This window comes from Abrus precatorius, unplaced genomic scaffold (assembly GCF_003935025.1).
Source record: "Abrus precatorius isolate BTA unplaced genomic scaffold, Abrus_2018 Scaffold11, whole genome shotgun sequence".
Taxonomy (NCBI): Eukaryota; Viridiplantae; Streptophyta; class Magnoliopsida; order Fabales; family Fabaceae; genus Abrus; species Abrus precatorius.
Window position 1 is genome coordinate 13,505,807 of NW_020874303.1, and position 72,089 is coordinate 13,577,895.

At 30.8% G+C, this 72,089-nt stretch overlaps 5 protein-coding genes and 1 pseudogene across 6 annotated transcripts in view; 1 reads left to right on the plus strand and 5 right to left on the minus strand.

Moving 5' to 3' along the window:
* Positions 1–12,457: 12,457 nt before the first annotated feature.
* On the plus strand, positions 12,458–16,470 carry LOC113856344 (annotated as a pseudogene).
* Positions 16,471–22,282: 5,812 nt separating this feature from the next.
* LOC113855644 lies at positions 22,283–22,824 on the minus strand. The gene is made up of 2 exons (XM_027487274.1): positions 22,756–22,824; positions 22,283–22,600 (listed from the first exon to the last, which is right to left on the minus strand). The coding sequence occupies exons 1-2, from the start codon at positions 22,822–22,824 to the stop codon at positions 22,283–22,285; spliced, it is 387 nt and encodes a 128-aa protein (XP_027343075.1).
* Positions 22,825–23,964: 1,140 nt separating this feature from the next.
* LOC113855645 lies at positions 23,965–26,592 on the minus strand. Its single transcript, XM_027487275.1, has 9 exons — positions 26,462–26,592; positions 26,193–26,318; positions 25,872–26,089; positions 25,366–25,403; positions 25,186–25,261; positions 24,789–24,895; positions 24,585–24,686; positions 24,439–24,494; positions 23,965–24,394 (listed from the first exon to the last, which is right to left on the minus strand). The coding sequence occupies exons 1-9, from the start codon at positions 26,590–26,592 to the stop codon at positions 23,965–23,967; spliced, it is 1,284 nt and encodes a 427-aa protein (XP_027343076.1).
* A 9,380-nt stretch (positions 26,593–35,972) lies between these two features.
* LOC113855646 (protein LATERAL ROOT PRIMORDIUM 1-like) lies at positions 35,973–37,383 on the minus strand. The gene is made up of 2 exons (XM_027487276.1): positions 36,735–37,383; positions 35,973–36,268 (listed from the first exon to the last, which is right to left on the minus strand). The coding sequence occupies exons 1-2, from the start codon at positions 37,381–37,383 to the stop codon at positions 35,973–35,975; spliced, it is 945 nt and encodes a 314-aa protein (XP_027343077.1).
* A 5,486-nt stretch (positions 37,384–42,869) lies between these two features.
* LOC113854257 lies at positions 42,870–50,204 on the minus strand. 2 transcript variants are annotated; one of them, XM_027485163.1, is made up of 8 exons: positions 49,880–50,204; positions 48,960–49,244; positions 47,566–47,622; positions 47,267–47,476; positions 46,579–46,697; positions 46,393–46,490; positions 44,821–44,945; positions 43,924–44,732 (listed from the first exon to the last, which is right to left on the minus strand). In XM_027485163.1, exons 1-8 carry the CDS (start codon positions 50,087–50,089, stop codon positions 44,568–44,570), a joined length of 1,269 nt encoding a protein of 422 aa, XP_027340964.1. In that variant the 5' UTR covers positions 50,090–50,204; the 3' UTR covers positions 43,924–44,567. The 2 variants fall into 2 exon arrangements, with proteins under 2 accessions (XP_027340965.1, XP_027340964.1); XM_027485164.1 differs by having other exon boundaries at positions 42,870–46,490; positions 47,267–47,614; positions 49,880–50,173.
* Positions 50,205–68,341: 18,137 nt separating this feature from the next.
* LOC113856304 (protein LONG AFTER FAR-RED 3-like) overlaps positions 68,342–72,089 on the minus strand; it is a 17,117-nt gene continuing 13,369 nt past the window's right edge. The window contains exons 10-15 of the mRNA XM_027488074.1: positions 71,816–71,911; positions 71,621–71,719; positions 71,417–71,491; positions 69,799–69,930; positions 69,609–69,724; positions 68,342–68,513 (exon numbers count right to left, since the gene is read on the minus strand). Coding sequence (XP_027343875.1) covers positions 68,342–68,513; positions 69,609–69,724; positions 69,799–69,930; positions 71,417–71,491; positions 71,621–71,719; positions 71,816–71,911 — 690 coding nt within the window. The remainder of the gene's footprint in view (positions 68,514–69,608; positions 69,725–69,798; positions 69,931–71,416; positions 71,492–71,620; positions 71,720–71,815; positions 71,912–72,089) is intronic.

The following is a 72,089-nucleotide window of genomic DNA, read 5'->3' on the forward strand; positions in this document are numbered from 1 at the left end:
AACTCTATCAACCTTCGATCCTACATTCAAACCATCAAATTCATAAAATTTGCTCCTAATTTCCAGTTCCCAAATTTTTCCCAATTTACACCTTTAAGAACCCTAATCAGAAAATTTAAAATTGGAGGAAGAATTACCTAGAATTGAAGTGCAGAAATGATATAGTCTTACTTGCAGATGATGGTAAAACAGATAATCAACAAGAATGTGATCAACAGTGAGTAAGAAAGCGAAGATTGAAAATTAGAGTTTTGGGATTTTAAGGTTTGAAACAGTGTTTGGGATTTTAAGGTTTGAAACAGTGTGTTGTTACTCTGAGGGGTTTAAATAGACACGCAAAGCAAGTAATCACTTTAATTAGGAAAAGTAAGCACTCTGAAAAAGTTTAATGAAATATAACGTGTGAGTACTTACTCTAAGTAATCAGAGTTACCACTTAAAAGATGTGTGCAGATCACGTGGCCACTTCAAGTGACTGAAGTTGGGACTTAAAATTTCTCACCTGCACGCGTCTTCATTTTCAATGGCAAGAGTAGCCACGCAGAAGCTATGAAAGGTGCGCATGTTCACTGTAAGTCGTAAAAATAGCTATGCAAAAGCTTCAAAGAGGTGCTCACTGTGAGTAACCAGAGTAATAACGCACAAGGTATATATGTGCACGTTAACACTCTATGTAATGGGAGTGTCCACGCAAAAGTCCACTTCAAAGATTCTTTTAAAACCTTTGTGCATGTTCACTGTGAGCAACCAGAGTGACAACGTGCAGTTGCATGTGTCAACTTTCGCTCCCAAGAATGGTAATGCCCAGTGTAAATCAATTATATGTTAACACTTTATGCACTTAAAGTGTCCACTTAAATGATCAAACTCAGAAAATAGCCTGTGCGCCTCAACTCTTCTTCCTCAAAGTAATTACTCATTTGATTAACATCACTCAAAACTTATCTTCATCACTTTGTTCTTGCTTAAGCTAAAGCCTACAAACATGAAAATCCAAATTGCAGTTCATTATCACTATAAAAAATCAAAATTATCCACTATATCCAAACTTAAAATTCAGAAAATGCAGAATTTTAAAATTCAAAAATAACTAAAAGTAAAATCCAAACGCTCTTTTAACGTCACTAGCTTGACACCTCATGTTTCTCATTCAAGAGAAACTAACTTAACACAAGAGATGTTCTTTGTGAATGCCTCTCCATGATAAACTTTTAACCTTTGGCCATTGACCTTGAATTCTCTCCCTGTCTTTTGATCCTCAATTAAAATTGCTCCAAAGGGAGATACTTCTTTGATTAGAAAGGGTCAAGACCACCTTGATCTGAGCTTCCCTGGAAATAATTTCAGTCTTGAGTTAAACAATAAAACTTGTTGTCCAGGTCTGAGCTCTCTTTTTGAAGTGAATTTATCATGGATCCTCTTGGTTCTTTCCTTGTACAATTTGACATTTTCATAGGCCTGCTGCTTGAATTCTTCCTGCTCATGTAGCTGTAAAATCCTTTTCTCTTCAGCACTAGCCAAGTCAAAATTCAACCACTTAGTGGCCCAATATGCTTTATGTTCCAGCTCTAAAGGTAAATCACATACCTTTCCAAAGACTAATTGGTAAGGTGACATACCAATTGGAGTCTTAAAGGCAGTTCTATATGTCCACAAAAAGTTATCTAACTTCTATGACCAATCCTTCCTTGAATTATTCACCACTTTTTCTAGAATTTGTTTAATTTTTCTATTTGACACTTCAACTTGTCCACTTGTTTATGGATGATAAGGAGTAGCAAACTTGTATTTTACACCATATTTTGCTAGGACTAATTCAAGATGCTTATTGCAGAAATAAGCACCTCCATCACTTATTAAAAATCTGGGTACCCCAAATCTAGCAAAGATATTTCTTCTTATAAAAGAAATTACAACCTTGACTTCATTTGTCCTTGTTGGAATAGCTTTCACCCACTTAGAAATATAATCAACTACTACAAGAATATATTCATGAGAGAAAGACGTGGGAAAAGGTTCCATGAAATCAATTCCTCATACATCAAATAACTCCACTTCCAAAATATTTGTCAATGGCGGCTCATGTTTCCTAGAGATGTTACCTGTCCTTTGACACTTATCACAGCTCTCAACATAATTCTTGGCATCTTTAAAGAGTGTAGGCCAGAAAAATCCTGCTTGCAAGACTTTTGCAGCAGTTCTTAAACTCCCATTGTGGCCTCCAAAGTCTAAATTATGACAATGCCACCATATTTTAGCTAGTTTACTTTGTGGGATACATCTTCTAAGTAGACCATCCACCCTAATTTTGAACAAATAAGGGTCTTCCCACACATAGAATTTGCTGTCATGTAGAAATTTCTTTCTTTGCTGCCAAGTAAATCTCTTTGGAATGAGTTGAGTGGCCTTAAAGTTTGCAATATCAGCAAACCAAGGCAGATTTTCCACAGCAAATAGTCTTTCCTCTAGAAATTCTTCATTAATGTCTAAGGAATTAGAGGTTAAACTGTCCAACAGAAGTCTGAATAGATTATCAGCTATCTCATTCACCTTTCCCTTTTTATCTCTAATTTCCAATTTAAACTCCTGCAGCAACAAAATCCATCCCAACAATCTTGGCTTGGCATCCTGTTTAGACAACAAATATTTAAGTGCAGAATGGTCAGTATAGACTATGACTTTTGATCCCATCAAATATTATCTAAATTTATCAAAAGAAAACACAATGGCAAGGAGTTCCTTCTCAGTAGATGTGTAATTTACTTGTGCAGAATTTAAGACTTTGCTGGAATAATAAATGACATGCAATTTTCTATCCTTTTTCTGTCTTAGAACAAAACCTACTGCACTATCACTTGTATCACACATTAATTCAAAAGGTAAATTCTAATTAGGTTTTGCAAAAATAGGTGCAGAGATAAGTTTCTCTTTCAAAACAGAAAATGCATGCAAACAAGAATCATCAAATACAAAGGCACCATCTTTAACAAGTAAATCACTAAAAGGTTTTGCAATTTTTAAAAAATCTTTGATAAACCTCCTATAAAAGCTTGTATGACCCAAGTAACTCCTAACTCCTTTAACATTAATTGGTGGAGGCAGTTTACTAATAACTTCTATTTTTGCTTGATCCACCTCCATTCCTTTTTCTGAAATTCTATGGCCAAGGACAATTCCCTCTTAGACCATGAAATGACACTTTTCCCAATTCAAAACAAGGTTAGTATCTTGACATTTCTGCAAAACAATGGAAAAATTAGCTAAACAATCATCAAAAGAATTACCAAAAACAGAGAAATCATCCATAAACACTTCAATAATTTTCTCTACTAAATCAGAAAAAATGGACAGCATACACCTTTGAAAGGTACTAGGAGCATTACACAATCCAAATGACATTCTTCTATATGCAAAAACTCCAAATAAACATGTAAATGCAGTCTTCTCTTGATCCATAGGGTCCACCGCTATTTGATTATAGTCGAAATATCCATCAAGAAAATAATAAAATACATATCTAGCTAGCCTTTCCAACATTTGATCAGCAAATGGCAATGGAAAATGATCCTTCCTAGTTGCATCATTTAATTTTCTATAATCAATACACATGCGCTAGCCCGTGATAGTTCTAGTAAGAATTAATTCATTCTTTTTATTAGGCACAACGGTCATCCCTCATTTTTTAGGAACAACTTGGACTGGACTAACCCATTGGCTATCCGAAATTGGGTAAATAATCCTCGCATCCAGTAGCTTCATTACTTCTTTAATCACTACTTCTTTCATGGCTGAATTTAATCTTCATTGTGGTTGTCCTACTGGTTTGTAATTCTTTTCAAACAGAATTCTATACTTGCAAAAAGCTGGATTGATTCCTTTTAAATATGAAATATGCCAACCAATTGCTAACTTGTGAGATCTTAAAATTCTCAGCAATTTATCTTCCTCTTCTCCCTTGAGATTATTGCTAATAATCACCGAATTTTCATATTCTTGGTCTAAGAAAGAGTATCTCAAGTAAGAAGGCAATTGTTTTAGCTCCAGTTTCTCAGTCTTCTCTTCCTTTATTTCATTTTTCAATTCTTCCCTTACTGGATTTTCTGAAAAAGGAATAATTGGTAAGGTGTCCAGCTGCTGCATATATTCTCTCAAGTGTTCTTTTTTTCAGCAACAGAATTATTCCCTGCAACTATTGTTTCCCTTAACAATGAAATATCATCAGCATTATCAATAAAATGAGGGAAAGTACTAGAATCTAGAATATCAATTCGCATACAAGTAACATCATTATTAGGATGTTTGAGTACCTCAAATACATTAAAAATAACCTTATCATCCTACACTCTCAACATAAGCTCTCCCTTTTGAACATCAATTAAAGCTCTTCTTGTTGCTAATTATGCATTGTAACAGGTCGGTTGATGTTGTTGTAATACATCGACGAATGCATTTAGAACACGTGTATTATGACATATTGATTAACGTGGAATAATACATGTATTATGATGTACATATTAGTAGAAAGATACATGTTATGAATGTTTGTAAATGTGATTGACTAGTTGTCTTAAGTCCGTTGTGACAGTGAATTGTATGATTTGAGTGTCAGTGCCAATTCTATCTATGTTAGGAAAATATTTTCAATATTATATATATATATATATATATATATATGATTATTTTGTTTAAGTTAAACAAGAGATTTAGTGGGACGGAAGATACTCACCCTTACTAATATTTTCAGGTAATGAAAGTGAAGAGATAAAGATGTCTGGTCCGTCCTAGGATCATAATTCAAGGGTATTGGAAGGAAGATTGCTCTGTAGGGACTATAGTCATTAAGAAATTGTATTGTTTTATCTAATTATAATCTATGTTGACCAAAGATTGTAAATGACTTTAATATCATATTTTAGAATTTAAATCCTTGAGCAAATTTTGATTGTAAAGAATATTTTGGAAATGTTCTTAGTGGAAATTAAAAAATTATATGTATTCAAAATAAACTAAATGATTCACTAGAAGTAAAGTTAAGTTTTATTTGATTATTTCAAAGTTTCAAAGTTTTGCCCTTGGAAGCTTGACTCTATATTTTTGGAATTTTATGAAACTTTCATGAGAAGGAAATATAAAATTCTATCTTTATTCTATTATTAAATCCATGAATAGAAATAAATATATTTCCTATCCGTCATAAAAAATTTGTTTATTTGAATAAAGAAAATGAAGGTGTTACAGCTCTAGAATGATAAAAATGAATGTTATGTATCACAGCGAAATCAACATAATAAAGCATAGTTAAATCTATTTTCAGTCTCAGCAATTCAACAATGCATATATTTTCAGCTAGCTTCAACATCACAGTCATACATACATACATACATACATACATATATATATATATATATATATATATATATATATTCACAGTCTTAACAACACAGCTTTGTGCATTTACACAATAAAATTAAGCAGCTCACAGTATTAGTTAAGCATTTCCAAACAAATTAACTAGCTCACAACTTTAATAAAACTTTTCATCATACTTCAACATTCTCAACACATATATCACCATATTTCAACATATCACATGTCCATACAGCATTCTAAGTACTCATTAAGCAACAGAGAAATCTACAATTTAATCTAAAAATTTGACCATTCAACGACTTATTCTCGACTATGACAAAATTAAGTTCATAAATAGCTCTGTATTTACTAGACGAATAAACTAGCTCAACCTAGAATGAGTTTTTCCTCAAATCAAACTCTTAGTGAGTCCAAGAAATCTAGATCAAGCATTTGGGTAAGAATTACAGTTCGAACGATTCAGATCTACTTAAAATAATACGGTATAAGCCACTTGAGAAAGAGAGAGCAAGAAACAAGATTAAAGACTGAAAACTGAGCTCCGAAAACTCACCTAGATCTTAATGAGATAGACGATATCACTTTGATCAAGAAGGAATTCAGATTCGAGAAGGTTATCTCTAAGGAGAAGAAGTGAGAGAACAAAGAGAAAAAGGGCTGGTGAAAAATGAAGTTTCTCTGCGCTAGGGTTTCTTAAATACCCTCCAGGCCCGCGCGCTCTCGCTTAAGCAAGCTAATCCTCGCTTGAGTGAGCTATTTTCTCGCCTAGGCGAGCTCATCCTTGCCTAGGCGAGAAAACCAGATAGCGAAACCTCTTAAATTTATGATATTCTTGCTTAAGCGAGGAACGCCTCGCTTGGGCGAGATGCATCTCACCTGGGCGAGATTAGGTCTAGAGAGCTACCCACTTTTACTGCAACTTCTCGCCTCTCACCTGAGTGAATTTTTTTCTCGTCTAGGCCAGGGGACAGCTAGGGTGATCCTATCTGTTATTGCTTGAACGAGAACGCTCCAGAATGCCTAATCCTGCATTAACTTCTCGCTTGAGCGAGACACCCTGCACTAAAACTCCAATTCTCTCTTCCAAGTGAGAAAATATCAACTCTTAACCATACTTTTTAGGTTATTCTACACATAACACACTTAACAATCAATCTACAACTCACATTGTACTTTACATTTAATAACATCATCACATAGCATGGCAATCACATTGCTCCTTATCCAGCAATTACACAACCTTTATATCCATATTCCAATATATAAACAATTCATATAGTTCAAGCCCACACAATCCTAAATAAATAAGAATAATAAAAAATACATATAATTACACTAATTTGACAACAATTAGGCTAAATTTATCCTATCTCGCTTGAAAAAGAGTCATCTTGCCTAAGCGAGATCTCCAGCATCAAACTACTAAAACACTCTTAAATCATTCCAATATACTCTAACACCATATAATACCCAATAATTATCAATTTATTAAATAATTGAAAAAAGAGGATGTTATAGTTGAAAGCCCTCGTACAATCAAATTTAACCATTAGAGAAAATTAATTTATGACATTTATATAAAGTATGTTACATTCTATTGTATTTTGGTGATTTCATATAAATGCATTTAGAAAATCACCAATAAAATATTTTTATTCAAAAAATTTTAGAGAATAACTTAAAGTTATAACATAATCAAACACTTTTGTGAATCTAAGATTATTGGCATTTTACTTGCCCATTTGCATCAAGTAAAATCAATTATGACTTCATTTTAATGGAGTGTGCTTAGTTTATTAATAAAAACCAATGTAACATAAAAAAGCAAATAAATTTGAATGAAATCTAAGTATTTTTATCATATTGTAAGAGCTTCTTATACTATTAATTTTACTAATAGATCATGGTTAAAGTCATATGTTAGTCCATACAAACGAAAGTACAGGTTTTGGCCCAAGTGGCCTTCATCATAAAACATTAGCACATGGGAGACTTTTTTGCAATGGCATCACTTCTCTCATGCCATCTCTTTATGACTTCTTTGTTTTCAATCTTCATCTCTCTCTAAGATTGATTTTTCTCTCTCAACACCTACCATCACCAATCTATCTTTTTGGTGCTCAACTACTCACACCTTCACATATTAAAGTAAGGATCTACATGGTGACAAGCACCTTGGATTCAATGTATACACCACGATCTCTAGTTCCTTTGGTGAGACCAATAACTTTAACGATGTTCTCAATCAAAGCAATAACTAAATGTTTGTGCTATTCTAGTACCATTTCAAATCAAAGGTTTATTCTTTATAGAAAATGGGAATGCTTGAACCCACTACAAGTCACACTTCTATCCAAAAAATTAACAAGGTCTAAAAATATATTTATACTTTACACTTTGGTGTGAATATGATTGGACCTACCCAATACACTCATGACACATTCAACTTGTGACCCACTTAACCCATCAACATAAACGGTTAAAGATAGTTACTATTTTGTTGTTGTTAGTTTGAGTTTTATAAGCCTAAAATCAACTGACGTTAGCCCTAATACTTTTATTCTCTAGGCTCGTTCACATATTCTTATAATGGAGTTAGGGTAAAATTATGAAATAGAGTTACAGTAAAATTTGTAATTATTTACTTATCACATAAAGTGTCTAAGTGTGTATAAAATTTATTATTTAGTGTATGTTTGGTTAAAAAAAAATTTAATCAAACAATCACTTATTTTTGTAAAAAAATAAAATAAAAGCTAGTTAATTATTTTAATAAAAAATTACATGTGAGAATGCACTTAAATTATTGCATTACTTCCTTTGACGTTAAACATAAGACCTTTTTAGAAAGTTAGTCATGATACTCTTACAAGATTTCTTATAAATTATTTCATACATTAATATTTTTCTTTCAAAATACTTTTAATCAAGACAAAGTAATTAACACTAATATGAAAAAGATTTTTTACATCAACTTTTTAGATCAGTTAATAATTAATCAATCTAATAAAAAAACAATGATATTTTTTTAAAAAATATAATCTTTTTAAGATTGATTGTCAAAATAATCAATGTAGAAAGTTGAATTAATGTATTTTTACATGGTTTAAATTTGAATCAATAAAAAATCTATGACTTTTAGATGAGTTAATTTTTGTAATAATAAAAAATGCATTAATTAAATCTTAATTAATATGAGACCAACAACCATAATTATCTAATACATTTGTTTTCTACACACAAAAAAAAAAAATATCATCCTAAAATACACTAAGAAATATTAAAAAAGGTAGAATAATGGGCAAAATATTGGAACTTCGGAAACAACTTTTATTCAAACCTCTTATCAAGTTTTATATTAAAAGTTATATTCTTTTAAAGTTTACGACTGTAAAGAAAAGAAATTAGAGAACTTTTTAAATCAGTTGTTAAATAACCAACGTAAAAAGTACATTTTACATTAATTTTTGCATAACTTCTAGATCAAATATTTTATAACTAATGTAAAAGTAATTTAAAATGTAAGATTTTAGAGGTGTCTAATGAAATAGAATAAATTAGAAACAACAAACACAGACTCTTACTTATATTATTGAGCTTATGTTAGCATATTTTTGCTAGGCCATTGACAAAAAAATTGTTGCTTACATTGTCAAACTTTTATTTGTGTTGTTAGTTACGCCATTGATGAATGTAAACTTTTACTTACATTTAGGTACATCAATTCTTACTTCATTCTATGTTTTCTTCTTTATTAATTAATTTGTTTTTGTATACAACATTGACGAATATTGTATGTTTTTCATTTATACACTCAAAGTAGATAATTTTTTTAATAAATATTAACAAATATTGATGTAATTGACAAACATTAAAACTATTAAAAAATTGCTTGTGAAATTGTAAGAGGAAATTTGATGTCATTAACAAACATTGGCAAAAAGGGTACTTTCTACATTGATTATTTATAGCTAATATAAAAAGTGATATTTTTTACATCAATTGTTACCATTGATGTAAAAAGTCTTGACTCACTAATTATCAAGAAGCATTTAAAAGAAGTTTTATATTTAAGAAAATTACTCAATTTTCTAAATAGTCCATTAAAATAAAATAAAAACACATGTATTTTGTGAATCCCATAAATTTGTCAATTCTCTCTCAAACGTCTAATAAATAAAGAGAATCGTTTTTCAAGTAGTAGCCTAGAGTTATCAAACTGGTCTTAAGCCCACTAGCTCCCTCACATAATTCATTATATAGCCCTAATTTTTTTAAGCCTCAGATGTAGTGGGCTTACTTGGCCCTAAGCCCTGATATATAAATAAAATATAGGTTTAGGTTATGATTATAGGTGGGTTAGTCCACACTTTTTAAAGAGTAATTAATGAATATTATACTATTTTTTTAATAAAAGTCGCATATATTTGTTTATTATTTTTATTAATTATTTCATTTGAAATTGATAAAAAAATTATATTTTAAATATAAAAATATTTTTTTAAAAATAAAAAATTATATCAATTTAAGATTAGCTAAAATTTAAATTTACAAATATTTATTAATTTTTGCTAACTTTACAAGTTATTTTTTTACATCAATGAATTTTACAGTATTAAATATTATATATCTACAATTTTTATGATGACAATGTTGTATTTATTTATTTTTTTAAATATTAAATTTTATTTAAATAAATAATTTTAAGCATTTTGATAATATATGATTTAACAAATTTAGCCAATATTGCTTTTCATGGTTTGTTTTATATCTCTATTATGACTTTAAAAGTATTTATTGAACATGTGATTTTAGAATAATTTTATAACAGAAATAAATGACTATATTTTTATAGAATGAATTAATAAATATTATTTATTTTTTAGTAAAAGACATGAGTTTCTTTATATTTTTACTATTGAATTATTTTATTTAAAATTATATTTTAAACATAAAAATGTATTTAAAAAATAAAATATTATTATCAACTTTGTCTAATCAAGTTATTTTACTTTAAAAATAAATTTTATAAAATTAAGATAAATTAAATTTTAAATTCATAAATATTTATTAATTTTTTATAAGTTCATAAATTCTTTTTCTGCATTTATTAATTTTGTAATATTAAGTATCATTTGTTTATGATTTTCATAATAATGATATTGTATTTAATTTTTAACATATTAAATTTTATTTAAATAAATTATTTTAAACATTTTGATAATTTGATAACAAATGACATGTTATTTTTTGTTATTTGTTTTGTATCACTTGTGAATTTAAAAATATTTACTGAATATGTGATGTTTTTAAGATGATTTTATAAAAATAAATAAATAAAATATAATAATATAAAAATATTAAAACATGAAAAATTTTATGATTAATACTTAAATAAAATTATAAAATAACATGTTAAAAAATTATTTATAAAATTATCTAAATAAAAAATGTTACTATACCTTAATAATTATCAATAATATCAACAAAAATTTGATAAGAATGTAACTTAATAACTTAATTTGATAATAAATTATTATATTTTATTTAATATTATTTAATAACAATAATTCATTCTAAATATTTGATTTTATACAAATTAATTATTTTTATCTATTTTAAAATAATTTTATTTATTTATAAATTTATAATAAAAAACATATTATATAAAATAAATATTTTTATTATATCATAATAATTTTTTTAAAGATAGTTGACCCAAGTTAATTCTAATCTACTTAATTTTATAAACTTTTTGACCCCATGAACTTTCTAACTCTAGCCCACATGAACTAGAGCTAAATTAGCTAGGGTCAACACATCAGCCATTTTTTTTGTTATTTTGCAATATTAAGTGCTACATATTCAATCTACACATTGCTATCTTTATGTCACACACATAATAATAATAATAATAATAATAATAATAATAATAATAATAATAATAACTCTTAAATCAATTATTAATAAATAAAATTTCTAACGAAAAATTATAATATTTAGTGTTAGTTTATCTTAATGTTATAAACAGAGAAACACAGTTTCGTAGCCAATTTTCCTGAAAGTAAAAATTAATTGCCTTGTCCAAACTCCTTTTTAATGTGTTAAAATGATAAATCCATTAGGCCTTTAATAAATCAGTTTCATCAACATCAACCAATTACAATTTATTTTAAGCATTCAAAATAGGTAAAATTTTATTAAAAAAGATTCTTATTATACTTTAGTATTTTTTATATGATAAATATATTTTTCCCACAATTTAACCATTTTGTTAATGTAGTGGTAGTAAGGTTACATTTTTTTATCAAAGTCGTCTCACTTATAATTGACTTTGCATGATAACCGTTACATTCTCTGACCCTGCTTGAAAAATCTCATTCATTCAACAACAGAAGGTGAATGCGAATGAATGAATAACGTTAAGAGGCGCCAAAACCAAGTGTCGTTGTCATCTAAGTAATGGACTAAACCAAAAGCACCATAATTAGTACAAACTATGTCATATGCTAAAAATGGTGTCTTCACCACCTCCACCATTTCTCTCGTTCATCCAATTGTCTGGTATGCTATTACTTTTAGGAGCCAAAAACGGAATCCACAAAACCATGAGTTCAATCCCTTTGCCCCAATTCCAACTCATGACAACAAAACAACAATCAAAAAGAAAAAAAATAAAGAAAAAATACCAAAAAAAGAAATTAAAAAAAAAAACTTGCACAAAAACAAGAAAAAAAAGGAAAAAAAAAATTAGTCCTTGGTTCCAACAAACCTTTTGCTTTCCTCTTCAATCCAACGACAATGTTGTTTCTTTCAAAATTTTGAAGACAAACCAGTATACGGACGACATACATAACACAAAATCAAAGGAAACATATTTTGGTCATGTTTTTTTTTGTGCGTGCTGGGTTTGGTTTCACATTTTGATTTATTGTTCCCTCCATTCTTGTCATTTTCATTTATGCACTGAGTTTGGTACAGAAATGCTTTGTGCAATATTGAATTCATTAAAGGTTGTTCCTTCACAGTAAACCCGATGTGGGTATTGATGGATGAAGGTGAATAGGGAAAAGGGTGAAACAAAGTGGATACCATAAAGAGAATGAGCAAAGAGCTGAACGGCATTGTAAAGGCCTGGGAAGCAACAGTAAGAAAATCTGGTGCAAAGAAAAGGGCAAACAGCATCTTCACACCAATGTCTGTGGCCCATGTGGATGATGATGAGTCAACAGAGGTGTGTCAAGTTGAGAAGATTCTTCCCAATGGTGATTTCTACACAGGAAAATGGCTTGATAAGTTCCCTCACGGGCAAGGGAAGTATTTGTGGACAGATGGGTGCATGTATGTTGGTGAATGGAGCAAAGGTAGCACCATGGGGAAAGGTAGGTTTAGTTGGCCTAGTGGTGCCACCTATGAAGGTGATTTCAAGAGTGGTTTTATGGATGGAAAAGGCACTTACATTGGTTCTTCTGGGGACACCTACAAAGGGTCTTGGGTTATGAACTTGAAACATGGACAAGGGACTGAGAGTTATCCCAATGGAGATTTCTATGATGGGGAATGGAGAAAGGGGTTGCAAAATGGGCATGGAAGGTACCAATGGAAGAATGGGAACCATTATATAGGGCAATGGAGGAATGGTTTGTTTTGGGGGAATGGGACAATGATGTGGAGCAATGGGAATAGGTATGATGGATGTTGGGAAGAGGGGTTGCCTAAAGGGAATGGAACATTCAGGTGGGCTGATGGGAGTTTCTATGTTGGAGTTTGGAGTAGAGACCCAAAGGATCAAAGCGGGACTTATTATCCTTCTGGTTCTTCTGATAGCAATTTGGATTGGGATCCTCAAGAGGTGTTCGATGTTGAGTTGAATGATTGCAACATTTGTCCTTGTGAAATGGTCTCTATTTATCCTTCACAGAAGACATTGAGTGTTTGTGGTGTTGAGGAAGACAAGGCAATGAATCAGAAGGGAACTGATGGTAGTTGGAGGCCTAGATGGACGTCGGTAGATGGAAGGATTAGTAATTACAGCTCTGAAGATTGTGCTTTTGATGTTGGTAGGAAATCTGGATTTGATAACTTGGGAGATCATTCTATTTCCACTCGGCATAGATCATCATCACATTTAAGAATAAAGAATCCCAAGAGACAAGGAGAGACCATATCTAAAGGGCATAAGAACTATGATCTTATGTTAAATCTCCAGCTAGGTATCAGGTACTGATCGTAATTGTTGTTTTCATGTATATTATTCTCACTTTTATGTTTTGGTTGAGCTTTTTATTCTCTCATCCATTTGCTTGAATAGGAATTTTGTTGTAGTTAAATTAAAGTCTTCCTTAATATGGTGCAACAATGAATATGACATTTTGGCTAACAAGATTTCATTCCATGATTCTAATTTCATTGCATACTTATTAATTTCTTGTGCCATAGTGCAGACACGCCGTTGGAAGACCTGCTCCAAGTACATCTCTTGATTTGAAGTCTTCTGCATTTGATCCGAAGGAAAAAGTGTGGACTAGATTTCCACCAGAAGGATCCAAGCACACGCCGCCTCACCCATCTTGTGATTTTAGATGGAAAGACTACTGCCCGGTAGTATTCAGGTAGGATCCTGGATAACAAGGTTGAATGGTCTAAATTAGGTGAACCAATGTTTTGAAACATAATATGCTAAGAACTAACATGTTGAAAGTGCTCTTAGAAATGTATGACCTTCATTTTAAGGCAGTGGTTGGTGATATGCTCTCAAAGGAAGATCTTTATTTCTTTAGAAAGTGGCAATTTTTATACAATTTTAGACAATGTGGATTAGGAAATATCATGTTCATAATTTCCATTGCAATTATTTCATAACATTGTATCACAAATAGTCTATTATTTTAAACTTTATTTGTTTGTCTAAATTCACAGGTTATGATGGTTGATTGCATTTATATTTTCAGGGCTCTCAGAAAATTGTTCAAAGTTGATCCAGCTGATTACATGATATCAATATGTGGAAATGATGCCCTTCGGGAACTCTCATCCCCTGGAAAAAGTGGAAGCTTTTTCTATTTGACCAATGATGATCGTTATATGATAAAGACCATGAAGAAAGCAGAAGTAAAAGTGAGCTCCCCTTCATACAAGCCATAAGCTTTTTCACCTTTTCCATATAAAGGTTTTCTTAGTATATATGATGAATCTCTATAGTAGTGAAATAAATCTATGCATTACAATAGAACAATGGTTATTGTACATTCAAAATTTTGGGCTTCTTATGGAAGAGTATTACTGCACCTTGACATGATAATTTTCTGTTAATGCTTGCATTGCAAGATTTTATATCTACTGAGTGATATTTACTTCAAAGTTTATTGCATGATTGCAGGTTTTTCTAAGAATGCTTCCTGCTTATTATAAACACGTTCGGACTTTTGAGAACACTCTTGTTACCAAGTTCTTTGGCCTCCATTGTGTTAGACTAACAGGAACTGCACAAAAGAAGGTAATACTAAGGTGGGAATAAGCTTGTATTTTGGTATTAAAGCCTTTGGTACTAACCACACTTCAACAATTTTAGGTTCGCTTTGTCATCATGGGAAACTTGTTCTGTTCTCAATATGGCATTCATAAGCGCTTTGATTTAAAAGGTTCAACCTTTGGTCGGACTACTGATAAACCTGAATCAGAAATAGAGCCAACAACAACACTTAAAGATCTTGACCTGAATTTTATATTCCGGTTACAAAAGTCTTGGTTCCAAGAATTTTGCAGGTGAATTTTTTTCTAATCACTTCATGTCCTATTTTTGAGTGTGTATAGCATATAGGACACCGCACTGTGCAAGTTTTAGTTTCAGTAAGCACATCTTATTAGCTTTTGTGATGATAAAATTTGTTTGGAATCTAATTGTAATTAGAATCAAAATGAAACTATTGATGAAAAGTAAACTATAACATACACAGAGATGTCTAGTACTCCCTCTCTTAGTTGAAGATACAAGCTATATACCATAAGTCCATAACATTATAGATATGTTAATTGTCTCAATTTTCTTATGATGTGATTTATGTACATTATATGGCTTCTGAGACTTGACATTTATGTTATGAACTATTTGGTAGTTATTTGGTTATATTGATAAAAGTGCTTTGATGTAGGCAAGTGGACAGGGATTGTGACTTTCTTGAACAAGAGAGAATTATGGATTATAGTATGTTGGTGGGTCTTCATTTTCGGGAAACAACACCTAGTGGCACTGTTACACCTTCTAGTCGACATTCAGAAGGTTGCACCCCACCTGGCTTTGATGATGGAGGCCCTCGTCTTTCGGGAGTGGATGGGGATCATCTTATTGTAGATCCTAATCGGTATATAATCAACAAACTCATCCTAGGAAAAGTTTCAATTTTAGTTACTTTAGTTTGATTGAAACAAATACAGACTACACAAAGCACTGGTTTTCAGTTGCTTGATTATTTTACTGATTCAACTCACATGTAACATTCCTATTTAACTCAGATCAATGGGATTCTTTAGTTTCACCCAAGTTATTCACTACTGAATTTTGTACTTATGCATGTTTGTAAAAGATTTTTTCATAGGGAAATAATCATTTTTCTTAAATGGTTATATCTCCAAAATAAGCTATATCAAACAACCACTTAATATTTTCTTCATTCTTTTTTAAACTCTCCCTAAAGTCTGCATGTGGGTCTTATACTATTACTCAAGCCTATACATTATCATACTTTGATTCCATCAGTCAAGAAGTATTCTTTATTACATTTGCTGAAAATTTTGCGTTGTGACTTATGTTTCAGGTGGATTCAATTAGGCATAAGCATGCCAGCACGAGCTGAAATGACAGTGAGAAAAAGCAATTGTGACACTCCTCAGCTAGTTGGAGAACCAACTGGGGACTTATATGAGATCATCATTTTTTTTGGTATAATAGACATATTACAAGAATATGATATTAGTAAAAAGCTTGAGCATGCTTACAAATCATTCCAATATGATCCAACATCAATCTCTGCTGTTGATCCAAGGCTATACTCAAAACGCTTTCGTGATTTCATCTTCAGAGTTTTTGTAGAGGACACTTAAGGGTATATAGTTTTGATGGTAAATGCTCATCTTGCAACCGGTGGCCATTAATGTATAGTTTTAAGGAAATGACGAAGTTCTAACCAGCACATGCATACTCATACCCAGTTTGGGGACCAACACACTAATTGCAGGGTATTTCTAATTGATAGACGATACACGTTTTCTAAAATTTGTTCATTTTTCTTGACCTTCATCCTCCACCTCCCTTTTTCATTTTAGTGAATTTTATTTTATTTATAGTCCCAATATGTTGTAGTGTAGACCAAATGTTGTTAAGAGTTAATCAAAGCCCTTTCCAGGTGCAAATGAATCAACAAAGGGGAGAATATTGGAAATTATTCTTTTTTGTAACTATGTTCTTGTCTCTCCCAGATGACGCCTCTAGGATTTGGCATTGAATAAAATGTACATACAGAAGAGGTGGAAAACTATAGGTCTTTATTTAGTTTTTTCGTGTGCTGAAGTAAAATCCTTAAGGTTGTTGCATGTTATGTAAAAGTAAATTATACAAAATATCTAAATAAAAATATAAAATAAAGTTTATAAAATATAGAAAAAAAGTCTTAATTTTGGAGCGGAAATTTAATTTGAGAGATTGAAAAACTAAATAGATTAAATATGAAGAATTACATTTAGGGAGATCAAAATTGCACATATATTTTAAAGTATATGAACCAAAACTGCTATTAAGCCTAAAAGAAAAATCTCCAGATGCTTATCAAGTGCTTTATTATTTTTTTCATTTTATTTTACATGAGTAATGTCAATTATACTCTATTAAGCACTTTTTATAGATTTAAATTCAGATATTTTCAACAATGTTAATAAGTAAATTAATAGGTAAATATTAAAATTACTTCATTATCTAAATGCCTATTTCGTTGCCTTATAAATAAGTTATTTTTTAAAGAGTGCATTGACTTTTTAAGATAATAAACCAATATTATATTAACTAAAATTAAAAATATTAAAAAGGTTTTTTCTTTGTTAAACATGCTTTTCAAAATTTAAGAACATCGAAATGCTTTTCAAATAAAATATTAAAAGAAATGTTAAAATGTCACAATTTTAATGTATAATTAATATTTTGTATTGTTTGTAGGCAATGTATCAACTAGTAATAAAATGTGTTTTTAAATTGAATTTCTAAAATATCGTCTTATAAAAGATGTCTTTAATTAGCAAGATTATCGTGATTTAAATATTTAAACTTAAATAATTTATAATAGAAATAAAGAGAAAGTAATTAAAAGAAATCTAAAAGGTAAAGAGAAAATAGTGCAACTTCTAACAAGAAAACTATTTGAAATGAACTTAGGACTTGTGGTTTTACTTATACACCTATTATGATTAATTTTAGTTTAATTTCAATCTTAGTTTTCCTATGTTTGTCAACCATTTAATTCATCTCGTTTTACCTTATATTTTCATTAATTACATGTGGTACGATCGCTTACAATGCAATTAATTATAATATGTTAAGAGTAGTCAATTCCAAGTTCAATAGGATAAAAACTAATAAAAAAGAAAAATCGCAATTGTCATTAAACAAAAATATCGTATAATGCATGCAAAGGATCTATCATTACCCTGGATATGGATTTAGCCACTCACAATAGAATAGAAAGAGAAAACAATTGCAAATAAACCCTTAGTCATTAGAAAGTAATGCAAACTAAAAGAATCTCAAGGAGAAAAAATATAAGAAGAATTCTTGTCTCTAAAAAGCACTCTCAAAAACTTGTTCCGACTTTAGACAAGTATCTTATATCTTCACTAATAATCTCCACTCCCAAACAACTCTAAGAGTTGTCAGAAGTTGGTTAGGGAAGAGTTCCCAAGTGTCAAAGTTAAAAGATCTTCGAGAGAAAAAGGTATTTGAGAGAAAGGTCTCTGATGAACGAAGGATTTGTCACGAATCCTTATCAAAATATAAACACAAATTAATGTAATAATAGGGTGCTAACCTAGATTGTTTCCCATGAATCATTGGATGAGTAACCAAATATCAAACATGTAGTGTGCAGTGTATTTAAAAAGCAAGTAAAAAGGAGGTTTTGTGATTTCACTTTCAATCTACTTAAGCAGAAAATTAAATTGCAAAGTTCAATTAATAGAATGTAGTAACCCCTAGTTCATTTATGTAGACTCTATCCCTATTCCTCTCAAGATTTAATACTTTTCCTCTCCTCCAAAAATTAGGTTAATTTAACAAACGAAAATCAACCTTATGTTTCCATACGAATTAAGCAATACAATAGACTTCAATCTCTCATCCCAAGATTACGTAACCTTAGAAATAAACTCATAATTAAGCAATTCAAGTTTAGAATCTCATTAAAATGAATTAGGGTTAATTAAGCAATGTCCCCCTCATTCAACCATTAATTCAATCCAAGAGATTAGGAAGAAGAAATTCATGAAAGAAAATGAATTATATTAACATTCAAAAGCTAAGGAATTCAAGAATCTATATGAACTCACTAAGGATTACAAAAGGTTTAGCCCTCCATGAGGATGGATCTCACCATTACAAAGTAAAATTTAAGAGAAATCAATAACATCAAGATGAAAAATCAAAGAGAAGTAAGAAAAAAATGAAAATCAAACCCTAGGTTGGACCCTTGGCTGTCACCCAAGGCCACTCTAGGCTCTACAAAAGTTCCCAAAATGGCAAAAATCTAAAAGTGTAACAAGCTCCCTAACCCTAATTTTCAAAAATTCATTTATAGTGAACTAGTCGTCATCCATAGTAGCTATTATGGAAGTCATGGTAGCTACGCGCAGCCTCCATCTTGTCATCCCTTTCTGGAGTGTCCACTATGAAGTTCAAAGTGACTACGCATAGTACGCGTAGCGACTATGGAATGGAAGTGGCTACGCGCAGGACTAGGTCAATTTAGCCCTCTTTAGAGTGTCCACTATAGAGTTCAAAGTGGTTACGCATAGGCCCTCTTCAGTCTGGGGTCTCTATAGTGTCCACTATCACTCTGAAAGTGATCACTTTGGTCTGTCTCTTAGATCTAGCTTGCTGTAGTGTCCACTATCACTTCTTAAAGTGGTCACTTTCAACTCTAATTTTCTCAAATGATAAAAATCCATGGAATAAGTCTAGAAATTCCTGCACAATTATTCAAATGATCAAAATTGTAAATTATATCTATTTAAATCAATGTAAATTAACCAAAAATTAAGAAACCTATGATATTTGACCAAAATGATATTTCTATATTATTTACACTCCCTAAGTTTACTTTTTCTATTAAAGAACACTAGAAATACAAGTGGAAATCCTATAAAATGTGAACTCATCACAACCCAAACTTAAACTTTTCCTTGTCCTCAAGCAAATCAAAACTTAAGAAAATTGCATGTGAAAGGGTTGGATTTATCCAACAATTTTTCTCAAAAATTTCATTCCAATGTTAGAGAAGATGCACTCCCTAGGTTCTACCTAAATATGTTTATTAATCTTTAAAGAATAGGGTTATCTTATTTTAAAAAAGTAAATCCATAAAGTTTTCTTGAACAATATAAGTTTGAAATGGATTTTTGGTATAAAAGAGATTTTTGATCTATTTAAAATCACTTGAAACGAAGTTTATCTTAAATAGTCACAAGTAAGAATGAGTTAAATAGTTTTATAAGTAAGTTACAATATTCTTTATATATGTGTTAAATGGTGAAAAAGTAGAATATAATGAACTTTAAATTAGAAAATTCTATTAAGACCGAGAGAATGTGATCTTCGGCAGTATATTCTAAACTGCACGATTTGGGCTGAGTATGAAGGTGTCCGACCCTCGTCATATTGTATGGACTTGTGTGATAATATGTTACTGCTTTGTAAACATATACTTAAATGACCAAACGTGATAAATGTATTGGACCTGTAATGATATGTGTCTGCCTTGTGATTATATGTGTAATTGAAATCGATGAATGAGATCAAGTATGTGAATTGGAGAATGAGATCAAGTATTTGAATGAGATCAAAAGAAAAGGGAATTATGTGATATGAAAAAGTGATGAATATGTGTAAAGAAAGGAATAAGGAATACTAGTGCATGTGTCAAATACACTGATTGGTACGCTTATGATATATGCGTTGTAATACACCGACGGGTGAGATTATAACACATCTGTTGTAGTACATCAATTAGTATGTTTGCAACATATGTATTAGAGTAGTATAACTTGATGTGTCACTGTTGAGATACTGTATGGATAGTTCAGGGATACACTAGCGGTATAGGATCTGAAGTTGAATATGAAAATATGGTGGAAATAAGAGTGGTAAATGCAGTTCACTAATGTGTACATAATGTAAAAGTGGGATGCATTTATAGGCCTCACACTCATTTCATGGTCGAATTCCTAACTATACCTTTGCTTGGAAGGATGTGAATGCACACGTTGTATCCGTGTGTGGTTTGGCTTACCATCAATTATCTATGTTGCGTAAGTCCTTCGTAACTAAGGAGAGTACGTTGGCAGCGAGTTAGGAGCCCGAGAGTACCTAGAGTCCCGTTAATTGATGCGATGTTCATATTTGAGATGAATATAGTGGCACGAAGATATGGATTGGATAATGATAATTGGTTAAATGCGGAGTAACATTCATGGATAACTTTCATTTGATTGAAAATGTATGATCAAGTAAAGTGGCATGAGTTTAGACATTGAATTTAAATGTGTTAATTAAATAAGAAATGAAATACGTATCAGTAAATACAATGATGAAAGATGTATATGAATGATTTTGTCTGGTTAAATTTGTTAAATATGGAATATTGCTGCTCGGTTACCTGTTGTATTAGAAAATATTTTTGTATTATTATTTATTATTCTATAAAATAAGAATTTTAGTGGGGTTAGGGATGCTCACCCTTACAAACTTTTTCAAGTAACGAAGCAATAAAAAGAGGATTGATCCATTCTAGGATCATACTCGCAAGGGATGGTAGGAAAGAGACTGTTTTGTTAGGACCGGTTATTTTGAAGAATGTAATTACATTAATTAAGTTATTAATGAGAGTTTGAAGTATTTTAATAAATCTATTGTAAATGACAATTCAAAACACATATCTAATATTTAGTAATTAATAGTTAATATAGAAATTTTAGCTTTCTTGTAATTGTAAATTGATAATCTCAAAATTATATTCTTAATTATATTACAAACGAGATTTATATGTATGAAGTTATAAAATTTTGCTCAGTTTCAGTGATTTAGAGTTTACGCATATGAAGTTTTAAAATTTGGCTACAGCAAAAATCTCAGAGAAAATTGCATCCTGATTTCTGCAAAATCTCACTATAGTGAAACTGCACCCAGAAATGTACCCTAAACTGTCACTCTCTCACTACAGCAAGAAGGCGACAATTTCACGCTTTCCTCCTAGGGTGCCTCTCGCTGTAGTGAGACATCTCTCAGTGCAGCGAGAACACTCTACACCAAATACTTAGCCAAATTTTCAGTTCAATCTCAACCATTTACGACAATTTATGTTTCATCACAACCAATACACATGCTCATACAAGCCTACATCATCACATATACATATATATATATATATATATATATATATGTATCGAATACACAAACACATAAAAATCTACATACACACTTATATTATTAATCAAATTATATTATAAAATTTGGGGCGTTACAACTTTTTCCTCCTTTAGGGAATTTCGTCCCCGAAATTCAACCAAACACACATACAAGTTACACAAACAATCTCGGATATAACTCTTTCATTCTACTCTCCATTTTTCATGTGGCATCTCCCTCATCACTTGAGCTTCATATCACCTTCACCAATGAGATCTCCTTGCCCCTCAGCTTTTTAACACGGTGGTCCGTTATCCTCGTCGGATACACGTCATAAGACAAGTCTTCTTTCACTTGAATCGAGTCAAGATCAATCACATGGGAAGGATCTGACACATACTGCTTGAGTTGTGACACATGGAATACTGGGTGTAGATTCGAGAGATTTGGAGGCAACACTATCCGGTAAGCTGCAAGACCAATTCTACTCAGCACTTTGAATAGCCCAATGAACTTAGGAGATAGCTTCCGAGATTTCAAAGCTCTTCCAACTCCGATCACAGGTGAGACCTTCAAAACCACATGGTCACCCACCCAAACTCCAACGACTTCCTTATCTTATCATAGTAGCTCTTTTGTCTATCCTGTGTAGCCTTCATTTTTTCTCTGATCATCTTGATTTGTTTGTTCTATTTCTAGATCATGTTCGATGCACACAGAGTAGCCTCTCCATTCTCATACCAGCACAAAGGAGTCCTATATCTCCGTCCATACAGAGCCTCAAATGGCGTCATTTCAATGTTGGCATGATAACTGTTATTATATGTGAACTCCACCAATGGCAAACATTCCTCTCAAGTCCCCTGCTGCTTAAGCACACAAGCTTTCAACAAGTCCTCTAGGGACTGGATGGTTCTCTCTGTCTGACCGTCGATCTGTGGATGATACACCGAACTAAGCTTCAAATTAGTGCCCAAGGCCCTCTGCAGGCTCGCCCAGAATCTTGAGGTAAACCTCGGGTCTCTGTCAGACACCACACTGATCAAGACTCTATGCAGCTTGACTATCTCCCTTACATATAAGTCCACAAGCCTCTCCAACTTATACTTCATGTTAATCAGGATAAAGTGTGCAGCCTCTTGGTCAACCAATCCATTATCACCCAAATGGCATCATGGTTGTTCTTGGTCTTCGGCAATCCGGAAATAAAGTTCATGGAGATACTGTCCTATTTCCACTCAGGGATTTCCACTCAGGTGGACACTGGTGTTCTATCTTCGCCTTCTGGCAGGTTAGGCATCTAGTCACATATTTAGCCACATCCCTCTTCATTCCATTTCACCAAAAGCTCTTTCGAAGATTCTGATACATCTTGGTCGCATCGGGGTGAAAACTCATCATACTCTTATGCGCTTCCTCAAGTATGATTTGCTTCAACTCATCCACTTGGAGAATGCATACTTGGTTCTTGAACTTAATCACCTCGTTCTCATCATAGTGGAACTCCAAGTCTTTTTCCTCACCCTTTTGCCTCATCATGTCTTACAGGGAAGCATCTTCCTGTTGAGCATCTCGGACAAACACCAAGAAGTCGTTACGGATTGTTGTCGCTCTGAGATACAAGCTCTCTGGCCTTACCTCCATGGTCAAGTTCATGTCCCAAAATTCCTCAATCAACTTCATCTCTTTCACCATCATTGTTGCCACATGCAACAACTTCCTGCTCAATAAATCGGCCACCACATTCACCTTACCAGGATGGTAAGACAATGTGAAATCGTAATCCTTGAGGAATTCCATCCATCTCCTCTGCGGCATGTTCAGCTCCCTCTGGTCAAACAGATACTTCAAACTCTTGTGGTCACTGAACGCATCAAACCTCGCTCCATAAGGTAGTGCCTCTATACCTTAAGAGCAAAAACCATCGCGGCCAACTACAAATCGTGCGTCGGATAATTGACTTCATGAAGGCGCAACTGCCTTGAGACATAGGCAACTACTCTCTTGTCTTGCATCAAAACACACTCAAGTCCATGCCCGGACGCATCACAATACACATCAAACTTCTGCTCTGGGTCGGGCAGAACTAACACGAACACTGACGTCAACTTTATTTTCAGTTTTAAGAAACTAGCTTCACACCTCTTGGTCCACTTAAACTCCCTGCCCTTGCAGAGTAGCTTTGTTAAGGGCAAAGCTATCTTAGAAAATCCTTCAATAAACTTCCTGTAATAGCCTACTAGTCCTAGAAAATTACAGACCTTAGTCATATTCGTCAGTCTCAACCATCCAACTACTGCTTCCACCTTTACAGGGTCTACCATGATTCTTCCTTCGACACTACATGCCTTAGAAATTGGATCTCTGATAACCATAACTCACACTTAGAGAATTTTGTATACAATTGCCTCTCCTTCAGAATTTTCAGAACAATTCTCAAGTGTTCGGCGTGCTCTTCTTGAGTCTTCAAATAAATCAGGATGTCATCAATGAACACCACCACAAACTTATCCAAAAACTCATGGAAGATCCTGTTCATGTAATCCATGAATACCGCAGGCGCATTGGTCACTTCAAACGGCATTATCAAGTACTCATAGTGACCATACCACGTCCTAAATGCCATCTTAGGTACATCCTTATCCTTTACCTTGATCTGATGGTACCCTGACCTTAGGTCAATCTTAGAAAACACTGCAGCTCCTCTTAACTAGTCCATCAAATCATCAATCCTCGGGAGTGGGTACTTGTTCTTTACCAAGAGCAAGTACCCATATCCTTGTTCATTACCTTGTTCAGCTGTCAGTAATCCACACACATCCTCATGCTTACATCCTTCTTCTTCACCAAGAGCATTGGTGCTCCCTACAATAACACACTCAGTCTTACAAATCGTTTCTGCAACAAGTCCTCCACTTGCCTCTTGACCTCTGCCAACTCTATCGGTGACATCCTATGAGGTGCCACAGAACTCGGGCTTGCCCCTGGGATGAGATTAATAACGAACTCTATTTCTCTCTCAGGCAGTAACTCAAAAACATCCTCAGGAAAAACTTCTAAGAAATCCCTTACCACCAGGATATACTCCGGTTCCACCACGCTTTCGGTTTCCATTAAGAAACATGATTGTCAACCATAAAGGCCTTAGCGTTTACTGTGTTCTCCCACACTCCCTAGCTCATAAGCCTTGGAACCTCTATCATTGTCGCGCCAAAGATCAAGGTCTTCTCTCTACAATTCAGTAGTACATGGTTGGCAGCCAGTCAATCCATCCCCAAAATCAAATCCACCCCAAACTCCCTACCATGCACCATCATCGAACACCCCAAACACACCCACAACTTTACAACCAGCTTACCCATTGGGGTAGTCACTACAACATTACATGGCAATTCAGTCACACACAAATTCAGACTCTTTACACAATCTACGTATACAAAAGAGTGCGTAGCACCCGAATCAAATAACACATCTAATAGTCGACCTTTAATAATGCATTTACCTTTGATTAATTCCTTAGATTGTGAAGCCTCTGCCCCACTCATGGCAAAGACCCTACCCAGAATGCTCAACTTTGGCCCCGTACTCAGCCCTATGCTCCCTCTTGATTTAGGCCTCTAAGCTGTACTCGAACTGTCATTCCTTTTAGCGGCCCAACACACATTGGCAATGTGCCCCAACTTCCCACAGTTGCTACAAGTTGTCCGTGGCTGTGGGCAATCCCTCATAATGTGTGGTCCTTCACACCTTAAGCACTTGATCAACCCTCTGAAAGAGTCTGATCCTGAGCCACTCCCACTGCTATTTTCTTGAGATGAACTTCCTCTGGACTAAGAATTACTTGAACTTGAATATGGTCTCTTTGAGAACCTAAAGGGTCTTTTCTCATGTTTCACTGGACCACTCCCCCTAGTGTCCACAGTCTTGCCCCTCGAGTTGGCTTCAAAGATTATGCTCTTTCTCACCAAAGTGGGCAAGTCTGTCAGCTGGAATACACTGATTGCAGCTCGAATGTCTAGCCTCAGTCCTTGCTTAAACTGAGCACATAAGTCTTCCTCTCTATTTCAATGCTAATAGTGAGGTCAATATTTCATCAACTCCTAAAACTTTGCAGTATATTCCCCTACTGTCATGTTCACTTGCTTCAGTTTAATAAATTCACGGGCCTTCTGCTTCTTTAGATCCCAGGGAAAGTAATTCCCTAGGAAGATTGCCTTGAATGATTTCTACTGTATATAACCACCCTCTTGTGGCAGGGTCAGACTGACAAACCTCCACCAGTCTTTTGCTTCTCCACACAACAAGTATGTGGCATAAGCAACATTGTGTTCTTCACAGCACCCCATTGCATTGAAGACCTTTTCTACATCCGTCAACCACCTTTGAGCTCCCTAGGGGTTGAATCCTCCCTCAAACTTTGAAGGATCGTACCTAGTGAAGGCAGACAACTCTCGATATTCAGCCGGCTCTCCACCTTGGTTATGCACCAAGGTCTCCAGAATTTGAGCCATACGCTCTATGAGGTCATTGGTGTCTCTTGCTCCTCTACCTCTACCAGCCATTCTAAGCTAAGCTAATCACAATGCAACAAACCACATTCTAACATGTCATATCAATAGCAACATTTATAATTCAGGTAAACAAAACAAATCAACACTCAGTTTGGACGCTTCAGCCCGATACCCCAATCCGGTTTGGATGAACTGCTCTGATACCAAAATTGTAACACCTAAATTTAATTTTCTAAATAAATAAATTTCGCAAAATTGAGAATAATAAAAATTTTCACTTAAATGGATCCCAAATAATGGTTCAATAAAATATTTTGAAATAGAGATAGATTACAATTTGTATCAATCATTGCTACATGACTTAATTAATACATCAAAATTTCAAAATAAATACCTAAGTCCCACAGCAGTTTTGTTCATCCTTCACTGAGTCTGATACTAATCGTCTTGGTCACCTAAAAAATAAATGTAAGGGTGAGTACCCTACACTATCCAATACACATTCATAACATAGAGACTCACCTTACGCATTCCACATATATTCTCATATTCTACTTAATTATAGTCAATCACAAGTAACATTTTCGAGCATTTTGTTTCAATTCATAATCGATGTACTCATGGCACCAAAATGTTTTTACACATACGTGTGCTCACTACATGTAGCCACACTCACAGTGGCACTGTGATCACTGTTTCACACCACAAATGATCTTCAGTTACCCCCACATCACGAATATCAAGTGGGCGGTCACGAGTCGCTCAACAAAGGTGTTGGTCAGAGGTCTAGTCAAGAAGAGAGTGTGTGGCCCTGTGGTGCATCCACGCTCACTGTTGGTGTCACTACTATTCTCTCTTCCCAAGGTATTTCTACCATCCCCATTTTTCACACCTATAGTGTATCGCTAAACTATTCATAACATATTCACAACTACATTTAACATGCCTCATTCACACACATTTCAATTGTACACAATATTCATGTTCGTACACGGCACAGAGACCCACATTTAAATCACATTATTAAATCACTAATCAATGGCATTTCACCAAACACAATCACCTACAATGGGTTCAACTTTCTCATCACACATCATATTGTATTCAAACACCCAATAATTTCTATCAACACACATTTCTTACCCTCTATCTCAGCCACATTGCAATATTTAGCAAAATAAACAGTAAATCACACACATTGAGATAGGGTAGAGTCCCCCCTTATCTTGAATTGAAGACCCATGCACGAATTCAGCCAAAGGAAGTGATTCCCACACGAATTTCATCCTAAACACATGGAAGAATCCCATGAGAACTAAGCGAAACCAAGAGAACAGAGAATAAGGATAAAAACTGAAACCCTAACCATTAAAACTCACCTACAAGTGTTTCCAATAAAAATTCAACCTTCAATCTAACTCACAAACGGCTTTGAAGGCAATTTAATCGGTGAAATAAGGTTTTTGGTCGAGAGAATTGAAGAAAGAGATGGGAAATGATTTTTTCAAACCCTAACCCCTTCAAATACCCATCTGGTCGCGACACTCTCGCTACAACGAGGCATCTCTCGCTGCAATGATACCCCTTGTTGCTACAGCAAAAATCTCAAAGAAAACTGAATCCTGGTTTCTGTAGAATCTCGCTACAGCGAGACTGCATCTAGAAATGCACCCCAAATTGTCGCTCTCTCGCTACAGCGAGAAGGCTACAGTTTTATGCCTTCCTCCCAAGGCCTTCTCGCTGCAGCGAGAACACCTTGCATTAGACACTTAGCCAAATTTTTAGTCCAATCTCAATCATTTACAACAATACAAGCCTACATCATCACATACAAATATATATATATATATATATATATATATTGTTACAAAAATTTAGAGGAATACTAATTAGTAAGTGCACTAGGTAGTTGTAGCAAGTAATAAAATTTGGAAATCAATATGAGCCCCAAAGTATCGTCCACAAGGATCTTATTTTCAATTACCATTTCACAATTTAACGATTAGTTGAGCCACACAATTTGTTTGGAAGGTTTGTGACATGCAAAAGTAAAAAATAAGAACAATAAAAGGTAATAAACTTGTTGTAAAAATAGAGTAGGAATTTTGTATTAAAAATACTATATGGAAAATAGTTAGGAATCATTTTACTAGATTTTTATTTGCAATATAATCATGTTCTAGACTCTTGAGAATTTTAATTGATTGATAATCATTTCACTTCTTTGACCAAAGGACAATTCCTTGCCTCATTGATCCTAATACCTAATTAAACCTCCTTAATTCCTTAGGAGAAATTTAATCAAATACTGCATTAAGTTCTGAAAATTATAGAATTACTAGATTATGATACTTATTCCTAAGATCTCAATAACCTGGGCATATGATTCAGATTTGAGAAATAAACTTAATTTCCATTTATGAAGATTCCTCTAAGTTCAATTGAATGAAGGATTAGTTCACAATTGCATTAAAAATAGAATCATATACTCAATTCAATTAAAATCTCAAGATCCAAATCTACAATTACATCACAATATCAAATCTGGATCCATATATTCCTAACTAAAAAGGTTTAAAACAACATTACAATGAAAGAAGGAGAAGACAAGAGACAGAAAAACATCTTCCAAGACCCAATCTTCACCCTGATTCCTCTAGCAATGAAGCTTGAAAGTTGCTCCCAATCTCGCTCTCTGACTTCCCTTGGAAGTTAAGATAGTTACAAAGTGAAAAATAACAAAAATTAACAAAAGTCCCTTTTTCTGAACCTCTAACTTTATTTATAATGTTTTTCCTACATTTTTCCTTTCCACAGATTAATCTATGAGAATTATAGGATAAAAAGTCTTCTAGAAGCTTCTATAACTAAATTAGGAACTCAAATCATCCAAAGTTGACACATAGAAGTAATATTCAAAATTCTGTTACTTTTGTGTGGTCACTTTAAGTAGTAAGAGTGTCCACGTGCAAGTGTTCTATAGAAAAAGCCTCACGCGTAGCTACTCTCAGTGCGTGGAGTAGATACGTGCTTACTGTGTAGCTACTCTAATCACTTAGAGTGGACCTGCGCACTGTGCATAAGTGAATTAGCCTTGGGCGTAGCTACTCTGAATGCTTGGAGTGTTCACCTTTACTACTTAGAGTTGCTACTCTCTTAGTCTTCATGAATTTTCTTCTTCAAATTGTTAACTCTATGTACTCAAAGTGGTTACGCCCTACACATAACACTTGATTATTCATCTTTTAAGCTCAATTCCTCTACTTTCTTCACTTTAATTTTCAACTCAAATTCTCAGCTTAAGCTTCTACATAAGAATTAAGTCATTTTAATTCAAATTATTCAGAATTATACTAAAAATCTAAAATTTTAAACTATTTACACAATTATGAATATTGATGCAATTTTTATGATATTTTCAAGTTTACTTAGCACTTTACTACTTATTTATTAACAAAACTATACAAAAATATGGTAAAACGTGGATTTAACATATATCAAATACACAAACACATGAAAATTCACATACACACCTATTAATAATCAAATAATATTATAAAATTTAGAGCGTTACAAAAGGGGATCTACTTTATCATTTTGTTATGTATATTACTTGTATTCTTATAAATCTTGTTTTGTGAAAATAATTGGTGAAAAGTAAGAATAATTGGTTGTTTATGTAATTTTATGATGAATATATGAAGTTGTATGGTGAAAATAAGTTATTATGTTCAAATATTGCATGATAAGTTATATTGAGGATGGTTGATATGAAGTTATGAATTTGTAATATGAAATGTTCAAAGAGATTGATGCTTCATGTTTGAATATATTGTAGTTGATGTAAAAATTATGTGTTTTAGGAATATACCATGATTTGATGTATATAATGAAAAGTATGTGAAAATATAATGAAAAATATGTGTGAACATGTGAATATACTCAAAAAGAGTAAGAGATGGAAATGGATATGATGTAAATAGTTACAAAGATACACTAGGGGGTAGAAGATGGAGACGATATGGGATATTTTGGAAAAATACAGGGTAGTGAGTAACATTCGGGGTTGTGCACAAAATATTGTGTACGAATGTACTACATGGCCGCACACTTGTTTCCTGACTTGACTCCTAATTATTACCTTTGCTAAGAGGCTGTCTATTCCATGCGTTGTATTCGTATTGCATTAAGCGATCCAGTGACTATTTATGTGAATGATTGGAATTGGACTGAAATTTTAGCTAAGTGTCTGATGCAAAGTGTTCTCACTGTAGCGAGAGATGCCTCGTTGTAGCAAGAGAGCCCTGGGAGGAAGGCGTAAAAATGTCGCCTTCTCGCTGTAACGAGAAGTCCCTCAATGCAACGATAGAGTAACAGTTTATGGTGCATTTCTGGGTGCAGTCTTACATGGACGTGTAAGACCTCGGGATCGAGGCATCAGATAACTATGGTCATAGGGCGCGGTGAGCGCAGATAAAAGAAAGAAATTGTGAATTTATGAAATATAATGTGTTTATGTGTTGAGATGAGAACTTGCTTTATGTGACACTATAATATACAATACCATGATATTTTCTTTAATTGTAATAAGATGTGTGTTATGATGAATGTGTTATATATGAGTGGTAGGGTAGAGACTCACCCTTACACAACATTTTCAAGAAACCAGGATGAGTAGTACCAAGCTCACAGTGTATGAATGGATGATAATTGTTATAAGACTTAGTTATTTTGAGTTATGTAATAAATATTTTTAGTTCTATAGCATTCTTTTGAAACAGTTGTAAAACTACTATTTTTTTTTGTTGCAAATGAAAGTTTAGAATATTTATTTTCTAAAGTACTTATAAATTAATGAAATTTTACACTATGGTATATATTATTTTCACACTTCTTTCTTACTTCAATAATGTTCAAAGGAATTTGTTTTATTTTCTTGATTTTTTTATGAAATATCATGTACTTGAGAAAAGGAATATGAGGCGTTACATAGGCATCCAACAAATTCTCCTCAGTGAAAAGGATTTTATGATGAATATGAAGATTTTGCAATAGAAACAAAAAAAAATGTACATCTTTCTTTAGCAACCAACAGAATGAATCTCCATGGGATGCAAAGTAGCACTCATAGTACATGACCTGTGATTTTAATAATGTATAAGTTATCTCTATGACTTTGTATGAAGCAAAAATATATGATGCTCTCTTTGTTGATAAACAACTTGGAAATAATATTGATTGTGTACTTGTCTCCTTTAATTGAAGATTTGAATTTGGTTTGAGAAATTAGCATAGAAGTATATGATGAGTTCAGGAAAGGATATTTCACATTAAAGGCAATATTATATGGTACAATTAATTATTTTCTTGTATATGACAATGTATCTAGATATAGAATAAAAGGACAATGTGCATGTTTGATATATTATGAAAAAGACTTTTAATGGAAGTTTTGAAAAACAACAATGTCCTTATTTGAAATAAAGGAGATAGGATCTTTGAAAAGATTAAGTATACTAGAATAAAGAGTAGTTAATGTCTGAATCAATCTTTAAACTAAACTTCTAAGAACGGTTTCACATGAAATCATTCTTTGATCTCCACTTCTATGAACTATTATTTAACTGCTCTCTTGAATGCAATACACTTGCATAGCGCAACATTTTATATTAATTCTAAATGCTCTTTAAATTAAATTAGAACTACTTTTACATCTCCTTTTTAGCATAGTAAAAGATTCTCACATGTAAAATTCTTGAAAAAGATTTAAAAAGAAAAAAGTTTGAAGTGTATGAAACAATAGTTCTAATAAAGAAACCCAACCTCTAAATTCAAATAAAGCTACATGCTCTTTTGTAATATCATCCACTCATGTGTATGGTTGCATTAAAAATGCATTATGTAATTTAAGAGTGCGCATCAATTTAACATTTCTGTCCACTGTAAAATAACAAAAGGCTTAGCATTTAAGAAGGCAAAAAGAAAAACACAAGAAGATGGATCAAATTAATTGTTTTTAACCTTTTAAAAATTGTGACAAATTAGTTTTTGCAGCCAACCAAAAAATTGGTTATGAGAGAAATATGTATTAAGTAGAAATAATCGATTGAAAGATAAGATGATTTTCCTTATGCTATATGATTGGATGAGATAGGAAATGAATAGAAAGAAAATAAAAATATATATGTTATTTAAACTGACAGAAAGAAGTTAAACAATTTACTTATTCTATGACTTAAAAAAATTAAAAATAGTTTATATGAAAATTATATCAAAATAATAAAAAAAAATTATTTTAATAAAATGTTTTTTGTTAATTATGTAATCTTTTAATATTTTTATATAAAAAATATTTTTAATAAAATATAAAAAAAATTACATCTCTTATCAGTCAAAATCTCAGTATTTTATGTAAAAAAATAAAATGAAAAATCCACATAAAAGAAAATTTTCATTCATATAAGGCAAAACATCCAAACAAACAACCTTTTTTCTTTTTATAAATTTATAATTCAAATTGAGTTAAATAAATTATGAATAAACAACACACAAGTTGTTAAAATTATATATATATAATGATATTATTATTTTAAAAAATTATAGAGATTAAAATTTAAAAAAATTAAATCAAATTTAATACGTTTACAAAATCTAAAAGCACATTTAAATAAATAAAAATAAATAAACAAATTATTTCATTTCAATTTTACTTATAAGAAAAATCAAATTCGTGAAAACTTGAATATCCAAAATGAATCGTGACAGCTGTAAGACTTCGTAATCCAGGTCGTCGTTTTCCCTCATCAGTTCCCAGACAAGGAACTGAAATTGATGGTCTTCTACTTCAACATGCACAACAAAATTTGTTAAATTATGTTTACCTTTATATATATATTTATCCATTTAAAATTTTATATAATATTAATTATTATCTTTTCATTAATATCTTTTGATCTATATAAAATACTTTTATCATTTCAAAAATTAAGAAAACTCATTAGTAAAAATAAATGGAGAAGTTCAATAATTAATTTTAACATTATAATTATGTATAATTTTGTTTATCTCTTAAACAGGTAAATAAAAATACAGGATATTATGTCCGTATAATCAAGTAATGCTGTCTCTCTATTATGGTCTCACGTCATTGAATAGGATATATCAGTTTTTATTTCCCTTATCATCACATACACTCCAAAATATCTACTCTCATTTTTATTTAAATATTAATAATAATAATAATAATTTAATTAACCAATAAAAGATGTTTTAGAATGACAATAAAATCACGCATCACATAACATTTCTTGAAAAGTTTGGTTGAGACTCTTAACCTGATTCATTGAATTTTTGTCCAATTGACATCTATTTTCATCCTCAAATGACTCAAAAAATTTTGCCACTTTTATAAGAATACTTAATCCCTGTAATGTCCCATAAATAATGAAATGAAATAAAAGTAAAAGTTTTAATTAAGCATTGGACATAAAATCCCGCAGCGTCAATGTTCCTAATCTGGTGCAAGAAATTTAACAGTGGCCCCTCAGTTTTATGTATGGATATAAACATTTTGGAAGAGAAATTTACACAATTAAATACCACTTTAACACATATGGTCAGTTTTCCCAGCAAAATTGCACAATGAATTGCCTTCCTTCATGAAACTGATCCATAACCTGTCATAGCCATAGACATTGTTTACATCTTGTTAGTCCTCAACAAAACTCTCACTTACATACCTCTGTTCTAAATTTCGTCTACCTATGGTGAGTTTACTCATTTTTTTCATCACAGATAAAAATTTTCGAATATTTACAAAAATAATTCTTTCCTCTCTTAATCTTATTTTTACGAATAGTGAGAAACAAACCAATCCATAAATTAATAGCAATATAAACAAATTACAACAAGTAGTTTGTAACGCTATAATTTATGATTAATTTCTTTTACAAAAAATCAGATAATTATCTCATAAATTGATTATTTTAATTTGATGTGTAAAATGGGTACCAAACAAAATTTTGTTGTCTTAGGTGAATGCACTATACAGATTGCACTGCAAGAAATTAATGACTGTGGTGTCTTTTCCTTCATCAAATTGAAGTTAGCCCAAATTTGAAATGAATGAGGTAAATCTGAACATCCCATCAAAACAAGAAATAGTGCAGTAAAATGCTGGCACCTTTATCTGCTCCAAGTGAATGATGAATGGCATGAAAGCCTCACTTTCAATAACCTAATAATTATGTTGCTAATTATTTCATAACATCATGAATGGCCAAAAGAAAGATATTATAGCTGAGACGTGTTATTCTCTGAAAGATGATGGATGGAAGGAACATTCCTAGTTCACAAACAAAATATAGATGCATATAGTTAGGGGGAGGGTGTTAATGTGTGATACCCTTTCTCATGCAATTTATCCCTTTCCAATATTAAAATGTCTTGTCATTGTAGTCAACTTATAACAATACTAAGGAGAAATGGGATAAATGTAGATTATAGATTGTAGGAGTATGTTGTATTAATTGACAGCTCAAAAATATATAAATAAAAATTAAGCTTAAAAAATAGGAACTTTGAAATGTTTTTAAAAAGTAAATGGTGTGTGGATTAAAGATATAATATATTATTAGCAGACAGAACAATGACCCTAGATTAAGCATTTGATAGTTAAAGTGTGTATTGAACTTTTGGATGCGGCGGTGGAAATGCAACACACATGGCAACGTGGAAATGCAATAGACACTCTTATAATGGACATTGAGAAGTGCACGATCGGTGCCTTTTCTAGTTGTCTTTTGTTTTTCGAAAGTGACATGATGTTTTGTTAAGTAATGGACCTTTTTTGTATTTTTAAGTAATATAATAATACCATATTAACTAGAAAAGACCCAAATTTTATTAAATAAAGATTCATATAATTAGTTATAAAATCTACTAATTATATTTTTCTCCCACATTATAATATTTAAATCCTTTTTAAAGTGACTCTGACTATTCTTAATCCCGTTCATATGAAATAAATAAATGCATGAATCGAGTAACTGATATTTTGGATGCAACTGTAAACCTGTTCCTCTATTTTCCTTTGTAGATGCAATACATTCTTAGACTTCTTTTACATTTTTTTTACTTTTTCTTCCTCTTTTTTTTCTTAAGTGAAAGATATAAAAGGAAAAGTGTAGAAATGCAGTATGCGAATATCATTATAATTTGAATTTTTCAACAAAATTTTTACATTTATTTTATATATTTTTATCACTTTCCTATTTTATGACATTATTTAGTCTATTATTTGATTAAATTCATATCATAAAAAAATGCACTGTTTCAGAAATATTGACTTCTTTTAATAATGCAATCAATGGGGGTAGGGAATGTTATTTTGAATTAAGCTGGGCCAATTTTGTACCTCTATAAGCAAATCTTCAACTAGCAGAGGCAGGGTAGGCATTGTTGGTTGGAACCCCAATTGAAGAACATTCCCTGTTCTTGCCACTGCAATTGTTGCCCAATTGCAGTTCTGAAACACAAGGCACTGCATTTGAATTTTTGCCATCAACACCATGATCATAGAGAAACCCCTTGAACACATGGCCACTAATATGAACAGTGGCCAAGTATGCAAATTCATCTTCACCATTTCCAATGGCAGAGACTCTATGGCACCTGAACACAGCAGGTGCACGAACATGACCTGGTAAAGACTGCTTGAACCCCGCATCTGCATGTAATTCATGACAATCATTTCAATTTCAACCTCATCTTTTCATTTCCTCCTTAATTTTAGTCCTCACAAGTACATATACATTTCAAGAACTTCCATATGCACTTAAATATCAACTTATTCTATCAAATTACTCCAATGAGTGACACCCAATTCGGTTTAAAAGGACAAAAATAATATCATATAATAATACTCAATAGATTAACAAGTTAATTCCCCATCTAATTAAAGACCAATGGGACATCAAATAATATATATGTAGAGGAGAAACTGAACATTTAGTACATATTTGGCAACGATTATTTTTTAAAAAATAATCACTTATTTTAATATTTTAAAAAGAAATGTTGATAAAATTATGCTATCATTTTTATAAAACAAAGTGAATCAAAGATTCACTCAATTTAATTTAATTTCTTTGATGGGTTAAAGAATGTGAAAGAAAGAGAAAAAATGAAAGCACCTTGGTGAGGAGAGCTAGTAGCTAAGCTCTTAGGGGTGGTAGCATTAGAGTTGGAACTATGAGATGTGGCAGTGGCATTTTGTGATGACCCTACTATAGCTCTTGGCCTCTTAGCACCAGCACCACCGGCAGCCACCGCCATCTCCCGCTCTCGGCGGCGAATTGAGGGGACCCACGTGCTCTTCACGTGAGTGTTGCAATCATATCCACGTCCCTTGCAACAAGTCCTACACCTCCTAAAGATGCAATCTTTCTTAGCCCTGTTGCCACAATCTTGACACACTCTAAAGTCAGCACCATACACTCCATTTTCCTCATTCTCCATCACAACCTTGTGGTGGTTCTCATCATCATCATCCACGTTGATCACTCCCTTCTTTGAAGGGTTCACTTCAGGGCACATCTTGAGGTTCCAATAGTTGTTGTTGTTGTTGTTGCTGCCACCGCAATCTTGAACTTCATTGTTTTGATGAGGTTGTGGCATGCAAGGTGTGGCAGTTAGGAGTGGGAAAATGCCAAAACCAACACTTAGAGAAGCTGATGAAGGGAGAGGAAGGTTTGAAGTGTGTTCTGCTGAAATGGGTTGGCCTTGGTGAAGGGAAGGGGTTGGAGCTATGAGAACAAGGTCTCTAAGGCCTAACATGCTCATTGGAAAAGAGATTGAGGTGTTTTTCGTTTTTGGGAAAAAGGGTATGTTACAAGTTCTAAGATCTTTATCTTATTGAGCTAGTTCATGTTCAATGTGGGAGATCTTATTATATAGAGAGAATATGAAATTCCATTCTTTTGATGCAAATGTGATGTATGACTTGAATTTTAAAAAACTAAAGGAAAAAAAATGTGAACTATGATCTATGATTTACCCTGGTGGGTCTCGTGCTTAGTGGCATTGAAAAAGGGTGATATTTTTTTTTTTTTTTTAGGGGTACGAGAGCTCTACTACTGCTACAGGTTCTGACACTGAAAGTCCACTAAGAGATTCTTGGATTGGTAGGGTGGGTAATTATCATTGAAGTAAGTTATGTGCCCCCAAACAAATTTCTGTGTGCCTGCATGTGTAGGTGAAGCTCTAGGTTTCTTCTCACACATTTTTGTTTTGAATTCATTTCTAGGGATGCGTCATTATGATCTTTTGTGTTTTGTTGCAAATGGAAGGGCAGAGAAATAGGAAAGACGTAAAAACAAATAGCCTTTCCATTTTGAAGGAACGGAAGAAAACTGATTTGGTTTTTCGCTCTTCAATTTTCTTTCATATTTTTCCCTAAATATACCTATTTATTATTTTTAGGTAATCTTATAATACTTATATAAAATTCAGAAAAGTAATTACATACTTTAGAATTTTTTTTTACAACGAAAAACTATATTGTCTAAATTTTTTTATTTTATTATATATATATATATATATATATATATATATATATTTAGGTCTTCGTTTACATTCAACGTTAAACTTAAATATTTATATTATTTAATTTTTTATAAAATACAAATTTAATTAATCTAATTACTAATTTAAATTTTTTATCAATTAAAATTAATTTTATAAATTTTTATATGAAAATAGAATAATTAAATACATTGTTACATTATTTTATTTTAACATGTAATATATTTTTAAAATATAAATAAATATCAGCTAAGTTAAGTACCACCATATTAACTCAAAGAATCAGCTACAATATCCTTTAGTAATTTTGTATATCCTCTGGGATCATACACAACAAACAAAGATATAAAAAATTACTAGAGTATATTGTAACTGATGTTCTTCGAGTCAGTACGTAGGGTCACACTTAATTTTCTCTTTTTTTGTTCGTGTTATTTTTTTTTCTTTTAAATATGAATTTTTTTTAAGTCAATAAATTCACTTAAACTAATTTTACATAATTTTTAGTTTTTTAATATAATTTGCTTAAACAAAAATAGACTGAATGGTCATTCCTAACACAATGTGAAAAGATTTAGATCATATAATTACAAAAGTAATATAAGATAAATGAATGGTTGAATTAATTTATCTTATATGGTATAAAAAAATTAATAAATAATGTAAATGTACATTTGATATGTGAATCAATTAATAAAAATTGTTTCAAGTTAAGTTAATATATAGACCTAAGTTTAAATTTTAGTCATGTCAAATTTTTAAGAGAAATTATCATCAATATATGGAAATATTTTTTCCCTCCTATTCTATATAAATTTTTTTCTTAATTTTCAATCTATTATTGTTAGGTTACACATGCATATTTATTTTATAATAAATATTTAAATTTATACTTTTTACTTTTTAGCACATATTTATATTAACATTTTCTTAATTCTGGCTTGAATATTTTCCTAACACTCTAACATTTCATAAATAGACGTACCTTTAACGAAATAGTTATAACGCATGTTTAGACACACGTTCAGAAAGAAATTTTAGATTTATGTGATTAACGTTATCCGTTGCACTAAAAAAAAAAGAACATCACTTATTAAACTACTGGGTCATCGCATTTAAATATTTCACATCTTCAGTTTACTATTATTTAATGCAGAAAATGGAGCTAATTTTTCTTTAGTTAATGTGACTTCCTATAAAGGTTTAGAGCTTTGCTATGTATATTTTGTTATATTTACCCTCCTAATAATTTTTTATTATTTTATAAAATATGTATTAAATAAAACAGTGGGTTATTTCTTATTTTAAAATATAAAATATATTTAATTGTTTCCTTTATTTAATAATTAGAATGAATTATAAGAATAAAGAATAAAAAGATTTAGAATTTAAAGCCTTATACACCCTTGAATTAATAATTAATTTTTGATAACTTTGAGAAATACATACACTGAGTGATATTTCGATCAAAGTAAAGCGTTGAAATGAACAACTTACCTCCTTCATGTAAATCTGCAAGAAATAAAAAAAGTTTATTACTTTTGAAATAATTTTTATAAAAAAAAAATGTACTTTTGGATAACGTTTTGTCTTTTTCCTCAAAAAAGTTATTTGCTATCTGCATTTTTTTTCTTCTAATTATAGAAATTAATCTCTAACTCAAAAGTCAGAAGGCAACATAAAATTCATGTTAAATCAAGAAAATTATAAATGAAAAATAAAATTGCAGTTAAACTGATAAATTAAAGTCAGAAGAGTCTAATTAATCCTGTTCTTCCTTTCCGATGAAATATATTTTTTCATTTGAACCTTTTTTCTTGCAAATATTTTGCTAATTTTTAGAAGATTATTAGTTACAAATTGACAATTAATATCTAATTCAACCATATAATTTTCCAGTTAATTCATTGATGTCAGACGAATCTTTCCATTCAGATTAAGAAACATTAATTAAAAAAAAACAGACAATTATTGAAAGGGCCATCTTGCCAGACCCAACAACGGACCAGAGAGAAATCTCATGTCAAATCATATGTGAATGCTATGATGAAGCTAAAATAAATAAATTAACATTCAATTATTTTTTTTGAAAAGCTATTAATTTAATTTTGTCTTTAAGAAAACAAAAATTATTAAATAGTCTGTCAAATTTATAAATATAAAAATATTTTATCTCTTATCTAATAAAAGGAGATAAATATTCTTGTATTTATAATTGTAACTAATTGAATAATTCAAACTACTTTTTAGTCATTCAAAAAGAATAATCATTAATTCACCAAACTGTTTTTCTAAAACGACCATATTTAAAATAACTAACCCTTTAATTTAATTTCAATTGTATTATAATCTTAATTCAGCAAACAATTTAATAATATGCACACTCTTAATTAGTATAAAGATAAGTTCATAATTTGAGGATTGATGCACACACATTTGTATATTTTTTTTCTTTTATATCAGTATCATATGATTTGTATCCATGCATTACTATTTCCCTTGCTGAGTAAATCCCATATTTTACAAATGAATTTTAACTTATTACAAAAAGGAACTTATTGTGTTTCATATTTCCCGCCATGTAAATTATTTTAGTTGAGCTTTTGTGCTACACAGCTACCAACTAGACATTAATTTAATCAAAATAGGTGATTTTTCACTGAATTACAATAACTGGTAAAGCCATTTCTTGCTTCTTTCTGGAATCAGCTTCAATAAATTACTACCACTGGCTTCTCATTAGTGATTTAATGACCCACTAAATAATTTTCATAAATAATGTGAAAAGATAATGATTGCCATTGTTGCTAATGTGACAAGAAGAAAATAAAATTCACAGCAAATTATTACCATTGTTTGAACAAAATCCATGACAATCTCCACAGCTCATGATGAAATAAATAATAAATTGAACCATCACTAACAATCACATGTGATTAAGTGTAATTCCTGTGAAAATCAGAAACATTATGAAATCATAGATAAAAAGAAAAGGGGTACTAAGATTTGATGGTTGACAAACGGTGCCAATCTTGATGTTAATAAATTGGGGAACATGGTTAGGTAAGCATCAGTGAGGTTTCTAATACTGCAATTACTTAAAATATGATAGAAATGGAAAAGGGTAGGGAATGGGGGACCAACCTATTATCCTAGAATACATATGAGAGAGGGTCTATGTAGGTCAAGATCACAGCCTAACCCTAATTGCCCTATAGATTTGCCTTATAGGAAACAAAAATAGCTCACTATGGCCCTATCAAACCCTAGCAATGGTACCTCATTAGTCATTCCACTGCATAAAAGTTGGCCCTCTTTTCTTATTTGGCCAACCGGACTGACAATGATGTGGCATAATGAGCCTCCCTTTACCTAATTATTTACCCTTTTTGTTTTTCAATTTTGGCTCTACGGGATCACTACACATAAAAATACTTTTTAAAAAAAATAATATTTTATATTTTTTCCTTTTGTAAATATTCTTAATCAATTCCTATCTTTTAATTACATTTGATCCATTTTGTTTGGGCTATACATGATTTTGATTTTAATTTTTTTAAAACTCATTATATCCTTTTATTTTTAAAACTATATAAGTTTAGTATCTCAATAATTTTCTTTCACTGAAAACTTTCAAGTATATAAAAAGTAAATAAAAATAGAATAATAAACTAAAATTATTTTAAAAAGTAAATGCATTTTAAAGTAAATAAAAAAAGGTGTCACGATTGTTAGACTATTTAATGAATTGAAATAATTTTAATTTTATCAGTATTTTGGAAAATAAATTTAACAAAAGTGCAAATAAATAAAAATTGATAAAAAAAAGTGAATTAATAAATCATTCTATATGAAAAAAAATATAAATAAAAAATAAAAATCTCCCTCTTTTTCTTTAATTTAGAGCATGTTTGGTTACATAAAATAAAATAGTTTTTTTTTTTAATAATTGCTTTAATAATCTCATGTATAATTAAAAATGTTTGGAAGAGCTTATAACCAATTTATGTAAAATAATTTATGACTCATAAATTATTTTCAGTTTGTTTCAATAAGCTTATTAATATAATTTATCAAAATAAGTTATTATCATCTTATTTTAATAAATTTTATAATTAAATTAAAACATAAGTTATTATTTGAAAAATAGTTTATTAAATAAGGACTTAAATAAACAGTTAGCTAAATGCACTCTAAGAACTTATTTAGATAGACCAAATTGATTAACGACTGTAACTTTATTTTCACAAAAATTAAAATAAATTGGAAATACTGAAAATTTATCAATTTTACAAAACTAATTGTGAATTTGGAACAAGCAGCCCCTAAAACTTCTAAACAAACAAATTTTGAATAAAGAATTATACAAAAACAAAAAATTAATTTAAATATATTGATGGTATAAAAATTTTCTTTTTACATTATCATTTAATTTTAAATTATCATATCAACAAAAATTATTAAATTTTATAATAACTAATTAAAAATTATACACTAACTTAGTAAATTAGTTTCTTAATTTTTAATTTTATTTCAGTTTAGTCTTTTAACTTTTTTTTATTTTAATCCTTTAAATTTACAAAAGTACTTTAAATAAGTTTATTTTTGTTTAAAAAAATATTAACTTTGTTAAAAAATTATTATTTATCTTTTTTCTTCTTTGAACTCCAATAAAAACATAGTATATTCTGACAAAAAAAATTTATTGCTTTATTTTTTTTTTCTTTCTTTTCTTCCTCCACTTATATGATTTGCTTTGGAGAACTTGATTAGGACTTATGTGAATTACTACTACTGTAATGGAATGGAATCATGATCCATTTGAGAGTTGAGACAGTGAGCTCCAAGCATGATATAGTAAGGTCATAAATATGGACATGCTAATCATGCACATGCAAGTTGATGGTCAACACTCTCCATCCCCAAGTGATCTTACCCCAATAACTACACTAATATGAGTCGCTTATGTTCAACATTTAATAATGAATTTTGTACAATACTCTTTAAATGAGTATGTCACAATGAACTCTCCACTTATGAAGTGATTACCCAAGGATGAAGACCAGGAGGAAGTATCTTGCAGTGGTTAACATACTCTCTTAACAGTCACTTGGAGGAATATGTTTCCCACTATATATTTTTATGTTCGTCTATTTAGTAATCATTCAATACGGTTAACTAGTTCAACGTAAATATAATTGTATCTTGTCCTCACTATCAATTTTCCCTCCCATTTTTCCTTCAAGTCTTCAACGATTTATATCACTTGATTGGTGATGGTGGAAGTTGGGACAAGAGAAAGAAAAGAGAAAATGTTTTGCTCAAATATGCACATAAAGCTAAGTTGCTAACAATGCACATTGGTTGGGTATCTGACATTGTAATTAGGAAATGTATATTTAGGAAAAGGGGAGGAGACAGGTGATAGATATAGTCATTCTTGTATGTTGTTTGTTGGTTCATTGGGGCGGTTACTAGGATGATAGTTACACAATATTCATTCCTGTTCAATTTGTTTATTAAGAGAAAACTTAGAAGATGAAAAACATCCTTAAATAGAGGATAACTCTCCCGAGAGGGAGGAGAAGCTTCCCAAAGGAGGAGATGCAGCAACTAGGGTTTTATGTACTCAAAACATAGGAGGAAATAAATAGGCATGGGGCCATGTTTATAGACTGAATTCTTATTTCTACAATACCATTTTTATGAAATATTTTGATGTCTTAAACTTTTTGGTGTCATGTATATGTAGTTATTGAATTTGAATCCAATTGTTAAGCGATTTAACTCATAATTACGATGCAAGACCAAGAAAAATATAATCCATTAGGATATATATTACATAGCATAAGAGGCTAAAATCTCTACTTCACTTTGGAAGCTTGCTATTAACTACGCATTCTTTCTGTCAATTTCTTAAATATAGTAACGATGTCAAGTCCAATTCCTGAAATATGCATATATGAATTTCACAGGATTCTTAGAAGGTATTCCTCCTCTCCCCCCCTTCTTGCTTGGGATACTCCTCGAATATATGACGTAATGCTGATTCAACAATACATCCAATTTTTCATAGCTATATATACATGAGTTTTACAGAGGAAATATATGTAAAAGGAACAGAATTATATAATTACTGGAATATAGGTAAGAGAGAATTTTCTATGCTCCATACTTGATGTTACTTTCAGTCAACCCATGTGTAATATCTTCAATTTATTGGACAAACTCGTCCACTTCAGCAGTTGCAACCCTATTTTTTCATTTGTATGATTGCAGAAAATGCATGCTATTGGAACTACAGCTGCATGTATCTCAAAATCTCACGCTTGGGAGTCCACAAATACAATAAAATTTGCTGTCATGAACTATCAGCGTCGATTTCCAACATGGGCTTAATGCCAATCTTCTTTGATGTTGTCTCAAACAACATGGAAGATTAACTACCATGGTTCAGAGTTATTACCAAGGAAATTCCGGGCATATGTTGGTTGACTCCAACCTTGCTCCATCAGGATAAGATTCAAGCGAGTCATCAGGTTATCCACAGCATCATCTTCTAGGCTGCTGAGAGAGTTTAATGATGACATCACCTGTGTAGATGAGTTCTGCAGAAATTGAATGGTGAATACCTCATTCAGTTAACTTGGAAAAGCAATCATTTATGCATTGTTTTGCATTGGATCATAATAGTACCTTTAGTTCATGGTACTTCTTCAGGTATTCCAGTGACTGCTCATATAAACCACAATGATAGAGAAGAATGCTGTAATCCCTTAACTCATTTACCTCATTTTTTAGCAGGATAAGGCGTTCGCATGCTGAAAGAATAGGGAAAATATTTGGGACCATATCAAAATATGAGAGAGAAGTGTGTAATAACTGTTGGTAGTTCCAAATATGGTTAATCAGTATCAACAAAATTGACAGAAGAAAAATGCAGAGGGCTTTCAACCATAAATTCTTATGCTCTCTCAATCTTGTAATACTCAATACTATACCTATTTCATATTAGACTATGACTAGAAAGTTAGTTTTGGTGATAATAAATGGGTTTCAACCATGGAAAGATGATAAAGAACAACTTGAAGCTAAAAAGCAGGGTGTCTGCATGTAAAGCAGGTTAACCAATCTCTTTAAGAAGGAAGGGTTTGACTCCCTTGAAATGAAAGGTTCACTTTAAGAGGTGAAAGTGTGCAGCTATAACCTGTGTGATAGGTATCGAACAAAGAATAGAAGTTTTTTGAATCTTCTCTGAATAAAAGAAGAGAATTGGAAACAATACAGCACCCTCTTACTGGAATTTCGAGAGTTCCAGTCTCTCCTTATAATATCTGATTTCTCCTAAGATATCTTCCCCCTTTTCTAACTAACTATTTATAGAGCATGAAATAAAATACAGTTATCACTAATACAGTTATGATTGACAATTCAAACCCTCTGCAGCTGTCCTATTCTTAGGCTTTCTCTGATAAACCCTCACTAAAGGTGGCCTATGCCTATAACGGGTGATTGGGAAATCAAGGGAATATATTTTAATAACTTAATTGTTTGTTACAAAAATGCATGTATTTCATTACAATCTCACCATTTATTAGATAATCAAAACGGTTATAGCTCCTCACTTTTCCCTCTAAAGTGCACCCCTTGCTTTAATGGAGCCAAATTCGAGAAAGAACATTCAATCAAACAATATCCAGCATTTCTTGACATCTAAAAGGAGAGGAACCAATTATGAATTACGTACAAATTAAATCCAGCCAATTGCTAATACGCCTTCCCAATATCTATTGTCTTGTCCCCATTCTCACCTCCCCCAAAAATAAGTAAAAGGAAAACAGGCAACAAGAGATATTTATTATCCAGCTTTTTATCACCACAAAACAGTGCCCTAAAAGGGAAGTTTTTGCTTGTCCATTGTAGGAACATCCAGAAGTAAACTATTAAACCTAATAACAGGGAATCTAACAAAATTCAAAAGTCTAACCAGTTCCTCATACAAAGTCAACATAATGAAGAAGAGCTAGTTATCAACAATTTCTAGCTTATTGTTCTTAAAACAGTCCAAAGTATAAAAGTAAACACATATTTAGTATCTAGCCTTATATAGTTTACATGCATAGTGCATCGAATTCTAGATCCATCAATTAATCTCATTCGTAAAAGAATTGTCATGGCAGCATGGAGAGGGTGGCCATGCAGAACCAAAATCTTTTCATTGGCTTTATAATATTGAGAGTTCAGAGATAAACTGCATCATATTCGTACCAGACAAAGAACGCCTCATGTCCCCAAAACGCACACTGGTCCAAACACCTCGATCCAACCTATGTTGAGCAGCCTTAGCTGATGCAATTTGCAAGCCGCTGCAGTTGAGAAACTTCAAAACTAGTTTTTATGTAAACTACTTGCTCTAGAATAAATAACAGATGAGAATGCCATTACATAAAGTACCTTTCTCCAACAAAATCTGTTCTGTCAATGCAGTTAGCAGCATTTGCTGCCCTTAAGAATAAATTTTTGGAGTGATCATGTTGAAAAGGCCAGAATGCATGCTTCAGATCATTTAAGATCTGCAAATATAGGCCAACATAAGTGCTAAAGGCTAAAGCCACTAAAACAACCATAATGATAGAGATTGGCACAGATAAGAGTGACCCTCTTTTACAGATTGTCAGACAGCAGAATATATAATAAAATAACCTTCCAAATAAAAATAAACCAAGGCGCATGCTCATATTTCCACACTAGAAGCAGCATATAGCTATTATCTAGGATACGTTTATGTATGACACCCATGCTTATAGGATTTTACAAAGATATTACTGAAACAGCCAAGCTCTGGAAAAGAAGTTCCACAAGTCCACAAGAACTCAGGACCATGGAACCCATTTTTCTGCAAACACACTTAAAAGATGCTTCTTTATTTTTGTTTTAAGAAATTTTTAAAATGGCAGATATTGCCATAAGGTAGCAATACGTTTGTGCCATACCTATGTTGGAGAGGTTGTCTCCAACCAGTAGAACCCATGATCTATGAACAGTTATTGCCATGAACTAGGAAAAATCTACACATTACTTTTTTACATTGGTAAAGGAGAGTCAGACATAGGAGAAAGGAGAGAAATAAATAAGAAATTACCCCAACCAATAGGTTTCCTGATGTCATTATGTGTGCTTGGTCTGACTCCTTGCTTTTCTGTTTGTGATAGCCTTTGGGAAGGCTAAGAGCATCATGAGGGAAGAAAATTTCAGCATCAAAATACAAAAGGCCCCACAAACGGAGCATTTTCAGAATTTCTGAATATATTAGGGACAGCATTGCAGTTGATCCTGAACGATTAGTCAAAACCTGCTCAACACATGAAAATAAATCTATTAAATGTCTACTAGTCACAGGTTTCTCTTCAGAAACAACTTGTATATCAGAGATATTATTACGGAGTGGAGATAAAGTGATCGTGGCTCCAATAGATGTGCATTGGTTCTCCTGAAACCCTATCAGCAAGAAAGAGATCAGTAAAAGGAAAGCAAATCATGGTAAGCAAAAAAACTAGTTGTTAAGAATATATAATTGCAAGGAATGAGAAAAAGTAGTAAATCAATTATGGGCATTCATACCAAGATCTTGACGAAAAGAATAAGGCAGCACTTTTTATAGTTAGAAATTCTGCTTTTCTAGTTTCAGTGACTTGTCATTTATCCAGGTCAAAGTATTGTAGCACATTTAAATGAATGAACTGATGTAAAGATTAGTACTTCATAGTTCATAAGACATCTTATACCCTGATCCTGATGTGAAAAGAATGGCATTATCAATGCTGTGCACATACTTGTAAAACACTAAATCTATGGTGTACTTTTCAGAAGATATTTGAGTGCTGGCATGAATGGAGATGGAATGATTATGGTATCAGCATTGTAAAGTAGGATAAATATGAAAGAAGGTGAGAAAGGGGGAGGCTAGAATTGAGAGGATCTGAGGAGGTGTGGGACAGGTTAGGGATTCCTTTGGATCACAAGACCCATTGTTAGGGAAGTTCATATATTGATTACAACCAAGATAAATCTGCCCACATTTCCAATTTAAAGCTGTTGTTTGGGGTATTAAAAAGTAGTTCCATGCGGTTAAACTACAGGAAATGCAACTTTGGCAGCAAAGTTAAAACTGGAATAATTAGGAATACGATCCTTAGCGAAGGAGTAGCAGCAGACCTATCTAAGGTAAAAGCTAAGAAACCATTAAGACCCAATAGCAAGGCATGGGACTTAACTTTTGCGCTAGAATTATGGGATTTTACTAGTGTTTATAAAGCCTTGCCTTGAACTCTCTAACTCAAACGGCTAGATTTTGTGGTATGGTTCTCCCAAAATTCTTATCAATTGATATCACAACGTTGGCAATTGATAAGAACCAAACTAACAAAAGCTAGCCATCGTAGTTAAAAAGCTCAAAGTCTTACAAACCCACATTCGAATCCCATATTTCTAACGTGGGATTAAGTCTCATATTTTGGGATTGGATCCTAACAAAAACATTGGCCTCCTCCTAAAGCTGAACACAAAAGGACTGAAGTCAAGAAAGCAAAGAGAATTAAGCTAAGCAAAACACAATTAGCATTTCTTAGAACATTTCACGATAATGCAATTTCAGAATTTTCTCAAGATAGCTGTTATAGTTGGAGAGCCCAAGCCTTATGAACTTCACATTAGAATCTCATACTTCCAAGGTGGAACTCAAGTCCCCATACCTTGCAATTGGAATCCTAACACATTATTACACATTCACTGAAATGAAACAAACTTAGCATGCAGTACGAAATCAAACTACATACCTTGTGAACATATAGAAATCTCTCTATGCTCTCTAAAAACTTCTCGGGTGATGAATCGTATTCGGGGCTGTAGTGAGGACAGTAGTCCATTGATATATCATCTAATCTTGTGACGAAAGCATCCACAGGAAGTGGAACTGATGAATGTGACACCAGAGAATCATCTTCTGCATCTATATAGAGAGCAGTTCTTCCCAAATCTACAGACCTGTTGATACAAATGCTGGTTTCCCTCTCAACATCAGTAAATCTCTGAATTTGTGAGCAGAAATTCTCCCTAGCTTCCTGCTCATTCACCAATGACACCATTTGTAAATTTCAAGTGCATCAAAATACACCATTTTACATCACACCAAGCTGCGATTATACCACTAATTAGCATGACAAATTAAATCATACAATATTGGAAGTCATAATCATGTCTAAAGGGCCCTTTTGAAGAAAACGAAATTTCAAGCTCTGTAAAATTTCAACCATTGAGGAGAAGCACATAAACTCCGATGTGACCATTCTCCCAAAACAAGGTCAAACAACAAATTTTAACATGACGAATCAAATTATGCACAACACGGTTTGATATTTTATCAAAATTTAGAAAGGAATAAAAAAAAAAAACACTACTGAATAACAGCAACAGGAAACTTTGAAACTAAAAAAATGCAAAAGATCAAAAAGTTATCTCTTTCTCACTTAAAAATTGTCATTCAAAATCCCAAATATCATAACCTCAAACGAATTCATATTAAAAAAATCAACCCATAATTAACGGGACGACAAAATTAGCATGTTTCCAAACTCCAATTAACGTGTTATTTTATTTTTCAAAACTAATATAAAACATCAAAATTAAACCTAACATAATTAAAAGAAAAAAAGATGAAAATAAAGCAAGGTATTAGTATTAATATTAATATTATTACTCTGGCGTGGGTGGTGTCGATTCCAGAAGCATCGAGAGCATCGTGCAAGACGAATTTGAGGTCACTGGCAACGTGTTGAACATTGGAATTGGAACCAACATGACACACCACACGTGAGCAAGAAGAAGAGGGAAGTCGAGAAGGGCAAAGTTGGAATTTTGGAAATGTGGTGTTGATTCCGAGAAAAGAAGAAGTTGGAATAGAGCACATTGTCTTTTGAGTTTCACTGTTCTGACACTACCAACTGCTACTTCTTAGTCCAGACGGAGGATAAGATAAATAAGCACTTAAGCATCTACAGTAACTGAATACTCATTTTAACTCTGATTTTTATTATCTGTCAATTAAAACTTATATAACAGGAAAATATTAATTATTTTATTACAATTATTTAGTAAAAATTATTTTATTATTAATTATACAAAAAAATTTTACATATCAATAAAAGAATATTAATAAAAAAACAAAAATAATATATCTTAAAATTGTATATAAAAAACATTATATATATATATATATATATATATATATATATATATCCAGACATAATGTAAGAGATAAAAAGTATAAATATCAATCATACAATTATATAAAATAATTAAACTTAAAAATGTATTTAATAATTAAATAATCATTTTAAATGTCACGTAATTTAATATTTTAATTATTCATAATTAAATTTATAAATTAAAATGTATTTTTCTGTTGAATTAAAATACCCATTCATTTAATGTATTCCCTTGGGTATCATAAAACAAAATAAGTCAATGTCGTAATTGTAATCGAGATAATAACAACATCCAATCGTATATCGTTTTCCTTTTTTGTTAATGGTATGGTTTTTGACTGAACATAATTTGTTTTTTTCTTTATAATAGTTGTCTGATATTTTTAATATTTTTTCATATACTAATATTTTATTTCTTCCTTAAAAATTTATTTTGTGCGGCTCATATTTTTAACATAAATCATTAAAATAATTAGTATATCTATTCTAATGAATCTAAACAAATTCAAACACGTTTAAGTTCAACATTATCTTTTAGTCTATTACTCCATATCATTTAGACTTATAAAATAAATTTGAATTTCATTAATATTTAAAATAACTCATACATAATTGTTTGTCACACATTTTTCATATAATATATATATATATATATATATATATATATAATTTAAATATTTTAATAATAAATAATTGACTGAGACAAATTTTGAAAATATCTCGTAGACGGGTTCTCCAATCTGCTCCCCTATTCGTGATCATCGATACTTACTTTTGATATTATTCAGAGAGAACAAGATATTTATGAACGAAATGGATGTAAATATCTAAAAGTATAACATAAAATTTTAAAACACTTTGTCAGCGTATATTTTGGAGAGGAAATATTTTAAATTAAATTTTATAAAATTGAGTTTAACATTCTTCTTATTTGATATGATATTAAATAAGTTAAAAATGTATATATTAAACAAATTGATGAACCTAAATTTATATGTTAGTCACTAACTTTAAATCTTTAATATGGTTAACGAATATAAAATTTCTAACCATTACAATATAAACTTAATACAACAAAAATTATATTATTATTGCTACTGTTTTTATTTATTTAAATAAGTCTAGCTAAATTGTTAGGCTAAATAATTTATTTTAAAATGATTACAACTTAACATTTTAAAAATTAGGTAAATTCTATGGTACTCAAAATTTCTTTTATAGATATCGTACCCAAAAAATTTAGGCCAATAAAAAAGAAATATATGTCAAATTAAAAAAATTATTATACATAATTTATTTAAAATTATATTATTTATATTATTTGATACATAGTTTTATTTTATTTATATTAATATATATTGTATATTTACTTTTTATTTATTTTTTATTATTTTTATAAATTTTTAGTATAATTTTTTATTTTTTCAAATAAAATATATTTTATATTTAAGAATTTTTATTATAAATAAAAAATAATCATAACATAATATATTAATATAATAATTAAATAATTAAATATTAATAATAATAAAATTAAGAATATAAAATATATTAATATAATATTATTATTATTTTTTAAATTTTAGTTAGTTTAGTTTTCATTACATTTTATTCTTATTCAAAAACTTAACTACTCTCTAACTTCTTTAAATACAATAAATATAATAACTTTTTATTAAATAAATTTAATATAAATTATATTTTATTTAAAATTAAAAATTTATAAAAAAATAAAAAAATAAGAAATTAAATAATAATAATAATAATAATAATATGTAACAAATAATATAACTTTAAATAAATTATATATAATATTTTTTTAATTTGATACATATCTTTATTTTATTGGTCTAAATTTTGTAGGTATCATATCCATCAAAAAAAGTTTATGATACCAAAGTATACACCTTTAAACTAAACTAATTTCATAAGACAATATATAAGTATTTGTAATACTCATAAATTTCATATATAAAACTTTTAAAAATAAACACTAAATTAAAAAATAATTTTTAAAATATAAAAATAAGTATTTGTGAAAATATAAAAAAATTATATAAGATAATAAGAAAAAAATTAAATGACAGATTTATTTTTTAAAATTTAGAAACAAATTAATAAAGATGTGAAAAAAATAAGTATTTATGAAAAAAGAAGTAACAAATTTAATTTCTAAAATTTATAACAAAATTAACAAAACTGTGAGTAAAAAAATAATAATTTACTAAAATTTTTATGTAATTTTAATTTTAAAATATACATGTGAACTGTGAAGAAAAATAACTTATAACATAAAAATAATAATTCACTAATATTTTACTATCTAAACTGTAGACTCTAATTTATAACATAAAAAGAATATAAGTGAACAAATATATATTTTACAAACAAACAAAAATAACATTTATAATTACAAAATAAGTTTTTATGATTACTCAAAGAAAATTAGATACTTTTAATTTTAAGATAAGAATGTTAAACTTTAAGTATTATTAATTCATTAAAAGGTTTACATGTCGTTTAATATTATAAATTTGAAGAATAATTTAATATTAATTTATTTAAATTAATATTTTAAATTTATACTTGAAAGATCAATTATACATATGATATAATATTCAAAGGATGAATTCTTCTTATAATAAGTGAAAAAATGACCATATCACAGCTAAAATATATTAAAAAAATGAATTTATGTCACAAAAATAATAGACCACAAACTTTGATACTGTTGAGAAGATATGAAATGAAAGGGACAGTGATTTTGGTAGGGCTTTTCCACACTCTTGTCATTTCACACAAGGATAAAGGGTGACGCTGTAAGAATGAATGAATCTAACCACGTGATTCACGCCACAACAGTGCATTGCAACTTGCAAGCTGCGAGTTGCAGGAAAGTTGTGTTTGGAAAACACACGTTGTAAACGGTGGTTAAACATAAAAATTAGTGTGAAATATAAATTTAAAATATTTGAAAATAATATTTTTATTAGTGTGAAAATGTAAATATTTAAAATTCTTAATTTTAATTACTTTTAGTAATTTATAAATGTTTTATTATTTAAAATTGATTAAAGAAATTCAGTATTTACAAGAAAATTAATTAGAAATATTTTGTATTGAATGATTAACTAAAAGACTAAAAATATCATTTTATTTGTTTTTTGTTGCATATAATTCTTTTTTTTTTTTATAGAAAAGTTTATTTGAATTGATAAGATAACTCACCAGAAGCTAAAACATGTGTTAAAGTTTAAAAAACACTTTAAAAGTGATTATAAATCGTCCACTAATAAAGGCCCATCATCATGTCGAAATAATAGTTAAAATTTAAAAACAAGCCAATTTTATAACATTTGTAAAATCACATTTAAATCTGTATTAAAACGACATATATAGAAAGAGGAATGCTAGAAACAAAATTAAGAGTTGAAGCATCAAGTTCTTTCCTCACTTCAACGGCAACGGGGCGTGAATTAACAAAATTAGTTATATGAATCGTGTCAAACAGCTGTTCCACTAATGAATGGTATTTTACTTTCAATATAAAAAAATAATATTTAAAATTGTATAAATTATAGAAAGATAAAATTAATGAATCACACTTCATGAAAAAAAAAATTTAGTATAATCTAAGAAAAAAATTGTAAGGAATTAATTTAATTTTATGCCAAGAGACCAGTAATAAAAGCTTTAGACCATGAATGAAAATTATAAAAAAGTATTAATAAAAAAATGATTTACAAGTAATTTTTGTTAATTTAAAATAAGCATATGATTATATATCACGAGAAATGTAGTGAAAAACTTCAGAAAAAAAGAAGTTACACGTATTATATATTTGAAGTATACAAAATATGTATGATAAAATAATTTTAAGCATAAGACTTTTTAAAAACGTATTTAAGGACTTTCGTAGACTTATATCAAAGTTTTACTCCGAGATTTATTCAGCCTAATGTTAAAAGTGCTAAATAACATACAAAAAAATATCTCTAAGTACATGCTATATGTACATGACATACTCTTGCTTAATGAATTATAATAACATATTAACTCTAAATTTGAGTTTTGGAGATATAATTTGAAATTTAAAATTTTTTGTTTGAACAAAAGTAAAATGAAGTAAGGATAGCAATGGATAGAGTATTATAATACCCATCTTTATACCCTGTGTTTTAAAAACATACTCGTACCTAACCCTATACTCACATGGGTATGAATATTAATCCTCGTACTTGTACCCTCTAGGTACCCACATACCCATCTTGTACCTATTACTCACGCTTGTTTAAGAAAAAATATTCATAAAGAAAAATATGTTTATATAACTTCACATAAGTAGCATAATAATACAAAAATTTAATAAGTAGTTGTAGAACAAAGTACACAACATAGGTAAAAAACAAATATTCAAATATTACAAGTGCTAAATATATATTAATACAACTATTTTTTAAACTAAAATTCTTAAAAACAAAAGTGAAACTAAACACACAAGTTATTTATTAGTGATGACCCTATCTTGTGTGAAATTCAATCAATCGGTAACATCAGAGCGACAATAAAATAGATCTGCACAATGGGTGACCTTTCGTATGCGATCACTTGGTGACATCTTGTGGCGGCATTGACAACTAACTCTCATTGAAAGGTTTTAATGAGACAAACATTAAGAATGAGAATAGAGTTAGGGTAGAGAAATCTAAATACTAAATGACAACAAAAAGTGGATACATAATTTTTTTTTTTAACTTTTAAATATAGAATTATAAGAAAAATAACGGATTTAATTAAAATTATATATATATATATATATATATATATTAATACTAGTATTTTTAACTCACGTACTATACGAAAGTATTTTGTCAAAAATACAAATTTTGAAAAATTATTTTAATGAATTGACGTATATAAATTTTAAAAGAAAGAACTTGAATGAAAGATAAATGATCAAAATAAAATTTTATAATAAAGAAATAAATGTGTATATAAAAAGAATTATACTTTTTTATTCAAAAAAAATTAACAAATAAGAATTAATAATATTTTTTTATATTTTATATCTTTTCAAAAACTTCTTTGAACGTAAATATATGGTAAGAATAATATTATTTAGATTAAATAGATTATAATTGTGCTTGTAATGCATATGTTGCATAGAAAAATATTATTTTAAATTGAAATATAAAAAATAAAATTTAAATAATCAATAAATAATAAGCTTACAATAATAGTAGGTGATTGTAAAATTTATAAAATATTTACAATATATTTATTATTTATCATTCATTTTATAATTTAAATATCAATATGATTTTACTAACAAAAATATTTGTGTAAAAAATATTTTATATGTGTGTCATATATAAATAATATTTTTTTAAAAAGTTAACTTCATATCAACTATGTAATAATTAAATTGTATTAGGGTATTAAACGATATAAAATAATAAATAATTTTTTTATAAAAAATATAAACCAAAATAATTTTTTTGGTTTACTTTATTATTAAATATACTTTTATATTAATATTATATAACTTCACATAATACAAAAATTCAATACATAGTTGTAGAATAAAGTTTAAGCATATATATATATATATATGACAACCACGTTGTAATAGTTTCAAACAAAACTATATTTTTTAAATAAACCTGCAATATAGGGAGCAAACTTAGGTCATCTCACACGGACACAAATTCATTATATTTCAATTTTTAAACATGCAACGGTGATTAAATTGGGGGGTTTTGTGATTTTCAGATGAATTAAAAACAAAAGTAATTTAAATGAAAGTGGATCAAAACAATGAATGCGAATTTAAAATTTGAAAATGAATCTAAAACTAAATCTGACAATGAGAATTAATTTAAAATTTGAAACAAATCTAAAAATAAATTTGAAAACAAATTTGAATTTAAAATTTGAAAACGAATCTAAAAAACAATTGAATAACGAGAACGATTTGAAAACAAGATCAATTAAAACGAAAACAAACGAAAATATGAAAAAAAAGAAAATTGAAAATAAGATCAATTAAAACTAACACGAATTAAACTCATGAATTACAGACGCAAACTAGGATTACTATACCGAATTTGTCCAAAACTCAAATGCAATAGAAATCAATCGATCGATATTACATTCAAGAATTACAGTAAAAACAATGAACGCGGATCAAAACTAAATTTAATAATCAAATTATGCATGTACAAATCTTAATCAAGAATTGTGAAAAGATAAAAAAGACATACTTGGAGCGCTCAATCAATCTAGCAATCCGCGCTTGAGATGAGATGCTTCGCGTCAACAAATAATTGAGAACACAGCAGGATCCAAAGAGATGCAAGCAAGCAAATGGAACGAAATAAATTTTACTTTCAAAAACGGGAAAGAAGATCCTTACGGAAATATAAAATTATCCAACAAAATTATGAAAAGGAAATTAAAACTAAAAAAATCACTAGGTCCCTAAAACTCGACCTCTAACCCCTATAAATATTGATCTTAAAAGAAAACAAAAATAAATGGGCCAATACCTCTGCGAAAAATAAAATAAAAGCCCTAAGTAGAAACCCTAAATATAAAAGGTATGTTTTAAGTTTGAGCTTCAAAAATTAATAGAAAATAGCTCTGAACTCTAAACAGCATGATCCATATGTCCAAATTGAAGCCCTAAAAGTTAGGAATCCATTGCAAAAAGAATCATCCAAAAAGGAGGTATATAGAAAAAGTTATGACCGAAATAGTAGACAAAGGTCAGAATAGAGAAAATACAAAATATAAAGTAAAGATAACAAGTATTTATGAAAACTCTAATTTAATGCAAAAACATGTTAAATGAAATAAATAAAGAGAGAAATGTATTTTAGAAGATGTCATACGGCTATAAATGTGAGTACAAAATACAAATCATCAATATATATATATATATACATAGGTATGGAACAGGATGGGTACTTAGATACTCATACCCGTACCTATGTAGCGGGTAAATATTCTATCTATTATGGGTAAATTTTGTGAGTATCCATAGGGTACTTTACGTATTGACATCCCTAAAATAAAGTATATGCGTTACAATTTTAACAAAAAATAAGATGATAATTATGCATTGAAAGTTAAAATTGGAGATGATTTAATTTATAGGTGAAGTTTAGGTACTTGAAATTAATTTATAGAATGATAAAAAAAAAACTAGTACAAATGTTACTTTTGGAGAATCATTATTGAGTTGCTATTTTTCTAGTTACAATTGATTATCAACTACGATAATTCAATTAAAATTCAATGATAGATACATGCATGTTAGTAAAAATTTTATTCTCACAATTTCATTGTCTAAGAAATACTCTATATAATATTTCAATTAATACATTAAATTTAATATATTTGCTTGTTAGTAGAGAATTTTTATGTCAATAATTTCAGAGAGCAAGAAAGACTTCATTTAAAATTACAACTAAAATATTACATAGTTGATATATCTTACCATCAAAGCTTTCAAGATATAACAATACTATTTGAATGATGTCATATATTAACAAAGAAAAATAAAATAAAATAAAAAGTATCACTTGATTAATAAATTGATTTGTCTTATTTAAATACATTTAGTCTCTATAAAAACAGTAGAAAAAACCTTTTCAATAGTGAATATTGTTAAGACAAGACTTTAAAATAAAATGAATGGTAAGTTTCTTGTTAATAACTTAAATGTTTACATTGAAAAAATCATTGCTAATCTTTTCAGTACAAAGTCAATTGTAATTTAATTATATAAGCTTCATCGAGCTCAACTTTCATAAATGGCTATTATAAGTTTCTTTTATTTTATTACTTTATATTTTATATAGTATTAATAATTCTAAATCATCTAATTATTAATTAAGTTTAAGATATTAATTTAAAAATATTTTAATATTTTTATTTAGCTTTCTCAAGAAAACAAGTCTAGCTTTGCCCCTAATTATCTTTGGGTTGCTATATCTACTTTAAATAATTTTTATCTCATCTTTCATCTCCCTTCGAATCAAAACCTTCATCTATGAAATGACACAACTCTTTAGAATAAAGAAAATACCTTGCATATAAATTCAATTCCATTTTTTGTTAAAATCATACTTTTCAACTCCCTAATGCTTAATCTTCTTTAAAATTAGAACTTTAGTTTTTTCAACTAAACTAAGTACTACCTTTTTTTTCTTACTGAATCCCCTCTTAGTTGAAGTTTCATCCTCTTGCATCCCCACACATGAAATAGTTGAAGCAACATGAGGAAAATGCCAGTGGCAAAATTAAAATACATTTGTATTCATCAAAATATATTATAATACAGAATTAGGAGGACTAAAATAGCATGTCATAGGATTAAATTCTGTTGTTATTCTAGTTTTGACGGGAAAAAATGGTTGTTATTGTTGGAAGCCAAAGTTATATATAGAACCCTTTGTACAGATTCAAATTAATAAAAATTTCTATGTTCAGTGTTTCTTTTACAATTCTAAGTGATTGTGAGTAAGTGTGTGCATTCAAGCTTGGCATCACATTCCAACTTTGACATTGGTATTAGTTAGCTAGGGACGTTTGGGACAATGGTGACTACCAAGGAGCTCAAAACTCGCATGGAGTCCTTTGAGAAAATGTTTATAGAAGCACAAGATTCAACGAAGAACACGTTAGATGCATTGTCTCTTCAATTGCAACACTAAATGGAGGCAAGCCAATCGTAACATAAAATGAAGACATGAGAGAAACACCAGATCAGGGTCAATCAGTTATTGGGTGAGCACAAATTCAATTTTCTACATTCGATGGTTCTAATTTTCGTGATTGGAGAGTTAAGGAAGAACAGTTCTTTGAATTGGAGGGTGAACTAGAGGCACAACGAGAAAGGTTACTGCTACTATCCATGGATGGCAAGGCCTTCTCTAGGCAAATACATTACATATAACAACCAACTTCAAGAACAAATCTTGGCACCAAATTTTGCAGGATGTGGCTTACAGGTTTGATGACAATGCATTTGATGATCCTGTGGCAGAATTGTCAAGACTGAAACAAGGAGACTTGGGAGAATATTTGGAACTCTTTGATTCCATCTTGGCACATGTAGCTGTATCAGAATCCATGGCACATTTGGGGTTATCTTGGGTGTGCAATGGTTCAAAACACTTGGTGAAATACATTGGAACTGTGCTACTCGCACAATGAGGTTTATTCATCAAGGCCACAATGTGACACTATAGGGAGAGCAACCTTGTACAAACATTCAAGAATGAAATTGATACAAGGCACTTGCATGTTACTTACAGTGCAATGCTCATCTTTCATCATTGTTGCTGATGCAGTGGAGTAAGAAGCATTGACAGCAGCTCAGCAACAAGAAATTACATTAATCCTACAATAGTTCCAACAGCTATTTGTCGAACTTACTCAATTACCACCACAACGGTAATGTGACCATAAGATCAATCTCATCAATGACATACCAGTGTGCTCCAAAGCATATAGATACCCACATGCTCAAAAGGAAGAAATTGAAAGACAGGTGTAAGGTGGGTTGTTAACAACTGGTTTTATAAAGGAAAGTGTCAACTTATATGCTTCTCCTTTGGTCTTGGTAAAAAAGAAAGATGGCTCTTAGAGATGTTGCATAGATTTCAAAAAAACTCAATACTTTTATTATCAAAAATAAGTTTCCTATACCTGTAATAGAAGATCCGCTAGATGAATTACATGGGGTATGCTATTTCTCAAAACTGGATCTCAGAAGTGGGTACAATCAAGTGAGGATGGCTGAGGAAGACATACACAAAACAACTTTTAGAATACATAGTGGTCACTATGAATAGGTTGTGTTGTCCTTTGACTTGTGCAATACACCGACCACATTTCAGTCACGTATGAATGATATTTTCAAAAGCCATTTAAGGAAGTTCATCCTAGTCTTCTTTGATGACATCTTAGTCTATACAAAGAGTTGGCATGATCATTTAGAATGCTTAACAACAACACTACAAATTTTGGAGAAAAATAGATTGGCTGTGAACTATAAGAAATGTAGTTCTGGGAAGTAGAAAATGGAGTATTTAGGCCATGTAATCTCAGAAAAAGGAGTTCACCCAAATAATGGAGAGAAGATTGTAGCAATTGAAGAGTGGCCAACACCAACAACATTGAAGGAATTATGAGGATTTTTAGGCCTCTCAAGTTATTACAAAAGGTTTATTTTGAACTTTGGCGAAATAGCAGCTCCATTGACAAAATTACTCAGAAAGAAAAAAGAATTCAATTGGAATAAAGATACTGCAAATGCATTTCAGAAGCTAAAGAAGGCACTCACCTTTGCACCAGTATTGAGGCTATTAGATTTCAAACAAACCTTTGTCATTAAGACAGATGCATCAAGAGGAGGGATAGGTCCTGTTTTGCTTCAAAATGGGCATCCTATTGTGTACATTAGCAAGGCTATGGGACCTAAATATAAGTTGTTATCAGCATATGAAAAGGAGTTTTATGCAATTTTATTTGTAGTCAAGAAATGGCAACATTATTTCTTAGGGCAACATTTCATCATAAAGACAGATCAAAAGACTTTCAAATACCTTTTATTGCAACCACCAACAACCCTTATGCAGAAATGAGGATTAAAGAAGCTTATGCGCTTGGATTTTAGCATAAAATACAAGAAGGGTGATGATGGTGTTTTTTTCCTTGAGGTGTTTAAAAGATTTGTCGCAAATCCTCATTAAAATTTAAACAAATTAATGTAGTACTAGAGTTACTCTAAATTGTCTCCCGTGAACATTGGCTATTAATCTTCATTAAACATGTTAAAGGAAATAATTGAACAAGCAATTAAAATAAGCGTTTTGTGGTTTCAAATCAATGTAAAGAACAACAAGCAAACAAGTTTAATTAATTCAAACAATAGAAAGCAGCAATCCTTAGTTCATCCACAAAGATTCTATCCTCATTCCACTTAAGATTTAACATTCATCCTCTCTCCCATGAATTAGGTTAATTTAACAAGCGAAAATCAACCTTATGGTCCTAACGAAATTACGCAATTTGCTAGGCTCTAATCCCTCATCCCAAAGTTACGCAACCTTAGAATTAAACCTAGGATTAAGTAATCCCTAGTTTAGAATCTCCTTAAAACGAATTAGGGTTAATTAAGCAATATCCCCCTCATTCACCATTAATTCAATTCAAGAGACAAGGAAGAAGTAATTCATGAGAAGAAAGGAATTATATTTTCATTAAAATTAAGGAACTCAAGAATCCATGTGAACTCACCAAGGATTACATAAAATTTAGCCCTTTATAGAAATGAGGGTCAAAAACGAAAGTTGGAAATGCAGAAAACTCATTAACATTAATGTAAAAGCAAGAGAAATGAGAAACCAAACTCTAGGTTGGACCCTTGGCTGTCACCCAAGGTTGCCCTAAGCTCTAGAAAATCGTCCTAATTTAGTAAGGAAAAGAAAAGGTGTAAAAAGTGTAAGAACTCTCTACCCTAATTTGGTAAAAATCTATTTATACTAAAGCTGGCGCCCTCCAAAATAATTACTCTCATTCTTTCATAGTAAACATGCGCAGCATCAGTTGGGTTTTGCCTCTCTCGAGTGATTACTATGAATATTCATAGTAATCACGCGCAGCACTGGAAAATTTTGGACTCTCTAGAGTTGTCACTATGAATTTTGATAGTAACTACGCGCAGCACCTTCAATTCTGCATGCTCTGGAGTGACTACTATGAATATTCATAGTAACCACGCGCAGGTTTAGTGGATTCTGAGTTACTGTAGTTGTCACTTTAAGCTTTGAAAGTGATCACTTTGGTCCCTTTGCTGGAAATGGCTTGCTAGTAGTTGTCATTATCAATTTTGAAAGTAGTTACTTTCACCTCAAATTCCTCAAAATCCAATAATTCTTCAAAATAAGCTTGGGGATTCCTGCCACAATATTCAAATGATTAAAACATGTAAATAAACTATATAAATCAATGTAAATTAACTAAAAACTAAGAAACCTATATTATTTAGCCTAATTGGAATATTCATCTTATTTACACTATCTAAGTCTATTCTTTTCTATAAAAAGTAATAAATGATGTATAAAAATTTAGTAAAATGCGGATTCATCAAAAGGCAAGGAAAACTTAATGGCTGATGCATTGTCTAGAATTGAACATAATGAAAGTTTAGTTGCTATACTTCAGTTTTCTTCTCAACTCATAACTGAAGCTATTGACTCTTAGAAGACAGATTCAAAACTTCAGAAGGTGGTGGACAAGATACGATTGACACAGAAGCCTTTTAAACACTACACTTTTGATGGGACATTGCTGAAACGAAAAGACAAATTGGTAATTGGTGCTCAATAGGACTTAAGAAACAAGATTCTAAGTCATTTTCATGATTCTTCTATTGGTGGACATTCTGGAGTAGAGATGACATATTGAAGGATCAAAGAACATTTCTATTGGAAAGTTCTTCAAAAGGAGGTGAAGAAGTGGATTATGAAATGTGTTAGTTAGCAGAGGTATAAATAAGTAAATCAACTATCAGCAGGGCTTCTTCAACCTTTAGCCATACCTGATAGAGCATGAAAGTCAATCTCTATGGATTTCATTACAGGGCTACCTAAATCTAATGGGATGAGTGTGATACTAGTGGTCATAAATATGCTAACTAAGTATGCTCATTTCTTAGCTTTAGGACATCCATTTAGTACAACAAGTGTATCTAGTTGTTTATGAATACTGTGGTGAAATTATATGGTTGGCTAGATAAAATCATCTCAGATAGAGATATATTTTTTTAAGCAACTTCTAGGCAGGATTGATGTAGTCACATGGTGTTAAATTGTTGAGATGTGCTATTTGAGACATGACCAAATAGTGGATAACTCATTTGACCATGGTAGAACTTTGGTATAATACCAAATTTCACAAAGCCATTCAAATAACACCATTTGAGACCTTATATGGCTATGCCTCTACAATTCCAAATCTGGTAAGCTATGAAGATACACTAATATAGGATGTTGATTATACCATGAAGTCTATAGAGCAGATTGGAAGATTGTTGTAAGAAAACCTCCACAAAGTGTAATAACCTTCTCTCATTAATTTACTTTCTCTTATAAAAATAAGGACATGTCATAAATCATTATATTAAAATAGTTAAAAGATAGCTGAATGTAGAAAATGTTTCTAAATACTTAGATTCTAATTTGAAGAAAAGTTGAAAAAAATTAAACCTCATATATATATATATATATATTTCAAGATTTCCAAATTGATAATTTTAAAAAAAACTAATTCATCATATTAATATTTCTTTTCAGCAAATTTATCAAAATGCTTTAGCTCCAAAATTAAACTTTTATCAATAAAATTACATAGAGTAAATGACTTTGAATAAAAAATATTCACGAATATATTTACAATTCTCCAGTAAATAAATTAAACTCTTAGCAATCTCCTTCCAACATTCCTTGCAGATATGACCCTAGAACGATAGACCTTCTTTACCTGGAAAAATAGTTGTAAAGGTGAGCATTCCTTGCTCATTAAATCTTAAATCAAAGCATAAAATATATTCCATTTCCAACCAATTCAGTTATCATTTGACTAATTAACATCTATTTCTCATTGTATAATACTATAACTCAATTATTCAATTCATTCCACTTTATCATATTAATTTCAATATATTACTAATTTCTATTCAAGGTTTATACATTCTCTACTTTTTCTAGTATACATATGCAGTATAACTTCTATTATTATTGAGAAATAATTAATCCATTCACATCAATTTCCTCCAGACTTAACTTTTCAATTAAGCATACAATCATAAGACATAGAAACATATCACTTTACACTTAGTCAAATATCATATGACCCTTAATTCTATGCCACATCACTTTACATTTAACCAGATATCATCATTCAATTCATAACATTTTGTCACTTTATTCATTTTCATCCGAATATTTCATCTAATCAACGGTACTCTCAGGTCCCTTAATAGTTGTCAACGTACTCTCTCTAGTTACGAAGGACTTACGCAGCATAGATAGTCGTTGGTGAGTCAAACCACACATGAATACAACATGTGTTCACAGCCTTCCAATCAAATGTATAGTTAGGAGTCGGTCAAGAAATGAATGTGAGGCATGTAAATGTTTCTCACTTTTATATCATGTATACATCAGTGAATTACATTTACCATTCTCATTTCTCCCAGATTTCCACAATCAACTCCAAACCTTATACCCCCAGTGTATCCCTGAACTAGCCATACGATATCTCAACTGTGGCACATCACATTATACTATTTTAATACATATGTAGCAACTACATTAATCAATGTATTACAACATGAGTTATAATCTCATCCGTCAATGTACTACAACTCAAATATCATAATCGCATCAATCGGTGTATTTGTAACGTATTCCATTTTCCATCCATCACATATATCATTATTTTTCATATCACATAGTTTCCAGAAATCAACTTCATACACTTCTATTCACTGTTATCATTTTCATTCCTTTTTCTCATTATTAAATCCATCAAAACATATTCAGTAATTCATATCTATATCAATCAAATTCTGATTTATACATTAATACATCGCTTCTTCTTAATATTCCCTAAACTTCATTACATTCATATAATCCTCAAATTCCTTTATTTCGGTACATCAATTCAAACTATACCCCATTATCATGCAATTCGGTACATTTACCGTACAATAACACATTAGCACCAATTTCACACAATCAGTATATTCATAATATTTCAGCAAAACATTGATATGATAGTAACACCTTATCACAAAATACGCTGGGACGGACACCCTCGGACTTAGCCCAAATCGTGCAGTCTCATAATACTTGACTAAATATCATATTTTCTTAGTTCCAATAGGGCCTTCTAACCTAGAGTTCATTATTCTCTATCTTTCATGACTTAACTCATATACTTCCAACAAACCCAATACTTTTCTTTATACCAAAAATATATTTTTACCATATGTTTTCATAAAAATCTCATAGATTATTACTGAAATAGGTTACTCAGATTCTTATGGAGTTATTACATATAAAAATAAGACTAAGGCTCGAGAATACTCTCCTTACCTAGAAATGAGTTCGAACACTAAGTTCTTTGTGAGCTTAAGAGAAACTTCACGCTTTAATCGATTATTATCAGAAGGAGAAAAACCTCATAAATAGAAACTAGATTCAAAGGTTTAGCTCCGGAAACTTACTCAAATTCAAGAAGAACAGACGTTAAAGCTCTGATTTAGCATAGATCCAAAAGTATTAAGGGTTTTCTCTAGGATGGGAAAGGGAGAGAACAGAGAGATATCAGATGAAGAGAAGTGGTTTTAGTGAGAAATAAAATTTCTCAAAATAGAAGTCTTTAAATATTCTTCAAACTCGTGCGCTCTCGCTTGAGCGTGCTAATCAAACGATGATTTTTCTGATATCCTCGCTTGAGCGAGAGGTATTTTCGCCTGAGTGAGATGGGTTTAAAGAGTTTCAGATTTCTCTACGACACCTTGCTTAAGCGAGCTCCATCTTGCTTGGGCGAGAGGACAATTGAGGCAACTTCATCCCTTCTTGCTTGAGCGAGATTGCTCTAGAATGCCCCATCCTAAAATATCTGTCTTGCTTGAGCGAGGCATATCTTGCTTGAGCGAGCAGTCCTACACCAAAATTCTTCCAGAAATCATTTATATTCTCTTCTAAGTGCAATCTAATACTACTTAATATTGAACAAAACATAGTTTATCAAAAAATGAAAAGAGGGTGTTACACAAAGCTCAAGAGAGAATGAAAATGTATGCTGACAGGAAGAGGACAGATAAGGAGTTCAACTGTGGTGATTTTGTTTACTTAAAGATGCAGCCCTCCAAGCAACATTCTTTAGCAAACACAACATTTCACAAATTATCAGCTAGATATATTATGTTCCTTATAAGGTGATTGAGAGGATTGACAACATGGCATACAAGTTGGAACTTCTAGCAGATTCCAAAATTCATAATGTTTTCCATGTTTAACTATTAAAGAAACATCATGGCAGGCAGGTAGTCTCAGACCAGCTACCAAGGTTTAATGAAGACAAGGAGTTGATGATCAAGGCAGCAACAATCTTGGATAGGAGAAGTAAGCAAAAGAACAATAAAATCATAAATGAAGTACTAGTGTAGTGGGAGCACACTAATCTCGAAGATGCAACATGGAAAGAGTTACTGTTGCCCAATATCCTGATTTTGAGTGGAGAGCATTGTAAAGGACTTGGGGACGAGTCCTAGTTTGAACAGAGGGAAATTGTTATAATACAAAATTAGGAGGACTAAAATAACATGTCATTGGATGAAATTCTGTTGTTATTTAGTTTTGACTGGAAAAAAAATTGGTTGTTAGTGTTGGAAACTAGGGTTATATATATAGAACCCTTTGTACAGATTCAAATTAATAAGAATTTCTATGTTCAATGTTTCCTTTACAATTCTAAGTGATTGTGAGTATATGCATTCAAAGTTAGCATCACATTCCAACTTTGACAAAATGTGTATTTTTTGTGAAAAGTTCATAACAAGAATGGTTGTGAAATTTGAATAAAGAGTAAAATGAGAAAGAAAAAAAATGGAAAAGAGAAGAAAGAGTATGAAGATAAACAAAAAGAAGACAATAGTAGAAAGTTGTCAAATGATCGTTAGTTTCTTATTTGTTTCCAATATTGTCATCATTGCCTTATAGCTTGCCTTCTCTTACGACCCTAAGACCTAGCTAAAATACTTAAAACAATATTTTTATTTTTTTTTATAATTTCCCTGCGAACTTCTCTTAAACTTAAAACAATGTGTTCATTTTATTTTATTTTTTGTTATAATTCCCACGGAGAGGAAAAAACAAATTGTGGAAATGTAGATAAGAAGTACAAGAAAGAAAATGAAAAAAAAAATGAAAGAAGAAAATGAAACTGTCAAAATATACTGAAAGAAAAAGATAAACAATAATTTTTAACAAAGTTTACATTTTTTTATGAAAAAAATTCTTATTTAACGAGTTAAAGGATTCAAATGAAAAAAAAAAGGAAAAAATAGAACCAAAGTAAGAGTTATCGAGCTAATATACTAATTTAGCTCATATATCTTTTCAGCACACATTAAAATAAGCCAGCAATCAAATCTAACATGTTCAGTTGTCATATTGAACTCCAAAACGTGACTGCACTTTGGGATGGGATCCCCCTGCAGTTTCTAAATAAACTGCAAGGTGTAAACTTCTAATTTTTTAAATTATTTTTGAAAGATAAATTTATCATTAAGTAAAATAAATAAAGGAGAGGATTGATGCAGTTCTTATTAGAACCGTACGCAAATTATGATCTGATACACAACTTAATTAAATATTTATTCAATAATATTTTATTGGATAAGAGTTTATAGATTTAAATTTGATCTTCAAACTTGTCGTAATAAGCTATATTAATACTTGTTAAAATAAACAAAAATAAAACTTATAAAATTCAAAAACTATTTTAAAAATTTGTCAACCAGATTTTTTAAAATGCCCCATAATCTAAATATTCTGACATCGTTTTTAGGCAAACCTTTTTGAACAAACATAATAATAGAAGACCATTTTGCCATGACATTAGATATGCCACTGGGACAATTGAGATAATCTGATTAAATCTATAATTAGAATCATTTTCTGTTTCTAAATATGAACAGTATGCTTGATTTGACTTAAATTTAGATAAATAATTCTTTATGTTATAAAAGCTTGCTCAAAAAGTTGAAAAAAAAAAGAAAAAATAAGCAATTATTCCTTCAAAATAAGTCGCACAAAACATGCATTAAGAATGAAAAGTTTGATTAGATACTTGAAAATGGAGGACTTTCAAGGATAAGCTCTCACGCCAGAAACATATGTTGCCTCAACAGACACAGATGCTTCAGCAAAGTCTTCCCATGAATTAGTGGATAATATGACAAAATCTGCTAGCTTCCCAATAGATAGAGATCCTATATCATTGTCCATGAAGCTTGCACGAGCAGCAGAAATGGTATACCTGTCAAGGGATAGTGTGAATTTAAGAATCATTCATGAACAGTCTTAAAAAATTATGTAATGATGTGAAAAGCAAAATTTAATGATAGAAAGAAAGAGCATGAATTAGTTGAGTTAGTATTTCAATCAACTAGCCCAATTACAAAAAGGAAATGTTAGGAATACACGTTTGATTATTGGTTAAAATTTATTAGAATCAATTAGATCTCACTTTTAATTTAATGATTCTCACTCATATATTTATAATTTTCAATAAATTTTAACTATCAAGTAAGTGTGTTAGAATTTATAGAATCATAAATTACTTTATTATTGTTAAAATCACAAAACTCATGTGAGTTTCACTTCTAATCTAATGATTATGACTCATTTTCAAGTTTCAATAAATTTTAACTTTAAAAATAATATACATCAGAGACTGTGTTCCTACCACTCGTCCTACAAAAAATAGTGTATGAAGCACGGAGCTAAACAAATGACCACCTGGTAACTAGCAGTAAAATGAATAAGAACAAAATTTTTGTAAAGTACATCTCACTGAAGATAAGTTTTTATATGGTGAACGACACTAAAGATGTCTCCACAATCTGTGAATTCTGAAAAGGATAGATAGCAACGCTCCTTCTGAGTTGCAATGATTTTAGAGTTATGTAATCCCATAGGCCACAAATAAATAAAATTTTATTATTATCCTTCAGTTTGTTATATCTGTCCACCTAGGAGGATAATACACATATCACAAAATGAAATTAAATGTAAATACTTACTAAAATAAATTTCTAATTTTAATTGGTGAATAGTACTAACAATACCTAAAAAATAACATGTAAGTTTCTCTCTCTTGATAAACATTAAATAAGTAGAACCTTATAAAATTCATAAAAAGAGAGATAAATATAAACCTGCATATGACCTATGTCAAATGAGAAGATCCTCCTTTGAGGAAAAATTAATGCCTTAAGTATTTGGGTTGAATAGAAGTAGATCAGTAAGATCCTATATCAATACTAAGAAAAGGAAAATATTCTCCACATTCAATATAGATAAAACATTCAATATAACATTAGAACAGCATTAGTGGTTTAATTGTACTTACGCTTTTATTGCATCATCTAATGAAATGCACTCTGATGGAATCCACGCATTTTTCCATGTAGGAGGTCTTCTTTTCATTGATGCCTTAATCCCACTCAGGGGATTGATGTCTGCCACCTGTGTGATGTAAAGTACCTCATTACTATTTATTTTTAAAGGAACATGAGTACTAATAATTCCAATATACATACTGGCCAATCAGAACCAAATGCAACTAATGCATTGGCATCTAAGAGTGACTTGAATAAATATGATTCCCTTTCAGCCCTGTCCTTGCCAAGCTTTTTGCTAGCAGAGTCAGCATCATCCAGTAAGTGATCTGGCTGTTGATGTTTGGTAACAATAAACCATTACTAATCTTATAAATGATATTTTTTATAGTGTATAACATATAGATATGTTGAAGATATGGGTATTCATATTGTGTTACATTTAGGCTAGTGCAATAAGCTAACAACCAAATGGAAGCAAGGAAAAGGGTAATGGTAATTTTGGAGAATATAGTTAAAAGAAGAGATGCTTCGCGGTAGTGCTAAATTCTATTTTTCTGAAATATCAAGGAAATGATTTGGAAAATCATTTCGTTAATGCTTTTGTTAGCCCAAGGTATAATACATTCTGGACTACCCCAATGATAACAAACATAATGAATGATGTTTATGATCCATTCTATTTTGGTGCAGACTTTTTTGGACTGTTTCTTAGAATTTGCGAAGATATTGGCAAACAATCTAGTAGAATTTCTTATACATATATTTGGTTTCCATTAGTGTCTGAAGAATATCCTGAATCATATATAGATGCACTGTTTTATAATTTTTTTAATTAAAATGAACAAAATAATATCATATTAAGGGAGTTTGATTCAGACTTTTTTATTAATTCCCATGAATGATACTCCAAAGAACACTATGCTTCAAAGTTTTGTTTTTATCTTTTGCAGAATCTAACTTAAGACTTGATTCATCCTGGCCTTCTCAGATATTTTTTCACCACTGGCAATTGCATAATTAGTCTAAAGAATCAATAAATTTTGCCCTGAAGATGAAGATGGACTACTGAACTTTTAAGAATCAAATGCACAAGTTGATTCACCATTAGCAATTGTATAATTAGTCTAAAGAATCATCAACAAATTTTTCCATGAAGCTGAAGATGGACTATTGAACTTTTAAGAACCAAATGCACAAGTTGATTTGCAAAATTTACATTCATGTGATTTGCCAGACACACTATTATGAGTTTATCATGGAGTCCCTTTTACGTTACATAAACAAAACCAACTTTCATATTGTAAAGTAAACTCTCTATTTGCACCATTTCATTTGCCTTCACTGTTTGTTCTTGAGTCCAGAACACTTGAGTAGTCCAAAAGAAATGCCAGGATTGGATGATAAATCAAGTGAAAGAATTGTAGTAAGAAATCAACTAGAAATAATGGTTATAAGGAGTGTGGGACATCTTAACACACGTCACACTTGGGACTGGACAGTTGGTATGTGAAGTTTGCAAGATGTCTCTATTCCTAGGCAATTGTGGGACATCTTAACACATGTGTCACACTTGGGACTGGACAATTGGTATGTGAAGTTTGCAAGATTGGACATCTGTAGGTGACCTAATAGGACCAGACATCTGTGAACAGCCCAACATTGCTTTGATACCATATTAGATTACTTGGACCTAATTCACTTTCAAAAGCTAGCTCATAGAAGGAGGATTACCTAAGCCCTTACAAGGAGTATTATAGTTCTATTCTTAATCAATGTGGGACATCTTAACAACAAAACAATGGTAATAAGAAGAAACCTGTACAGAAGCAACAACCATTTGTTTGCCAAATCGACCTGGCGTTCCAGAAGCCAAGTGCTGGGCATGCTCAATCTGAATGCAATGTTAAATTTATTCACATGATTATAGTAGAACACATCACTAAAATATGAGCTCCCAAGTTCAACATACAAGTATAATGGAAAATTTTGAAACTTCTTCACATTTTAATAAAAATGTTACCCTGAATCTTCGATCTCTCATCCCATTTGTAGATGCAACTGAGTTCTGTAAGTCCAAGATTAAGTCATTGGCCTTGTCCCCTATTGCATGGATTGCAACCTGAAACAAATCAGCAAGAAGGCAGAATCGCCAATAGCTAGTAACTGAGATTTCATATTATATCAGAAGTGGTTGGTTGACTGCAGAATAAATCACCTGAAGCCCAGATAAATCTGAATCCAAAGTCATATTGAGAAGAGCTTCAGGTTCTGTTACTTGTAAGCCATAGTTATCAGGCTCATCAACATATGGCTACAAAATATGAAATACAATGGTAAATCCCATCACAACTACATGATTAAATGTGCACAGTTATAATAGTTATTAAATTTATCTTTTTAATGGTGGGTTTTGTAACTATTTGAAAAGGAATCATAATAATCAGATTTTAATTTTTTTTCATTAACTGAAATTGAATGTGGAAAATTTT

Bases quoted from the DNA above. Each gene is read 5' to 3' on its own strand.
- LOC113855644 (XM_027487274.1), bottom strand. From the start codon at position 22,824: ATGACGCCATTTGAGGCTCTGTATGGACGGAGATATAGGACTCCTTTG. The intron at 22,601-22,755 runs GCTACTCTGTGT...GTGGTTTTGAAG, and splicing joins GCTGGTATGAGAATGGAGAG to GTCTCACCTGTGATCGGAGT.
- LOC113855645 (XM_027487275.1), bottom strand. From the start codon at position 26,592: ATGGCTGGTAGAGGTAGAGGAGCAAGAGACACCAATGACCTCATAGAG. The intron at 25,404-25,871 runs GTAATTCTTAGT...GTAATGTTGTAG, and splicing joins GAGACCATATTCAAGTTCAA to TGACTACCCCAATGGGTAAG. The intron at 24,896-25,185 runs GTAAACGCTAAG...GTGTTATTGTAG, and splicing joins AGGGAGTGTGGGAGAACACA to GGAGCACCAATGCTCTTGGT.
- LOC113855646 (XM_027487276.1), bottom strand. From the start codon at position 37,383: ATGAGCATGTTAGGCCTTAGAGACCTTGTTCTCATAGCTCCAACCCCT. The intron at 36,269-36,734 runs GTGCTTTCATTT...AATTACATGCAG, and splicing joins TACTAGCTCTCCTCACCAAG to ATGCGGGGTTCAAGCAGTCT.
- LOC113854257 (XM_027485163.1), bottom strand. From the start codon at position 50,089: ATGTGCTCTATTCCAACTTCTTCTTTTCTCGGAATCAACACCACATTT. The intron at 47,623-48,959 runs GTATGTAGTTTG...TCTTGCTGATAG, and splicing joins GATTTCTATATGTTCACAAG to GGTTTCAGGAGAACCAATGC. The intron at 44,733-44,820 runs GTACTATTATGA...CAATTTCTGCAG, and splicing joins AGAAGTACCATGAACTAAAG to AACTCATCTACACAGGTGAT.